Here is a 65,913-nt window from a genome sequence, read left to right as displayed (position 1 = left end):
GGGTGGAGAAAAACAGAGGTCTAGAAGAGATATTTGAACAAATTGTAGCTGAAAACTTCCCAAATCTAGCAAAGGAAACAAACATTCGTGTTCAAGAGGCAGAGAGGACCCCTCCCAAGCTCAACCATGACAAACCTACGCCACGTCATGTCATAGTGCATTCGCAAATATTAGATCCAAGGATACAGTATTGAAAGTGGCCAGGGCAAAGAAATTTCTCATGTACCAAGGCAAAGGTATCAGAATTATGTCAGACCTGTCTACACAGACCTGGAATGAGAGAAAGGGTTGGGAGAGCATTTTTAAAGCTCTTCCAGAGAAAAACATGCAGCCAAGGATCCTTTATCCAGCAAGGCTGTCATTCAGAATTGATGGAGAAATAAAGACCTTCCAGAATCGCCAGTCATTGACCAATTTCGTAACCACGAAACCAACCCTACAGGAGATATTAAGGGGGTTTCTATAAAAGTAAAAAGGCCCCAAGAGGGATACAGAACAGAAAGTCACAATCTATAGAAACAAAAACTTTACTGACAACATGGCATCATTAAAATCATATCTCTCAGGGGCACCTGGGTGGCTCAGTCGGTTAAGTGTCTGTCTTTGGCTCAGATCATGTTTCCAGTGTCCTCGGATCAAGTCCCACATCGGGATCCCTGCTCAGCAGGGAGTCTGCTTCTCTTTCTCCCTCTGCCACTCCCCCTGCTTGTGCTGCCTCTCAAATAAATACATAAAATCATATCTCTCAACAATTAGTCTCAATGTAAATGGCCTAAATGCTCCCATAAAACACCACAGGGTTGCAGATTGGATAAAAAGACATGACCCATCCATTTGCTGTCTACAAGAGACTCATTTTGAACCCAAAGATACATTCAGACTGAAACTAAAGGGATGGAATACCATCTTTCACGCCAATGGAACTCAAAAGAAAGCTGGGGTAGCAATTCTCATATCAGACAGATTGGATTTTAAACTAAAGACTATAGTTAGAGACACAGAAAGGCACTATATTATTCTTAAAGGATGTATCCAACAAGTGGATATGACAATTATAAATATATATGCCCCCACCAGGGGAGCAGCAAGATACACCCCCAGCTCTTAAGCAGAATAAAGAGATATATAGATAAAAATACGTTAATAGTAGGGGACCTCAACCCTCCACTATCAGCAATAGACAGAGCACTGGAGCAGAAAACCAACATAGAAAAAAGAGTTTTGATTGCCATACCCGACGAGTTGGACCTCATAGATATATATAGAACACTACACCCCGGAACCAAAGAATACTCACTCTATTCTAATGCCCATGGAATGTTCTCAAGAATAGACCATGTTCTGGGTCAAAAAACAGGTCTCAACTGATATCAAAAGACTAAAATTATTCCCTGCATATTCTCAGACCACAATGCTCTGAAATTGGAACTCAACCACAAGGAAAAATTTGGAAGAAACTCAAACACTTGGAGACTAAGAATCATCCTGCTCAGGAATGACTTGATAAACCAGGAAATCAAAAATAAATTTAAACAATTTATGGAGACCAATGAGAATGAAAACACAACAGTCCAAAACCTATGGGATACTGCAAAGGCAGTTCTAAGGGGAAAATACATAGCCATCCAAGCCTCACTCAAAAGAATAGAAAAATCTAAAATGCAGTTTTTATATTCCCACCTCAAGAAGCTAGAACAGCAACAGAGGGCAGGCCCAATCCACCCATGCATGAGGTGCCAAAGCGAATTCAAGATTTAGGAGCAGAACCAAATTAAATTAGAAAAACCCAGGATACACTTAGATGCATCAACAGAACTAGAAGCTGGTTCTTTGAAAGAATTAAGCAAAATATTACGACTCAACTGGTGCACTCTAACAAGATAAATAGAGAAAGATGCTTAAAATGAAAATATAAGAAAGAAAAGGAAAGGTCACCACCCAACACCATGTTAAAATTCGGAAGATTACTAGGAAACCTTTATCAACAGCTTTTGGTGCTAATCAAATAAGTCAACTGGAAGAGAATGAGGCCTATGAAACTCATAGCAAACCTACCAAGATCTGGAAACAGAAGAAATAATTTTTAACACATCCAGTTAAATGAAAGGTAGATTGTCGTGATAAACAACCCTAAAAACAAAAAACTCCAGCGGCCTGGTTTTTTCCTTTAAATTTCACCAAACATTCAAAGAAAAAACTAATACCATTCTCAAAACTATTTCAAAAATATTGAAATGAAAGCCACTCAAACTACCTTCTAAGAGGCCAATCATTACTTGATCCTCAAACAGGTACATGACCCATCAAAAAGGAGTATCTCATAGCAATTTACCTAATGAATATGATCGCCAAAATTTGCAATTGATCTTGGCCGGACCAGAACCAACAGTACATTAAAATAAAGAATTATCCACATGCTAAGGGATTCCATCCCCTGGGATGAAAGGGTGGTTCAACATTCACCTTCCAATCAGAATGCTGTCTTCCAGATTTATCCAGAAGGAAAAGCCCAAATCATATGATCTCTCCATAGAGTTAAAAAGACTTTGACAAAAATATAAATCCTTTACTGATTAAAATTACCCTTCAGGAGTGTAGGATGAGGCACATTCTCAATCTCATAAAAACCATCTATGAAAAGCCTACAGCAAATATATTTCTCAATGGAAAAGCTAAAGCCTTTCCCTTAAGATCAGGAACACCACAAGTGATGCCCACTCACCACTATTATTCAACATAGTACTAGAAGTCCTGCAACAGCAATCAGACAACAAAAAGGGATAAAAGGTAATCAAATCAGCAAAAGAAGAAGTCAAATGTCTCTTCGCAGATGACATGATACTCTATATGGAAAACCAAAGAAGCCACTCCCAAACTATTAGAAGTTATAGAGCAAATTCAGTAACGTGGCGGATACAGGAAATCAATGCTCAGTGAAATCAGTTGCATTTCTATCCGGCTAATAATGAGACCGAAGAAAGAGAAATTAGGAATCCATCCCATTTAGTAATAGCACCAAAGACCAGAATTACTCCTGGAATTAACTTAACCAGAGACGTAAAGGACCTATATCTAGAAACTATAAATCACTTCTTGAAAGATATGAGGAAGACACAAAAAGATGGAAAAATATTCCATGCTCATGGATCGGAAGAATAGCATAGTTAAAATGTCCATGCCACCCAGAGCACAATCACACTTTCAATGCTATCCAATCAAAATACCATGACATTTTTTCAAAGAACTGGAACAATAGTCCTTAAATATGAGGAACCAGAAAAAGCCCCTAATCGCCGCGAAATGTTGAAAAGGAAAACAAAGCTGGGGCATGCTGGTTGCCGGATTTCTTGCACAAAGCTGGATCACAAAGAACATCATGGAAATGGCACAAAAACAGACACATAGACCAATGGAACAGAAGAGAGAACCCAGGAAATGGACCTCGCCTTTGGGCAATTAATCTTTGATAAAGCAGGAAAAACATCCGTGTGGAAAAGATAGTCTCTTCAAAAATGGGTTGTAGGGTGCCTGGGTGGCCAGCGGAAGCGGCGCCTGTCCGGTCAGGCGTGATCCCGGCATTACGGATCGAGCCCCACATCAGGCCTCCCTTCTGCTATGAGCCTGCTTTCTTCCTCTCTCCCACTCCCCTGCTTGTGTTCCTCTCTCTCACTGGCTGCTCTATCTCTGTTGAATAAATAAATAAATAAAAATCTTTAAAAAAAAATGGTGCCTGGCTAAATTGGAGCAGCACATGCAAAAGAATGAAACTTGACCACCTCTCACACCATACACACAAAGATAAACCCAAATGGATGAAAGACTTCAATGTGAGACAGGAATTCATCAAAATCCTAGAGGAGAACATAGGCAGAACCTCACGACATCGGCACAAAGCAACCTTTTCTGCTTATCATTTACTCCCCAAAGGCAAGAGAAACAAAAGATAAAATAAGCTTGTGACTTCATCAAGATTAAAAGCTTCTGCACAGCCAAGGAAACAGTCAAAAACAAGAGGTGCTTCCACGGAATGGGAGAATATATTTGTAAATGATGCTAACAGTTAAAAGAGACTAATCCAAGATCTACAAGAATTTCTCAAACTCAGTATGTGAGAAACAAATAAACAAATCATAAAATGGGATAGAAGATATGAAACAGACACTTTTCCAATGATGATACATACAAATGGCTAACAGACACAGAAAAATGTTCAAAATCATTAGCCATCAGAGAAATTCAAATCAAAACCACACTAAGATACCACCTTACGCCCAGTTAGAATGGCAAAATTGACAAGGTAAGAAACAACGGAAATTGTGGAGAGACTTGGAGAAAGGGGATCCCTCCCGTCATTGTTGGTGGAATAAGAAAGTTGTAATGTCACGGAAAACAGTGTGGAGGTCTGTTAAAAAGTTAAAAATTGAGCTACCCTATGATCCAGCCATTGCACTACTGAGTATTTACCCCAAAGATACAGATGTAGTGAAGAGAAGGGCCATATGCACCCGAATGTTCATAGCAGCATTGTCCACAATAGCTAAATCGTGGAAGGAACCGAGATGCCCTTCAACAGATGACTGGATTAAGAAGTTGTGGTCCATATATACAATGGAATATTCCTCAGCTATCAGAAAGAATGAGTTCTCAACATTTGCTGCAACATGGATGGCACTGGAGGAGATAATGCTAAGTGAAATAAGGCAAGCAGAGAAAGACAATTATCATATGATTTCTCTCATCTATGGAACATAAGAACCAGGAAGATCGGTAGGGGAAGAAAGGGATAAAGAAAGGGGGGGGGGTAATCAGAAGGGGGAATGAAGCATGAGAGACTATGGACTATGAGAAACAAACTGAGGGTTTCGGAGGGGAGGGGGTGGGGGAATGGGATAGACTGGTGATGGGTAGTAAGGAGGGCACGTATTGCATGGTGCACTGGGTGTTATACGCAACTAATGAATCATCAACCTTTACATCGGAAACCAGGGATATACTGTATGGTGACTAACATAATATAATAAAAAAAACATTAAAAAAAATTTATCCTCCCCAAACAATTTTTACCAGTTCCTGGGCATATTGTCATAAGCTACAAGGTTTAAAGTTGAAACAGAAATACTGGTTTTTTATTAAGAATGTTGATTAGTGAGTAATTAAACAATATAATTAACATCATTAGATCTGTCAGAAGAGCATCACTGGTAAAATATGAAAGTTCTGTGAATTTTCTTGTGAATCTAGTAAGATACTTATTTTCCAACTGGCAGGGTAGTGGAGAGACACCCAGCTGAAAAACAGTGAATAAGCCGGACCCATAGACATAGCTGCAATATATAAATCATGCTGACAATGGGAATGAGGTTGGAAGTGGGTTTATTCTCAGTTGACTGCCAGATGAAAACACAGTTTGACCAACACCTCGATTACCGTTTTTACCATAGAAACAATTTTACCATATAACAGTTGTATTTTTTGGAATGGACCCTCATGGGCAAATTTTAAAGTATAGTATTGAATGTTTTTACAAATGAGTATATAAAAATATAAAGATCTTACACCATTAGGGAATTTAAATTAAAAGAATAATGAGATAGCAACTACAAACTTACTATGATAGCCCAAATCTAAAACCAGGCATCACTAAATGCTGGCAAGGATGTGGAGCAACAGGAATTCCCATTCATGGCTGATTGGAATGCAAAACAGCTACCTTTGAAGACAATTTGACAGTTTCTTACAAAACTCAACATACTTTCACCGTATGATCTAACAATCCCTCTCCTTGGTATTTACCTCGAAGAGCTGAAAACTTAGGACATCATAAAAACCTTCATAGAGATGTTTATAGAAGTTTTATTCATAATTGACAAAACTTGGAAGCAACCAAGTAGTCCTTCAGTAAGTAAATGGATAAATAAATATCCAGAGAAAGGTATATTATTCAGCGTTAAGAGGAAATGAACAATCAAGACATGAACAGAACAGAAGAAGCTTAAATGCATATTACTAAGGGAAAAAAAAACAATCTGAAAAGATTACACACTGTATTATTCCAACTATGTGACATTCTGAGAAGACAAAACTAGGGACACAGGAAAAAGATCCATGGTTGCCAGGAGCTTGGTAAGAGGGAGTGATGGCTAGGTGGAGCATAGAGGATTTTTAGGGCATATGATACTTTAATGATAGATACATGTCATTATACATTTGTCAAAACCTACAGACTATATAACACCAAGAGTAAACACTAATAAAAAATATGGACTTTGAGTGATAATGACATGTCAGTTATAGGCTTATCAATTGTAAGAAATGTACCATCTGGTGGGGGAGATGTTAAGGTTGGGGGAAGCTGTGCATGTGTGGAGGCAAAGGGAAAATGGTAATACCTATATTTCCTGCTCAATTTTACTGTGAACCTTAAATCATCCAAAGAAATAATTTAAAGGTCCATATAAACTAAGAAACATAGAAATGGAATGGAAACATTAGAGAATAAATTCCTTAACCCATTATATAAAAGTTAATATTTTACCAGCAGTTTATGGATATCCCATAAAACAAGGATTTATGAAATTCTCCTAGGTATGTGCAAAATTCTATATGCATGTGCTCATAAATGTATGGCAGGGCACGCAGGCTCAAAGAGATAAGCAATGAGGAGATAGTGTTTCAATGAAGTACGAAATAACTGTTGTAGAGCCCACTCCACGAGGTGCTAACTACTGATTCTGTGCTAGGGTCTCAAGCTGTCTGTCTCTCAGTGCTGTCACCAGTAAGTGAAAACCAATGGTATATGTAAAAAGTTCAGTGATTGCATTTATTAAGCACTCTACTTTCACCTAGAGTATGAATTTATACTTACAACTGGGATTGGGAAAAAAATAAGTCTGTGTATATTTAGAAGGACATATGTATCTAGGAAACTGAATAAGTGGAATATGAAGTTAATATATGTACTAACAGTTCTGAGAAAATGAAATTTAAACATAAATATAGTTTTAAAACTATTTTTGGTATAACCTTGTTTTTACTCATAATGCCATTTTTTCTGTGTATCATTATCACAAAATGCTTTTTCATAGCATATATTTTTCTTTAGAAACTAAACCTTAACCATTTACTCGGTTCTGTATAAATGTTAATGTACCAGTATTTTAAGATATGGCATCAGTTTCATATGTGGTCACTTTTAGAAGAAAGACATTTAACACTAGTGTTGTGCATTCTCTGCAACTTAGAACACCCTTTTCCCTGAAAATAGTTGTGTACTTCGAAGTTTCTGGAATTTTTTCATCCTCGAAAGCTTATGTTTTGGGGCATCATGAAGCAAGCCCCTTCCTATCATTTAGATAGAGTATTGAGCTAAATTCTGAATACATAGAACAAAGTTTTATAATTAGTATCCTTGAAGCATTCAATGATTTTGGTTAAGAACAAAATGACTCTAATAATCACTATAGAGTATGGGCAGGGCTGTGGTGGCTTCAGAATTTCCATATAGGAGAAGCTTATGTTGGTAAGGGGTGCTTGTGGGGAGCTACAAGACTTTATTTAAACTGTATTTCTCCAGTTTTGCTGATTTTACTTAGATTGTGTTTTCTTTGGAATTTCAGGATACTGAGGAAATTTAATGCTCACTGCCTGCCCCTCCATCAACAAGTTGTAATTTAGCATTACCAACGAAATGTGTCATCAAGAAAATAAGCTTGATGAGAAAAGGGTTTAGGGAAGACTTCGGAGAATATTGAGGTGACTTGTGTCTTCAAGGATGAGTACAGTGAATCATGAGGAGAACCATGGTGATTTAATATACAGAGTAATGTTTGACACATAGAGGGCCACCACTACACGATGGATTTGAGAGGAAAGGATAAAAGGAAGGTTGCTCCATGCACAATACCATGGGGTAGGACGTCAGAGATATTAAAGAGTCGTCCACATTCAGGCTTTCTCCCTCCAGCATTTGCTTTGTTGTTATGTGTAAGAATTTGGAGAAGAAGAATATAAAGCTGGAATGTGCCTTGTGTTTGTTAGTTTACATTTATTTTAAAGGTGTTGAGGAACGATTGAGGGATTCTAAGGAGGTGAGTTAATGAGGAGATTTACACTTTTACCATGGACAACAGTAGCTGTGATGAAGGATGTTTAGGGGACACTGAAGCCTGGAGCAGAAATGTCTGTCACAGAGGAGTGCAGTAATTCAAGTGAGGAATAAAAGGAAAAGTTTAAATTCTTAACTATAAAGTGTCAAAGGAAACAACACTTTTCAATAAAGGATAATATAAAGAATAATTTTTGCTCCCTGTTCAATAAAAGCCGAATGACATTCAAGTTGATTTTCTAGACCACTGAGAAAATCTTTATTTACAATAAATTTCAATAAAATTTGCATAAATATATTCCCTCCCTCCCCGAAAAAATAATTTTTGGGAAAATATATGAGTGAAAACATCTATTCAGTAAGATTCTAATCAGCATAACTAGTATTTTTTATTGACGTATAATCGACATGCAATATCCTCTCAGTTTTAGGATGTATGCTATAGCGATCTGATATTTTTTATACATTTTATACATTACAAAATTATCTCCATAATAAGTCTGGTTATCATGTGTCACTACACAAAATTATAATATTATTGACTATATTCTGAACTTTGCCCTGTATAAACTTTAAAATCACTTTGTCAATATCAACAAAATAATTTGCTGGGATTTTGACTGGTATGTACTGGATGTATAGGTCATGTTGGGAAGGACTAACATCTTGACACTATGGAGCCTTCCTAGTTACAAACATGGAATATTTCTTCACTTACTAGTTGTTCTTTGATTTATTTCCTCAGAGTTTTCCTCATACATATCTTTGATATTTTGACTTATACTTTTGTACTTAGATTTTTGGGTTGCTAATGTAAATGATAGTGCACTTTTAATTACCACTCTAATTGCTCATCTAGACAAACAATCGATTTTGTATATTAACCTTGTATCCTGCGACCTTGGTATAACATAATCACCTATTATTAATTCCAGGATTTTTTTTTAGGATCAATTTGTTTGGATTTTCTACATGGACAATCCTGTCATTTATAACAAAGAAGTTTTCATTTCTGCCTTTCAAATCCATATACCATTTATTTCCCTTACTTCTCTTATTGCATTAGGTAAGATTTCCAGTACAATGTTGAAAAGAAGTATAGGCAGGAACATCCTTGCCTTGTTCTGAGTCCTACTGGGAAAGCTCTTAACTTCTCACCACTCAGTATGTTGTTAGTTTTAGGTATTTTTTATTAGTCCTTCTTCATGTCACAATATCTCCCCTCTTGGGCAAATTGATTTATTATAAACATGACTTCTTGATATTGCACAATATTTGTTGATTCGAAGTGGTTGAGAGATAAAGGTGAAGTAAAGAAAAATTTCAGAATTTTCTTCTGGTACACCTGAAAAGATAACGTGGTCTAAATCTAAAGTGAATGGTGCAGAGTTGGGAAGAAATTTGAGAAGGTTCAGTTTTAGACAGGTTAAATGTGAAGTACCCAACATGTGGTTCTTTGTAGAAAGGGATTGATGTGAGATACGGATTGGAGGTACAGATGGCCAGCACCCTGATGTCATTAATAGCCATGAGATCATAAAGGGAGGGAGGAAGAGTGGTAGGGAACAAAGGAGATAAACAGAAACTAGAAGAGAGTAAAAAGTGGACAGTGTGACAGCAGCGTCATAGTGCCTTGAGTTGTTCCTTCTCTCTGTCCTTTTTGATATACAAGTACTCCTAATTCATAAACAAAAAAAAGCACCTGTGCACAGCACAGCAAGGGAGCCAAGAGATCCATCCATCTGTGCCCACAAAACTGGGTAGACTGGCTTTTGAAGGAAACTGCAGAGTAAGAGTGTTGGCAGATAAAGCAGTTGGCAGATCAGGCAACGTTGCCTTCAGGACCTTTCTGGAAGAGAAGGTCGAGGGTGAAAACAGAGGGTGGGGCGTCTTCCTGGCTCTGAGTGCTGCAGATGGAAGAACCCATTTGCTATCTCTGAAGAGAGACCTGTGTGACTTAGAGTGATGGAAAGAAAAGAGGAAGGTAGGCGAAAAGAACTGAAGGAACTCATTTCCTTTCAATGCCTCAGGATTCTGGAAGAGGACTGCTCACAGACCTCTGAGACATCCCACTAGAGGATCCCTTTACTGTACCAAAAGCACCCCTGAAGCCCCAGGTGCCAAGCACAAGCCACCTCTGACGCTGCTTCCACTCTTCTTCCTCTTCTTCTTTTTTTTCCCCTTTCTGTGCCATTTTTAAAAAAATGTAGGCGCTCCCAATCTTAGAAGTTGTGTGTGCCTGTAAGAGAAACCAAAAACTTGTGCTATATCGCCACCTTCTGGAAGGTAAAAGGAAGGCTCCTAATTAACAACTGGTTCAATTGTTAAAACCAAAGTAAACAAAACCTTCAATAAGAAAGTCTCGCTACTTGTGCTGGTGGCAACAGAGGCATTTATCATCAAACACTGTGAAAAATCACTATAATACAATGCTGTAGGCAGTACTAAATCTTTACATATCAATAACCATCTGATGTAAATGGATTAAACTCACCAATCAAAATGCACAGAATGAATGGATGGATACAAATGCAAGACCAAACTGTATGCTGCCTACAGAAGACTCATTTCACCTCTGAAGACATGCAAAGGCTCAAAGTGAAAGGATGGAAGATGATATTCTAAGCATATGGAAACCAAAAGAGGCAGGCATGGCCATACTTACATTAGACAAAATGGATTTCAAGCCAAAAGGTAACAGGAAACAGAGATCATTATATAATGACAAAGAGGTCAGTATGTTAAAAAGATACAACAGGGGCGCCTGGGTGGCTCAGTCGTTAAGCGTCTGCCTTCGGCTAAGGACATGATCCCAGAGTCCTGGGATCGAGCCCCACATCAGGCTCCTCCGCTGGGAGCCTGCTTCTTCCTCTCCCATTCCCCCTGCCTGTGTTCCCTCTCTCGCTGGCTGTCTCTCTCTCTGTCAAATAAATAAACAAAATCTTTAAAAAAATAAAAATAAAAAGATACAACAATTGTAAATATATACACTCCCAACACCATAGCATCAAAATATATTAAGCATATAATAAAAGACCTTAGGGAAGAAATAGACAACAATAAAATAATATTAGAGGACTCCATGATCAGCAATGGATAGATCATCCGGACAGAAAATCAACAATAAAAGATTGGAATTGAACGACACATTAGAACAAAGATGGATTTAACAGACATATAAAGAACATTTCATCCAGCAGCAGTAGAATACACATTCTTCTCAAGTACATATGGAACTTTCTCCAGGATAGATCATACGATAGGCCACAACACAAACCTTAGCAAACTCAAAAAGATTGAACTCATTTCAACTATCTTTCCTGATCACGATGATATGAAACTAAAAAAAAATTATCAACAAAAGGAAATGAGAAGATCTACAAAGAAACTAAATAATACACTTCTAAACAACGATTGAGTAAAAGAACAAATTAGAAGGGAATTCAAAAATTAACTCAAAACAAATTAAAATGGAAATATAACATATCAATTACTGTGGGATGCAGGAAAAGCAGTTCTGAGGGAAAAGTTAATAGAAATAAATAAATATAATAAGAAATTTGAAAGATCACAAATAAACAACCTAGGTTCAGACCTCAGGTAATCAGAAAAAAAAAAGAACAAAAGCTGGAAGTGAAGGAAGAAAATAATAGATATCAGGGTGGAAATAAATGAAATAGAGACAAGAAAAATAATACAAAGGATCAACTAAACTAAGAGCAGATTCTTTGAAAAGATCATCAAAACTGACCATTTAACTAGACTAACTAAGAAAAAATGGGAGAAGATTCCAATACAATTAGAAATGAAAAAGGAGACATTACATCTGATACTTCACAAGTACATAGAATCATAAGAGACTACTATGAACAGTTATATGCCAAAAATTATATAAGCTAGAAGAAATGGATACATTCTAGAAATACACATACTAAGCTGAATCGGGAAAAAATAGAAACCTTAAACAGACCAATAATGAGCGGAGATATTGACTCAGTAATCAAAAAATTCCCAACACAGAAAACTCTGGGACGAGAGGCTTCATTGGGGAAGAATTAACATTTTTTTGAGAGGAATTAACAATTAAAGAAGAATTAAAACTTAAAGAAAAATTAATATTGATTCTCCTCAAACTCTTGCAAAATACCAAAGAGGAAGGGACACTTCCAAACTCATTCTATGAGCCTGGTATTTTCTGGTACCAAAACCAAATAAGGATACCACAAGAAAGAAAACTATAGATCAATATCCCTGATGAATATGGAAACAAAATTTTTCAAAAATTTTTTAGCAAACCGAGTGGAAGAATACATTAAAAGAATTGTACATCATGACCAAGTGGGATTTATTCCTGGGATGCAGAGAATGTTTTGATATACAAAAATCAATAAATGTAATATATTACATCAGTAAGATGAAAGATAAAAATCACATGGCCATCTCAATAGATGCAGAACAGCATTTGAGAAAATACACCATCCTTTCATGATAAAAATTCTTCACAGATTGGGTATAGAAGGAACATGCCTCAGTATACTACTAGGTATAATTACCAAATCTACTACTAACATTATACTCGATGGAAGAAAAACTGAAAGCTTTTTCTCTAACATCAAGAACAAGGCAAGGATGTCCACTCTCACCATTCCTATTTAATATAGTACCAGAAGTCCTAGCTAGAACATCTAGGCAAAACAGAAATAAAAAGCATCCAAATCAGAAAGAAGAAGTAAAATCATTGTTACTTGCTGAGGTATGATATTATATATAGAAAATCCCAAAGAGTCAATCAAAAAAACTGTTGGAATTAATCAGTGATTTTGCTAAAGTGGCAGGATACAAGATCAACATACGAAATCAGTTGCATTTCTTTACACAAATGATGAAACATCCGAAAAAGATAACTATCCTATTTACAATAGCATCAAAAAGTGATAAAACACTTACTTAGGAGTAAATTTAACCAAGGAAGTGAAATTTCTGTACAATGAAAACTACAAAATTTTGCTGAAAGAAATCAAAGAAGACACAAGGAAATAAAAAGACATTCTGTGTTCATGGATCAGAAGAATTAATATTATTAAAATGGCCATACTCCCCAAAGCCATCTACAGATTCAACACAATCCCCAACAGAATACCAAAAGCATTCTTCAAAGAAATAGAAGAGGCAATTCTAAAATTCCTGTGGAACCACAAAAGACTACGAATAGCCAAAGCAACCTTCAGAAAAAGAACAGAGCTGGAGATATCACACTTTCACACATACAGAACAGCTAATATCCAACAAAGGAGCCAAGAACACTCAATGAGAATAGTGTTTTCAACAAATGGTGCTGGGAACAACTGAAGAAATGCATGCAGAACAATGGAATTAGATCCAAGCTACGCCACTCAAAAAAAAGTTAATTGAAATGGATCAGAGACTGAAGCAAAAGACCAATACCATAAAACTTCTAGAAGAAAACATACGGTAGAAGCTCATTGATATTCAGCTTAGCAATTAATTTTTAAACAAGATGCCAAAAGCACAAACAACAAAAGCAAAAACCAGCCAATGGTACTACATCAAACTTGGAAGCTTCTGCCCAGCAAAAGACACAGCAAAATGAAAAGACAACCTACAGAATAAAAGAAAATTCTTGTAAACCATATATCGGATAAGGGGTTAATATCCAAAATATATAAAGAACTCAATTTAATAACAAAAGAACCAATCTGATTAAAAATATAGGCAGAAGGACTAAACATACATTTTTCCAAAGATGAGAGAACAAAATTACCAAGAGGCACATGAAAAGACTTTTAACATCACTAATCATTAGGGAAATGGAGATCAAAATCACAATGAGATATCACCTCTTAGAATGGTCATCATCAAGAAGACAAGAGACAACAAGGGGTGGTGAAGATGTGGGAAAAGGGAACCCTTATACGTTGTTGTTGGAAATGTAAATTGGTTGGACCACTGTGGGAAAAAATATGAATAATCCTCAAAAACTGTAAAAAGAGCTACCATACACTCCAGCCATTTTACTTCTTGGTATATGCCCAAAGAAAGTGAAAACAGGATTTCAACAGATACATGCACTTGCATGTGTATTGCAGCATTATTCACAACAGCCACGGTATGGAAACAAACCAAATGCCCATCAATGGATGAAGGGATAGAAAATATGAGATACATAAACACAATGGAATCCAGCATGAGAAAGGAGAATATATTGCCATTTGTGACAATGTGGGTGGACCTTGGACACATTCTACCACGTTCTTTGAGTCTGACAGAGAAAGACAAGTACTGTGTGATATAACTTATGTGGAATCTAAAACAATAAACCCATAAAAAACAGAAAGTAAAATGATAATCACAGGGGATGGGAGAGATAACATTGAGTGTGTAAGGATGCAAAATTGTGGTGAATGGTGAATAAGCCATATAAATCTAATGCACATTATAATGAAGATAAACAATAATATTGTACAAGTATACAATGTAATATCACTACATCAGCAATCATATTATAACATATGTGTCTAAAAGTAACACACTTTACAGTCTAAACACACAACATTAAATAACAAATGTATTCATTAAAAAAAAAAACTGGAAAAAATCTAAGTGAATGAATTGTGGATAAAGATAGTAACCAGCTAAGAATATGCAGAAGGAATGACCAGTGAAGTAGGAGGTAAAGTGAGATGTTTGTCCAAGACAAAAATGACCAAAGTATTTCGAAAAGAAGAGAATGAACCACCATGTCAAAATCTCTAATAGCTCAAGTATGATAAAGAAAAAAAGTATATACATATTTTTAAAGAATTATTTATTTATTTGAGAGGGAGAGCTTGCACAAGCAAGGGAGAAGAGCAGAGGGAAAGGGAGAGATAGAGTATCAAGCAGACTCCTCACTGAGCTTGGAGCCTGATGCAGGTTCAATGTGGGGCTCGATCCCATGACCCCAAGATCATGACCTGAGCTGAAATTGAGAGTCAATCACTCAACTGAGACACACAGACACCTCAAAATTGATATTTTGATTTAGCAAGAACTGTTTCAGTGGCACGATCAAAGAGAAAGCATGACTGAAGTGAATTTAAGAGCTGTTTGGAAGCAAGGTCTTGGAGGCCATGAGTATAGAGAACTATTTCAAAGATCTTAAGTGCAAATGAGAATAAAATGGATCCAGAGAGAAAGAGGAATTGGGATCAAGGGAGGATTTTCATGAGATAGGGAAAGAATCAATATGGTTAGTTATCTAACTGAGAGTAGGAAGTGAGTGAGGAAGGGATAGAGAAGAGAGAATTGCTGAAATAATGTTTCTGAGTAAATCAGAGGGAATTAAATCCAATGCAAACTTAGAAGATTTGGCTTTGTATTTGAGCACAATTACTTCTATGATTACCAGAGAGAGGGTAGAATTGTTTGGTACAGGTATCAATAGATGGTGTTGGGAGTGTCTTGATTGTTTTGATTTCCCCTGTGATATGTAATCTAAACCAATATATTGATTATGTATATAGATATCTATATCTATATATCTATTTATCTATATATCTATATATCTCATTCTCTTTCCCTTTGAGTAGCTGATACCTCCAAAGGTAATCACAGTTGAAATATCTGTTGTAGGAGATGGATTCTGCCTAACTTTAAATTCTGCATGACTGGAATAAAACATTGTGTAGTCTTTTTTCTGACTTCTTTTACTCCCCACTCTTGTCCATGAAATGTGTTCATATTATTGTGTGGAATTAGTTCTTTTTGTTATTACTGTTTTACTTTATGGTTGTTGCACAGAATCCCATTGTGCAAATTTTATATTTTATTTTTCCATTCTATTGCTGAGAGAAATTTGGGTTATTTCCAGGTTAGGGCAATTTTAAGTAAAGCTTCTGTGAGCATTCTTGTACATGTTTTTGGTCCACTTAAACACTTCTTGATGTTTACATATACGGTCAAACTCATGTATTCATTAGAGTTCTTTTTTTAAATTTCTGAATTATTTCCATTACATCCAGTGTTAATTGCTAATTGCTGCCACTTTGGTCCTTCACTTTGTTATTTTCAGGTTTTCTCATATGCCTGGTCATTGTTTGTTTTCTGTTTTCCTTTATGAATAAAGGATACTTGAGTTTAATGTAGATAACTTGAAAGGGTTATTTCTATCAATATTTACCTATGAGGTTTCTATATTTCACAATAGAAAGTTGAAGGGTTCAATGAATCTGCATGAAAACATAATTATCTCTTTCATAGAGCATGGAAAAACAACAGACAGAAAAAGGAATCCTTCCAAATGCCAAATTGTGGAAGATTATGCAGCAAGGCACAATGCCCTCATTAGGCTTGCTGACAGTCCTAAATCCCCACACACAGTTCCTTAGTTTTAACCGAAAGTACATATTTTTCATTCACACTGGGAATGAGTATATAGAATTAACAGATTACAGATATGTAGCATACATATTACCATCATTCCTACCTTGTTCCTACTTTTCTTTCTTTGTAACTTTCTGACGCTCTGTAAGGAAGTATGGTTTCCATGTCTGACTAGACTTCCTCTGAAAATTCTTGTTACAAAATTCTTGTTAGTTTGATGATGTTGTGAACTCTTCCAGTCCTCCTCCAGTTGTACTGTTTTAAATTGTTCTTATGTTCTTTATTTACTGACATTCCAACTGTGTTAAGGAAGGTTCTCAGAGTACCATCTTGAATTGCTGTATTTAGGCTTTGTATGCCTGTGTGTGTGTGTATGTGTGTGTGTGTGTGCGCGCATGTGTGTGTGTGGTTTTATTGCACACTGCTTCTTGAAGGCAGAATTATTTTCTCTAGCACCTCAAACCCGTAAACCACTCAACTCCATCAAAACTTACATCCATGGGTTGTATCAGCATTTGAATAACATTTGCCTGTGCATGTCATCTATTCCCTGTCTACCCACTAGTCCAATTTAAATGACATAGTCCAATTTTGTTTTATTTTTTTCCTTTCCTATTTATTCAACTCCTTGGTTTCTTACTCTGTAGTCTTACTCTGTAAGTTGTCCCCATCTGGAACAAATATAACCATATTTGAGACCCATTATCTATAGGCTAATTGTCTGCTCATGTTGCAGACCTATTACGCTCCTCTTATTAGAATTTGAGCTCCACCAGAAATTTTGTAATATGCACAGTACCAAGAACAGTTGTGATGTCATATATGGACTATCAAAAGTATTTCATAATTGTGAAATAAATAAATGATCTTTTAATCTTTGGATATTGAATTCCTAAAATGTCTCTAGATCTTGATTAGAAACTCAATATTTTTGCTGAACTACAAAATAATTTCATACTACTTTTTCTTTTTTAAAAATTATTTATTTGAGAGAGAGAGAGAGAGCAAGCGGGGGGGGGGCGGTGCGCAAAGGGAGAGGGAGAGAGAGAATCCTTAAGGAGAATCCCTGTTGAGCATGGAGCCCAACATGAGGCACTATCCCAGCACCCTGAGATCATGACCTGAGCCAAAATCAAGAGTCAGGTATCCAACCGACAGAGACACCCAGGCACCCCACATAGTAGTTTTTCTATTTCCCTTTTACTAATATAATTCTTACATATATTTTACCTGCTAATTACAAATTAAATGCATCCCATTATCTCTTAAAGTTCATACATTCTAAACAATTTAGAGCCCATATAAATACTGGGAGATCACAGAATTATTTCATTATATTCTGTATTTACACTTTACATCTTCCTTCATTAAATTTCAGCATTCCCCATTAATTACATTGTGAGGAATCCTCTCAAATGTTTTTATAAAGATGACTTCAGCCAAACAATATAAACAAAACAGAACAAAAATCTTTGTGTTGCCAGAAGTGGCTTTTGTGTTTTACCTGATTTGCTTGCTACTCTTGATTCATCAGAGCAGTTTTATCATGTCTCTACTTGCAAAACTTGAGATTCGGCAAACTGACATACACTCATGGAACAAACTGGCTGTATGTTCCTAATGGCATCCCCTGATTTATATGTTATCTTAGTTTTCACATCATATTTAAAGATACATCGTTTTGGGTGCCTGGGTGGCTCAGTCAGTTGTGTCTGCCTTCTGCTCAGGTCATGATCCCAGGTCCTGGGATTGAGCCCCGTGTAGGGCTCCCTGCTTAGTGGGAATTCTGCTTCTCCCTCTGCTCCTCTCTCTCTCTGTCAAATAAATACATAAAATCTTTTTTAAAGAAGAAGCATAGTTTCTATTTCATGAGGACAAAGCTTGTTTTAACTTATGGGTTCAAACAAGTTTACTTCTATTCTCTGAGATCAGCACAGCATCTCAGTACTCCTACATGGTAGAAGATAAACAGCAAGTTGATACATTAGAAAAAATACTGTTCGTTAAGTCATTTATGGCCACCAAATAAGACAAATATGTGAATTCCTGGAAACTACCTCATATTTCACAGTTTTCAATATCATTATTTCATTTGTCAAATGAAAAGCTGTCTGAATTTTTATACTCAGTACATGAATTCTTACATAAAATGCCCTAAAATTTGGAGGTAACTTTACCCTTTGGGAACTAAAAAGAAAGACTGGCATTTGATTGATAAACATGTGACAGTCCTAAATCTCCACACACAGTTCCTTAGTTTTAACCCAAAGTACATATTTTTCATTCACACTGGGAATGAGTATATAGAATTAACAGATTACAGATATGTAGCATACATATTACCATCATTCCTACCTTGTTCCTACTTTTCTTTCATTTATGAAACAAGCAAAAAAGAATAATATAGCCTGATTTATAGTGTTAATGTAAGTGATGAAAAATCTCTCTCACTGGATTGATCATAATCTCCATGTGCCCACAGTTTTGAAAAAGGCCAGAGAAAGAGCCAGAATTTGAAATTGTTCATCCACCTGTTTTTAGAATAGAGGCACTCAGCCACCTATATGAGTGATTCCAGTGGTAGAGAGGTAAATATTTATCTGCACTAGTCAACTTGCTGCAAGAAACAGTACATAAATGGCGAAAGGGTGTAACTATAAATAAACCAGTATTCCTGTTGGTCTTTTAATGCCCTGTACCGAATAATACATTAGCACGCCAACAAAGTTGTGTTCTTTTTCCTGAAAATCTCAGATCCAAACTCTGGACTGCGATCAGCTAACTAACCTACAACTATTCTGTTAAATATGTTGACAGTGGAAAATTTTCAGTATGAGATTCTTTTCATTTTATTTTATGTATCAGTCCCTGAGATAATCTGTGATATGTGTACAAATTTAAATCCCCCTGATCCTCTCTGCCTAATTCTATTGATTATTCTGATCATCTATTTTTTTTTCTGATTCTATACCACTATAGTTCTTAATTCAAGTAACATATTGCTAAGCGAGGGAAAAAAGTGTGTTCAGTAATCTTACAGAAGGGCAAAGAGTGAATGGACTCCAATATGTCATGTGGTTGCAGGAGGGCATGGATGGCCCTCATAATCTTAGAGGTGCATATGATGTGATTCAACTCCAAATGACCATGACTTTTTCTAGCCAGAGGTTTAGGCATAAGTCTGGGAGCCGTATTTTACCAGGGTTGGTAGTACAAATATATGCAGTCTTTATTCTGACTCCCACAGTGATCATTCTGCCTCTCATCACTCTGTGTATTGGCTCCTTCAATTTAGTTTGGATCGGTCTTCCCAAATCCATCTTTTGTATCTCTGAGTTTTCACATGTCTTGCCCTGTTTTTACAGAATGGCTATTCACAATGGATTTTTTCTGTTCTTTTCAGTGCTGTATTACCTAGGTTTTCTTTTCTGTATTTGTGAGGCTTTTATCACTTTCTTTAGCTCTTGCAGAAAACTTGCATTGTCTTAGATTTGCATCATATCACAGACAAGAATCTTGTCAAATGTTCTTCTTTCTCAAAACATAGTTCCTTATCATTCTAGGTGTGAATAAGATCCTTAATTTCCGGGGACCATAACGGCTTGAACTTTGCTTAAGAACTCCATACAGGAGTGGGCAGAGAGGAGAGCCAGGACATCAGGCAGCTGTGATCTTGTCACTCTTCTGTCACTTTCTCATCCACCGTCCTGAGTCCATGTCCTTACTTCTGCTCAGGAGGACATTAGTTTACTAGCAACAAAACCACATGAGGTTTCTGCATCTGATGGTTTACCTATGTTCAGCTGTCAACAGTTGGTGCTTAAAGGCTTGAACCATTATCTCTTTTTATTTTTCGACACAAAATGCCTATTTCTGGCATAAATGAAGTATATATGCAGTTTTATTTTTTTCTCCACCTCTAATATTTGGCATAACTTTGTGTTCTGCCTTTGCCACCCTGCACTCCACACACCTGCCATTTCAAATAAGAGCATGCTGATTTGGTCCTATGGGATATACCTGGTTTGAGAGAATTCTAGGTTTTTTTTATGTTTAAAAAAAATGTGTCGACTCATAGCATTCTCCTTTGATTGGGTAAAAAATTTACCATTTTTTTGACTGGTTTTATAAATCATTGCTTGTTTCAGTGTTTTTTTCCCCCCTTTCAAATCTTCAGTTATCTTTTGCTGTGTTAAAAAACAAAACAAAACAAAAACAAAATGAAAAAACAGAGACAAAAACTTGCCTTTCCTCCTGGTGCCCCCTTCCACTCAGTGCAGCTCTGGCCACACCACACAAGCTCAGGCTTCCCGGCTCCTTCTAAGCTCACACCACAGTCATGTTTCTCCAGCTGCCATCATGATCGTCTACCAGCACCTTATCAGCCATGATGTGATGTTCTCCACCTTCTACAAGATCCGGAAGATCACGGAGGTGCTGTGCCTGGAGGTAGAGGGCAAGATGGTCAGTAAATCAGAGGTTAACATTGATGACTTGCTCATTGATGGAAATGCCTACACTGAGGGCCCCGAGGCCCAAGGTACCTACAGCACAGTCATCACTGGTGTTGATATTGTTCTGAACCATCACTTGCAGGAAACCAGCTTCACAAAAGAAGTCTACAAGAAGTACATCAAAGGTTACATGAAATCAGTCAAAGGCCAACTTGAAGAACAGAGGCTGGAAAGAGTAAAACCTTTTATGACAGGGGCTGTGAAACAAATCAAGCACATCCTTGCAAATTTCAAAAACTACTAGTTCTTTATTGGTGAAAACATGAATCCAAATGGCATGATTGCTCTGCAGGACTACCATGAAGATCGTGCGAACCCATATGTTATTTCCTTTAAGGATGGTAAAATGCATTTTGACTCCTTTGAGAGAATTTAAATTTAGTTTAATACATATTTAAATCCATCCTGTATAGTGTCCTGGAGAAGCTAAATCCTGGTGGTAGAACAGTGCTAGAAAGCACAAGACGGCCTGCAGACAACTCCTACAGTGAAAAATTACTTCTGGGACTGGAGTATAAAAAACAAGAACCCAAAGTCTTTAAACTGAGCTCAAGTAAAGGGAAAGATTGTACTTATAACTATGCCAACATTTGAAGTGAATTCCTTACATATTTCAACATCTACAAGGAGAAGTAGTTAACTCTGGAAGAGATTACCAAAAGAAAAAAAAAGACTAATACAGTTGAAAAAAATAATAAATCTTGGGACTAGGTATCTGAAATCATCAACATTTACTTTCCTCCTGAATCTGTAATGTTCAATTAACATACCATTTCTCTCTTCCACTAGGTGATAGCTTCCACAGTATGGAGCAAATGAAGTAAGGTTGCTGGCTTCTATGTCTGGTATCCAAACAGTAGGAATCAAAAAGCTGATGCCTGGGACATCTCCAGCTCTTTAGAAATCATCATGTCTATCTGGTCTTACATGTGACTTTTACAGCATGACAATGTAAGGTATGTTCAACTTCCTACTTATCAGCACTGGGCTCTCATGGTCCATATGTTCAGGGAGATAAACCAGGTAGAAACTGTAACACCTTGCATAACTTAGACTAGGAAGTTATGCAGGGTCACTTCAGCCAGATCGTTCATTAGAAGCTGGTTACTAATGCCAGCTAATATTCAAGGGCATGTCTCTCCTTGGAGGAGCATTGATATACCATTGATAGATATACCATGGGTATATCATGGATAGAAGATAGATAGAGGTAGATTGCTGTAGCCATCTCTATAGAGTACAGTAATGAAATTTTTGGCTTTCTTTGCAGATCCATTTATTTCATTCTTTGCCCCAAGTGAGTCCCTTACATTTCGTAGTCATAAGAAGACCCTTTCCATATTCAGAGATCCTCTAAATTTGCTAACAATAATAAATGAAATAATCATAGGACTTGTGGGTACAAAAGCAAGATTGGCCAGATCTGGGAAAGAAGAGAATAAAACCAAAATAAACAACTGGTATTAAAGACTCATGAACAAAAATAATTCCAGGGTGATGTTTAAAGCCATCAGACAAACCAAAGAATAAAATAATAAATAGACTCTCAGAACAAAAATGTCCTGCTGACTTGGAATTGTCCCATCAGGTTATGATAATTTGAGGAGAAGAGGAAGACACAGAACAATAAGCACAAGGCTGGGCCAGGTGTACAGTTAAAGGTAAAGGAATTTGAGAGCTATGGACAAAACAGTAGTATTTGCATTGCAAAACAGCTAGGTTCCTTTTTACTGTGTTGAGGAGTTTTTCCCAGGATGTTGCTGATTATGGGTACCCTTGACAGAAATAGTGTTTACAAAGGTTTCCTACTATTATGGTCTTTGGATTTCTTATTTGTGAGATGGTCTCACTATCTTAGCATCCTTACCAGGAAACAACAAAAGCATAGAAGGGAAATCTGAATCAAGTTAATTTACCAACAAAAGAAAAGGAAATTCCTGAAAGCTTCCTTAGATAAGATTTCTACACTTTAACTTCTTTGGCTAGAGAACAAAGAGAGACAGGAGTGCCCAGGAAAGCTTCCAAGTGATTTTGCGTTGGGCATGAAAGCCAAAATAGGCATGCAAGGGGTTGCATTTGATATAAGACCTGGATTTGGAAGGAGCTAACCCATTGGAAGAACTCTGCCAGCTCTTCCCTAAAGTCTTTACAAGTACCACAGCCGAAATAGGTGGAAACCCCATCTGCTACAGGCCAAATGTGAGGCAGCCAGGAGTAAAGCTGCCCAGGAGAGGGCAGTGATTTAGGGAAGATCATGAAGCCAACATCTCCATAATACTCAAGTCACAAATAATACGAAACAATAACAGCTGCAGTAGATACAGTTACAGGCTTGTAATTTTGTTTTTTTCCAGGTTTCTAGCACATGTTTTGAGGAAACATTGGGTAAATTAATCATCTAGCTTTCTCCTTTTGGCCTATCCTCAGGTAAGAGGGATGTAGGGATACAGCTTGTACTACTGAACCCATAGGTAAAAGATGTTCCCATATCTATTCCCTGGCTAAGAAACGGGTGTTTGACCTAGGTCCACCAATCAGATGCTCTTGACTACAATTTTGAGTCTTGAATATAGAGGACTGCAGAAGCACAGAGACTGCTTGCAATCATTCCCATGACTAAGAAAAGATTACTAAGATAAAGTATCTAAGGTATGTATATACATATATATAACATGCATACACATAAATTCACATTCTCTCTTTTATTTATGATCTATTTATCGATCTATCATCTATCTCCCCATTTCTTGAAATTCTTGGCACTGGTGATCTTTACCTCCTGTTTAAATTGACTTTTACATTTGCAGGATTTTCTTCTTCTTTCAGGGTAGTCCTTAAGAGAGGCTTTCAAAACTACCATACCTAAAGGAGTTGTTTGCTCCATGGCATGGAAGTAAGATATAAGTATACTTGTTTTAAAATATTGGTAAGCTTCCATATCAGTTGGTTATCTGTATAATATTAATTTTGAAAGTGTAAGAGTAATAAATTATATAAAGTATAATATCAATAACTTGAATTATAAAATTACCACTAATTATAATGAATTTTTACTTTAGTTTTAGCTTATTGTCATTGCATATGAGTAGTAAGCATGGAGGATGTTGATATTTATAAAAACAAAATTATTGGAATATTAAAAATAAATATCCAGACTTAAGGGATAATCCTGCGAGAATAAGTATTTTTGTATTCTCCTTAAATATTAAGTCATAAATCTTTGAATCTTTCTGATGCAAAATTGGAGCAGCTTAGAGCATTTCTAATGCCAATTAAAGTATGGACAAAACAAAATAATTTTTAAAAAGAAACTTCATTTTAATAAGTGTTATTTTACCAGTGTTGTCAATACTTTAACTTTACAAAGAGAGCAATATTTAGTTATTAAAACTGAAAATTTGACAAACCATAAAAATGAGAGAGCCTATAAACTAAATAAATGAAATTGCTAAAGGATGTAGACTATTTTACAGAATTTGGAAGTGATATGGTTTAATAATTTGAAAATGTGATGTGAAAAATAGGGTGAAAGCCTTTTAATTTGTTAACTTTTAATGCTTGGTGAAAAATGGTAAGCTGTATAGGATGAAAAAATACAATTTGTCGAAATTGACATATGATATGCTATTTTAATAAACAATTCACATGATTTAGGTGCTTGTAAAAATAATGGACTTATATACATAACAATTACACGTGATATCTAATAATTATGAAAAACTTAATGTTATTTCCATAAGTTCATCAGTGTCTGGATATTCTGACTGAGACACTTGAATCCAGAGTGCCCCTGGACACAGTGTTTGAATCTTTTTTAATTTTTGTCTGCACACATGTCCTTGGTGATCTAATTCTGTTTCATGGCTTCCTTTACCATCTCAAAGTTTAATAATTTGCAGCTTGTTCCAGGATGCTTTCCCTGAATTCCAGTTTTTTATATCCATCTGTAATAGACACCACCATTTGTACAGACAAGAGATGTCTCATATTAACACATCCCAGCTGAGCTCTAAACCAAACTCTAACACCTGAGCCTCCTCCACCAAACACACACACACACACACACACACACACACACACACACACACGGCCTCTCTATTTCTCTTTTCATTTTCAATTTATGCTGTCCCTGTCCTGGATTATTTTTATAGTCTATAATTAATCTTTTCTATTTATTCTCTTCCTCCTTCCATCTATTTTCATAGTAACAGCCATTATGGATCTGTTAAAATGGAAGCCCACTTTATTACAATACTGCTTATTATCAAAATGTCATTCACTGAGAATCACCACTAACCGGCCAAACTTAGAGGTGTGAGATCGGGCCTTGCAAAGTCTGGGTCCCTATTTATTCCTCACAGACCTTGGATGCCACTGCTCTCACCTGTGCTCACTATGTGGCCTCTCACACACACCTGACATGCTTCTACCTGAAACCATTGCTACCTTGGGATTTTTGCTTCTAGGTGTGGTCTTCTCTACCCACAATATTTACAATGTAGTAGTACCCTTAACTCTGTACTCTGCTTTCCTATGTAATTTTTCTTTAGAACATTATTACTGTCTGAAATACTACGTATTCCTTACTTAGTTTTGCTTAGTTTCTGTCTTCCTCACTAGACTGTAAACTCCAGGAGAGGACAGAATTTGACCTTTTGTCTAGTGCTATTCCCATATCTAGAATAATGCCTGGAGCATGATCAGAGCTGAATAAATATATACTAAATCAGTGAATGAACATTGGTTGTCAGCAGACATAAAAATTCACCTTGAAGGACGTCCATGTCCTGACCTCCAAACCTGTGCATGTGCTACTTTACGTGACAAAAGGATTGTGCTGATATGATTAAATTAAGCGTCTTGAGATGAGAAGATTATCCTGCATTATCCAGGATATCCCCTGTAATTACAAAGGTCTTCATAAGAGAAAAGCAGAGGGGTCAGCATCAGAGAAGGAGATGCAACCACAGAATACGGGGTCAGAATAAGAGAGAGATTGAAAGAACTTCACTGCTGGTTTTGAAGATGGAGGAATGGGTCAAAAAGCCTGGGAATGCCGATGATGGCTAGAAGCTGGAAAAGACAAAGGAAAGGACTCCCCCTAGAGTTCCAGAGGGAGCATGGCTCTGGATTTCAGACCCAGGCAAACCCATGTCAGACTTATGACCTCCAGAACAGTAAAATTTAAAAAAAAAAAGTGTGTTAGTTTAAGTCACTAAATTTATAAAATTTGTTATGCAGCAATAGAAAACTATTATAAGTACATTGCATAAATATCATTTTACTATTGAAAGCCAGGAACTATGGATTTTCCTCCAAATTATGGCATTTGAAGTTGTTAATTATATATAAATTTTATATACATGAAATCCAAAGAGTTTCCAGGTTTTCCTGACTCAGATAGCCACAAACAAATGTTTTATAAAAACTGTTCATTGTACATATAAAAATATCCAAATAAGTTACCTTTCTACTTAGAGGTTATCCAGTTTAAGAAGAGAACACAGGTGGGGTGCCTGGATGGTTTTGGTTTGAGCATCTGACTCTTGATTTCAGCTCAGGTCATGATTTCAGGGTCAGGGGACAAGCCCCATGTGTCAGGCTCCTCACTCAGCGGGGAGTCTGCTTCTCTCCTTCACCCTCTTCCTCTGCCCCTCCCACCCCCCCTCCTGTACACGCACTGTCTCTTGCTCTCAAATAAATAAATCTTTTTTTAAAAAAGAAGAAAACACAGGTAATTTATATAAAGGTTAGCAATTCAAGGCAGAGTTGTTGATTAGGAAACAACTTTTGCATCTTTATTTGAAAACAGAGCAACTCACTTAAAGATAGTAATAGTGAGTCAGGAGTAAGCAATGAAATAGCTCTGTGCCTTAGTTTCTTCATCTGCAAAATAGGAATAAAAGTAATACCTTGAATAACTTTTGAGACCAAAAAGTCTCCATAAGCAAAGTGTCTAGAACATTGACTTATTATAAATACATAAAAAATCCTAGTGTTTGCTATGACTTTTTAAATATGGAAGCCCATCGTCTACATCCTTCCCTATTGAATATTAAAAACATGTATTATTTGAGTCTAAAAATCAAATTCCATTAGAATGCTTATATCTTATTTTTCATTTGCTACTTTTTTCTTTGTGACCTTAGTTAATTTATAGAGACATAAATTTATAAGTGTAAATATTCTTTTTTACTCATTAGTGAAGGCCACAGATGAATTTCTTAAAAATGTTTTACAATGCTTTATATTTACATGGGGTAGAGCTCCACACATGTAATAATTCCAAACTTTGGTATCACTAGAAAATTAATATTCCTCTAAATACTTTATAGTGTTTACACAATTAATGAAACTAAACACTAATTAATATTTTAAAAAAATATTATATCTCAAATTCAACATTTATTGCACTATACAGATGGTCCCTGACTTACAATGGGTCAACTTACAATTTTTTGATTCTTCAATTGTGCAAAAGCAATACCCATTCAATAGAAACTTTACATTGAATTTTGGTCTTTCCCTGGGTTAGCAATATGTGGTATGATGTTTTCTTGTGATGCAGTCTTGTGGCAGTGAGCTGCAACTCCTTCTCAACCGTGTGATTTCAAGGGTAAACCACCAATACACGTAGAACCATTCTGCATCCATATAACCACTCTGTTTTTCACTTTCAGTGCAGTACTCAATAGATATTCAGCACTGGTCAAATAGGCTTTGTGGTAGATGATTTTCCCCAACTGCAGTCTAATCTAATGGTTCTGAGAACATTTAAGGTAGGCTTGGCTAAGCTATGGTGTTCTATAGGTTAGGCGTGTCAGTTACATTTTAACTTACAATATTTTTAACTTATAATGGGTTTATTACTATGCAACCCCATTTAGTTAAAACGTACAGAAATCTAATAACAAGCTTATTCTCTTAAATGTTTTAACATTTAAAATTAGATACATTATAACATAAAGAAAATGAAATAGGTCAGTTTATTTAAAGGATTAATTCTGTGAATAGCCAACCATTTCCCATTTCCAGTTGGAAAGAAAAAAAAAAAAAGCAAAACCAAATCAAACCATATCACACTTTCATTCTTCTTCCTTCTCTCTCTCTTTCCTTCCCTCCTTCCCTCCTTCCTTCCTTCCTCCCTTCCTTCCTTCCTTCCTTCCTCCCTTCCTCCATCCCTCCCTCTTTCCCTCCCTCCCTCCACCCTTCACTCCTTTCCTTAATTCCTTTCTTTCTTCTTATTCACACGAAATGTAATTTTGTTTTTTTAAAGATTTTATTTATTTATTTGACAGAGAGAGAGACAGCCAGCGAGAGAGGGAACACAAGTAGGAGAGGAAGAAGCAGGCTCCCAGCGGAGCAGGGAGCCCGATGCGGGGCTTGATCCCAGGGTCCTGGGATCACGCCCTGAGCCGAAGGCAGACGCTTAATGACTGAGCCACCCAGGCGCCCCTCGAAATGTAGTTTTGGCTTAGTACATTTATATTTTGAAGGGTACTACTGATTTAACAAAGAAATGATGACTGTGTTTTCTGACTCCAAAGGCTGATACTTTACAGAAGGCATGGTCTGGGAGGACATAGAAAGGAAAGATAGAGCAAGTACTGTCACTCCCAGGACTAATGGCAGTTGCTGGAATGAGGAACACAGAAGCAGAAAGCACAGGAAGCACTAGGCACCTTCTCCAGTCACCATATGTCAAGAGCTCTGGAACATCCCCTGCTGGCAAAGAAGCCACCTGGCAAAGAAGTGTTATTTGCGAACTACTTATAAAGACAACACAAAGAGTGAAATAAAAGTGTAACTTTAGAACTTGAGTCAATAATTCAATAACCATGTCATGGCTTTCTATCATTTCAACCCAATAAAGTACTTGAAAATGTGAAAGCCTCAGTACCTCTTTGAATTTTTACATTTAACGCTTTTATATGCTTTCAATTGGATGAGTAGAGAAAAAGTCTGTCATAAAGTCAAATGAAATATAACATCTCAGATATTTTATTAGAAATCTAGCTAGACACAGGAAGAAAGGATGAGTTAGTTGATAAAGTACTTCAAATGTCCTACTAAAGGGTGAGGTATTGGAAATAATCCTGAGAAAGAGAGCGCAATTCCCTAAATACTCGCATGTTTAATTGGGCTGTTATCACATTTTCAGGGCTCATATGGTACTTCCCTTCTTTTATTTATTTATTTTTTAATGTTTTTTTATTATATTATGTTAGTCACCATACAGTACATCCCTGGTTTTTGATGTAAAGTTCGATGATTCATTAGTTGCGTATAACACCCAGTGCACCATGCAATACGTGCCCTCCCCTCCACCCATTTTGTTTCCTCTGTAAAAATGCCTAAGCAAACTGGAGTATCAGGCCATATTTATCTAGTATAGGAGACACTATTGGTGGTCTGTCCCAGTTCCCTTTAGTGGGCTGGTGCTCCCCTTCCCCGCCAGCTGGCTACCCCTCTTCACCTAAACTGACATGATGGTAGGCTGCTATGGACACACAGCCGTATTCTTCTCTTGAGAAATGTCCTTGAATCAACTTGAATAAGCCTCTGAGGCTGGATGGTTTTATAATCTTTTTCCTCCTTCTCTCCAACACTTGCTCACCCAAGTGGCCTGTAGCCTATGACTGATTGTTACTGAGCTACTGAGCTGGGTGAGCAAAAGGCCATTCCTCTAGCCTCCACATGAAATGTACTCAGTGATAAAGTTCATGTTCCAGAAATACTTGGGTGGATGAGCTCACATTGCATTCCAGCAAAAATGCATTCTTCCTTAGAACTGTCCCCTTCCCTACGCTGTTTCCTCTCCTTCCTAAAACTTTTCTGTCAGAGCATCATCATTCTAAAGCCCTTGAAGCTGATTCCCCATCACAGGATATGATTCTAGGGAACCTGATTAAGGTATTAAGAATCCAGAAATGTAACGTTAGAAGAATTTCCAATAAAAGCTCTTCCTTATTTTGAGAAGTGAGTGACAAGCTGCATAGTGCAGAAGTTTCTGTTACTCCTCTGGGGCCATTTATCTTCCAGTTATCATGGGAAGTTTAGAAGTTTAGGATTTGCAATAAATAGCTTGATGAAGTGTCCATGAAAACTGTAATTTCAGTGTCTGTTACCCTCTGAAGGACTTGCCCTTCTCCTGAGCTTTCTAGTTATATAACCAAGCCTCTCACCCTAAATGAGACATTGCCAAAAACAGGCAGATAGGCTAAAATGTTTTGAACAAGAATGTTAAGGGATCAACCAATTAAATCACTGTTATTATCTAGACAAAAATAGATAAAATGTGCTAATTAGAAAATAATAAAAAATAAGAACCACTAATCACCAAAAACACACATACAAATTATCTAGTTAGAGAAGAAGAAAGCAGCACTTCTGAGTGCAAATTACTGCACCTGAGATGCGGGTGTTTTGCTAAGCAGAAATAGAATTTTAAAAAGATGCCTTGTCATTTTGTATGGAGGGCAGAGGGCTAACCATTTTACAGCTGACTCAGAGAACAATAGCCAACCGACCTGGACTTTAATTGAGGTGGAAAATAATCTCTATGCAGATTTTCAGATAGATGGTTTTGGATGTATTTTAAGTCTCTGCATGAGTACCTTTGATGAAAGGATTCCAAAGCACTGCTGCAGTTATAAGCGTCTATACCACTTAAGAGGTACTTCACAGTGGAAGAACTCTGATATAAAAACAATGAAGAGTTAGATTCAAAAGTTCATAAATTCAGTTCCAGAAACCATTGTCAGGCCCAAACACCTTGCATTTTAAATCATGCCAACTAAAACTCGTGTTGACCTAGCTATAATTGCATTTAATGCAAGATCTGTAAATATGGTACAAAATAGCTGAGAAAATACAAAAAATGATTCTTAAAAATTGTGAATTAAAGCATCTCGTGGGCACCCAAAATAGCCCTCTACCCATTAAGTAATAATGGGCTGCCCGAATCTTCAGTATAATCATTTCTTTTTCTTTCTTTCTTTCTTTCTTTCTTTCTTTCTTTCTTTCTTTCTTCCTTTCTTTCAAGATTTTATTTCTAAGTAATCCCTATACCCAATGTGGGATTCTAACTCACAATCCTGAGATCAAGATTCACATACTCTATGGACTGAGCCAGCCTGGCCCCCCTCTTTTTCCTTTTAGATAGAGAAGAGAACAAAGAGAAAGGTCTGATTACTGATGCTTTGTATTTTACTCTTACATGGACAGAAACTGTTGAAACAGCTAAATATTTATAGCTGGAAGTCTCTAAAGAGTTAAGCTTTACAGTCTCTGAATGCCAAATATCAAAAGCAGAAGTAGGAATCACATTGGGCATGAAAATCTGTGGAGTATTTTGTCCAGCTGGATGCAAATCAGTAGTTGAATAGATGTAAATCATAGTCAAAGATACCCAGATAAAAGTAACAGGGAGCTGCAAAGTAATAGACCGTTACCTGTATTGAACTCTTGCTTAGTCTTACGTTGACTAGAGATGGATACTCGATAGATGTTCATTAGCAACATATCTTTTAAGGATATTCACAACGCAAAAGCAACAAAATTGTGAGGAAAGTACTTTCCCTTGAGTTATTTAGAAGATTTGGGAAGGATGGTCTTCCCTGTCCTGATAGTGCAATTAACTTTCATATTTGTACAAAATCAATTATTATATATGAAGCCCTTGTAATTGATCTAAAGAGCAAACAGTTTAAACATTATTTGTATATGTCTGTCTATAGGGGGGGTATGTGTGAAGAAAGGAGAAATATATTTATCCAACAAGGAAAGATAGATCACTTTTCCATATTTTGCATTGCTGATTTGTAAAGCATTTAGTTAAAGATATGGAAAAATAAATTTTAGCAATTTTTATTTGTTAAAGAACTTTTTCTTTTCTTTTCTTTTTATTTTTTTAGAGTAGGGAGGGGCAGTAGGAGAGGGAAAGAGAGAATCTTAAGCAGGCTCCATGGGAGCCCAGCTCGAGGCTTGATTTCACGACCCTGAGATCATGACCTGAGCTGACATCAAGATTTGGATGCCTAACTGACTGAGCCACCCAGGAGCCCCATAAAAATTACATAAATTTTCAAATAAAAAGGGAACTATTCAAATATATATTAGGAATATAGCCTTTTTAATAAACAGATGTAAACAGGAACTTAATACTGACATCCTATACAAGCCCACTCATTCATATATTTGACCATGAAACCTACTGATGGTAGATGGTCATCACAGTATTTACAAACAAACCACACACTTCTAAGCAACTGCATGGTTCAAAAACAAAACACGAGGGGTATCAGAAAGATTTTGAGCTGAGTGAAATTGAATTAAAAAACAGACCAATCAATATATAAGGTTTATGGAATGCACCTAAATTAGTGCTTAGTGGAGAATAGGTTGTGTCAGTAACCTATACTAGAAAAAAAAGCAAAAGAAGAACAAGCTAAGCATAAACCAAGCTAAAGAAAGAAGATAATTAAGATGAAAGCATAAATCAATAAAATAGAAGACAGAAAAAATAGAAAAATCAATGAAATTAGAAGTTGGTAATTTAAACAGATTAACAAAAATGACAAACTTTAGCCAAATGATCAAAATAAAAGAGAAAAGATGGATGTAGACTCATTCAGCTAGACTTGAGGATAAATTCATTAATCCTTACCTAAATATTCAATTACTTTTCCAACAATATACCCAGCTAATTCTAGGGGACATAGACATGTCTTTTCTATAATTTTTATTTGGACAACTGGCTAGCCATGTGCATGAAGGAAAAAAAAAGATCTTAAACTCTTACCTCATGCCATCTGACAATTAACTCAAAATGAGATTGTAGACATAAATGTAAGAAAGAAAATCTACTTTAACTTCTAAGAGAAAACAGGGGAGAAAGTCTGTGTGACCTTCGTTTGGGCAGATGGTTTTAGTATGAAGGCAGAAGCATGACTCATAGAAGGGAAAAAAATAGGGTTCATCAAAATGAAAAGCTACATGCTTTTAAAAAAAACCATTATGGAAAAGAGACCTATGGACTGGAAGAAAGTGTGCTAATCATTCATCTCTACAAGACTTCATTCAAAATATATGAAGAATTCTTAAGACTTGTTAATAAGGGAAGACAAAAATCCAACAGAAAAACCCAGAAAAAGACATTTTTACAGACAATGTACTGAAGAAGGTATATGAACGACTCACAGGAAATTGAGAAGGTTCTTAGCATTGTTATTCATTAGGGGAATGCAAATGAAAGCCACAGAGAAATATCACTAAATTCACTAGAAATGCTATAATAAAAAAGAAAATATTAAGTGTGTGTAAAGATGTGAAGTACTGGAACTACCCCACATTACTTGTGGGAATGGAATGTGTTACAGACACTTAGGGAAATTAGTGTGATAGTTTTCTTAAAAGTTACACATACACTTACCATAAGAACTAAGAAAAATAAAAACATGTTCACACAAAGACATGTACTTGAAATCCTTGGAGGGATTATACACACTAGCCAAAACCTGGAAGCAATGTATTGCTTATGAACCAGTGAATGGATAACCAAAATATGGTACATCCGTACCAGTGGAAAGCAATTTACCCGTAAAAAAAATGAATTAAATGCTAATACAGTTTACAATATAAATCTCAAAAATGTTATTTTTAAATGAAAGAAACCATACACAAATGGCCATGTATAATGGGATTCCATAATATGAAATGACAAGCAAAGGTAATTTTAGAGCCAGTGGTTGCGGTGGAAGGAGGTGAGAACAGAATAAACTTCACATAGCACTGGAGAACTTTTTGAGATAATGGGAGTATTCTAAAACTGGATCGTAATCATAACTGCACAACTCCATGAATTTACTAAAAATAAAAAAAACATATGTAGACCTACGATGAGGGAATTTTATGATATGTAAGTTTGACTTGATAAGAAGTTAAATTTTAAAATACTTTAATAAAATAAATATTAGAACAATTGCTGGGGAATAGTGAAATAAAGTATCTTGTGTAGATTTAGGAGGCTAGTTCTCTGTTGGTTTTTCATTTTTTTTAATGGTCTGGCTTTGTCTTTTCAAGCGCATTCCCCTTGTTTACAATATAATGCTAATGGAGGCAAGGGGGAGATTTTTTTCCTCAATGGCAAGTACTCTGGTGGTGTTTTTTTCTTAGTCCTTGGTGGATTTCTGCGGTAAGTGGCAGAAGTGCAGCAATAGTTGCTTGTTAGAAGATACTTTCAAGAATTGATGAGTAGGTTCCAAATATTCCCAACATTGGTCTAATTATTTTGCTGGAAATTGTTCCAGTATATTTGACATAAAAATTCGATTTTAAATGTTCATTTCTTGAGTCATTTGATTTCTCTTCAGGGTAGCTGAAGTTTGGATATTGCCCTCTTGCATCATTTAGATAGGAAGAAACAGATGAATCATCAACTCTTTTGTTTGTTTAATATGGAATGCTTCATAAATTTGTGTGTCATCCTTGCAAAGGAGCCATGCTCATCTTCTTATTCTTCCAGTTTTAGCCATGTGTTGCTGAAGTGAGCCCATCTACCAGCTTTTGAGATTACCTCTTTAATGCTTTAAGTAAATCAATTTAATGTGAATTCTTCACAGTATTGATTTTGTTTAATCTACTGTTGCCAATTTAAAAGAGAAAATAAAACACTTGGAAAATGTTACAAAATAAAATACTTTTATGAAAACTCCTTTCCAATAATATTTAACTAATTTTTAATTTTCCAGGTTTTGAAATTTCCAACTTAAGCTAATCAATATTTAAAGATACCAAAAAATTAATTTAATACCAAGTTTTGAATTCATTAAATTACTGGGTCTTGATGGAAGTATATAAATACATATGTATTATAATATTAATATTATATATGTTATAATATGCAATAATATGCATAATGATATGCAATATTAATATTGTAACATATATAATTAACCACCTAAAATGTTTAGTTGATGTCCAAGATATAAATAGAGAAAGGAAATAAGTAATTAGTGAGTGTAGGAATAGAATATGCCATCATTTAATGCACCGGGATTTTTTTTTTTTAAACATCAGTTTGAAATCTTAAGGTATAATCCTTAATGCAATACCAAATTAGAAAATTCCTCATATTAACTCACAACTACTATTGGTTGGGTTAAAAACATTTTGAAGAGTGATATTTTAAAAAATAAAGCATATTTGGTGATGCCTTATTTAAATACACTGAAGCAAAGGTGAAAAAAGTTACTTCTTAAAAACTATGTTTTTCACAGTACAGTTCATAATATAAGGCTTTATTTAGTAATAGCATTCGAAGATTTAGAAAGCTGTAATAAAGTAAGTAATGGTAGTTCAGGTTAGTTCTAAATAGAACAATATCCTGTTAAATGTAAAAGCTCTGTTCAGATCAGTAGGATTTATGACCTATTTTATCTAGCAACACCACCAACAAAGAAGCCTCTTATGAAAATCCAACATTTTACTTTGCTGTCACTTGTCTTTCTCCGTTTAATTCCAAATAGTAAACATCCTTATGACAATTTCTGGAAAAGGATTTCTGATTCAGATATGAAAAGTTGTGATTAATTACTCCAGTGATTTTATTTTGGTTTTTATAAATATTTAGAGGTTTAGTTTTAATTTAAGAAATTTTATAAATTTGTAGAGATTTCCTAATTTTAGGTAGGGAAGAATAAAAGGAAAAACTCAAGTTTTAGTCAATGTCTTTTAGCCTTTGTGTGGGTTCTATTATAAATATAGCTTATCTGAATACTGTGGGCATGAGTTTAACAGGAAATTTAATTGTGCTATCTATCTGCATGCATTTGCATGTTCTTTATTATTAAATATCAAAGTGTAGGTTTAGCTCTAAGATGGTTTTAAATAGTCAAGAGCTTTCAAACATTGTTTTTTTTTAATTAAAGCATAGCTCTGAAATTTTGAAAAGGACTGTACATGACTGATTTATTTTCCTTATTTTATTCTCACAACATCATAACTATGCATTTTTTAAAAATTTGCTTAACTCAATTGCTATGAACCATAACATGAGAGGAAACTCTATATCATAGTTTTAAAAAGAAGTAGCCAAAATTTTTCTACAGTACTTGTACCATTTTCACTTTCCCACTAATAATGGTTGAAAGTTCTGGTGACTCCACATTTTTGTTAATATTGTAAATTGTAGCCATTCTGTTTCATTTTCTTAGCCGTGACTTTGTGCAGTGAGAAATTTTTTATTTTGATGAGCCTTACTTATCAATTTTTCATGTTTTCTTTTCCGTAGTCTATGATATCTTCATACGCTCCCATCTTGAAGATATTTTCCTATGTGTTTTTGCAAAACTTTTATGAGTTTTGTTTTTCAGTCAGGTCCACAGCCTATCTCAATTGTCTTTAGTATGTTATACAGTAGAAGTTAAGGTCCACTTTATTCTGTAGAGATGTACACGTATTTCAATATCATCATTTAAAAGACTTTCATTTCCCCCATTTTTCGTTACTGAAAAATGAATGACCATATAAATATTGTCCTATTTCCAGAATCATTATGTTGTTCATTGACCTAGCTGTTGAACATTATACCAGTACTATCGCGTCTTGATTACTGAAGCACTGCAGCAAGTCTGAAAACAGGTAGTGTTACTATAGCAACGTTTTACTTTGCGAAGATTGCTGTAGATATTGTAGATACTTTGAAATTCCATATAAATTTTAAAATGACTCACCGCATCACTCACCCTACCACACACACACACAGCCTGATAGAATTGTGATGAGGCTTGCATTGAATCTGTACCTCAATTTGGGAAGAATGGTTATCTCAGAAATAATGAGTCTTTATATCCATGAACATGATATAGATCTTCATTTTTCTAGTTCTTTTTAAAGATATTTCAGTAATACCATATGGTTCCCAAGAAAGAGGTATTGCACATAGTTGGTGAAATACCTATGATGTTTTTATATTGTGCATATAATTGTGCATGTAATTAACTTGCTAACTAACTGGTGCTGGTATAAAAACATAATTCATTTTGTAAATTTACATAGTGCCCTACCACTGACTAAATATATGCTTTACTTTAAGTATGTGTATTTTAAGGAGACCTTGGGCTTTCCTGTGAAACACCCATGTTATCTGTTAATCAATATTTGACTTTTTGTTTTAAATATGCAATATGATCTTGGAACTTTTTGTAATGCCAGAACATGAGGAAGTTCCTAAAAGACAACATGGTGGTATGTCAAAGGGACACAGGAACTAACTCAAAGTCCTCTCAAAGGTCAAACCTGAACATATTGTACATTTACAACATATTGTAAAATAAACGTCAGCCCATACTGATACAAATGAACGACTGAAGAGAGATGTAAATGTCCCGGGGAGAAGAGAACAGTTTCCAAGAAGAAGAATTCCAAATACCCTGTGTCAACACTCTGTCCTCAACTCCCACCCCTTATCTGTGAGCTATGGAGAGTGACTTCTTTCTAAATAATTCAGTGTGGGCAGGAGGAGGGGAATGGCATTACACTGAGCAACCTGAAGAAGACTCCCTGTGCCACAAGATGATTGCTAACATCACACGGATAAGTCATATTGATGGCATGAACCTTTGAGATAATGGATGAAAAATGTTAATTTATCTGTGTTGCCTTCCTCTCCAAAACCCATAACCCCTGTTTCACCATCAAAAAGAGATCCCTAAATTAAGGGCCTTTTGCAAAATACCTGAACAGTTCTCTTGAAAAGTGTCAAGGCCATTAAAAGACTCACAGCCAAGAGGAACCTAAGGAGGTATGGCAACTAAAAACAATATCGTACTCAGGACAACAACAACAACAACAACATTGGAAGGCAGAATGTCATAAGGAAAAGAGGAAAAAATGAAACAAGACAAAACCAGAGAAGGAGACATACCATAAGAGACTCTTAGGAAACAAACTAAGGTTGCGAGAGGGGAGGGGGGTGGGGAGATGGAGTGGCTGGAGGATGGACATTGGGGAGGGTGTATGTTGTGGTGAGCGCTGTGTATTGTGTAAGACTGATGAATCACAGACCTGTACCCCTGAGGCAAATAATACATTATATGTTGCCAGGAATGGCCAGCAACCCCTGTACTGGCGGATGAAAGATTACTCCAAACTTTGCTGTGAAAGAGAGAAGGCAAGGGGGGGTCAATGCTCAGAGACGAAGACTCTTTGCTCTTCTTTGCTTCCGCTTTTATTGGTCCTTCAGGATAATCACAAATCCTTATCACTGTTTCTCAAGCACGTGATGTGTGACAAGGGGTCTTACTGGAACTAGGAGGATCTGTTTATGGGAAAGATACGATATGCTAATGTGTGTTCTACAAGTTCTGCTAAACATAGACTAAGGGACAATGCATACGTCTCTTAGATCACAGGGCGGCTGTTTGAGCTAAGAAAGCTTCAGGGAAAGCAACTCCCTGTGGCATTCCAAGGGCAGAGTGGTCACTCAGGCCTTGGCATTCCAAAAGCCTACTTCCTTCTCCAAAACCTTCCATCGCTCCCAAAACCTTCCATCACTCCCAGAAGCTTTCATGTTACATTTTAGCAGGCCAGGTATTATGGCTGATATCATGCTCTACATTAACCCCCAAAAATGTTAATTTAAAAAAATTAAAAATTAAAAAAATAAAATAAAAATCAAAATAAAGAACTATCAAAAACCTGAAGGAAAAAAAAACAACATTAGATACAAATGAAAGAAATTTGGAACAAGTATAGACATTAGTTAATAATAATGTGTAAACATTTTTCTCATTATTTGTGACAAAGGTATGCTAGCAAGGTAAGATTTAGCCATGGGAGAAACTGAGTGCAGGATTTGATTTATCAAAACTCTCTGAAGCATTTATGGAAGTTGTATACATCTGCAACTATTTTCTTAAAAAAAAGTTTACCCAATTTGTAAATAAATAAGAATACAAACAAAATTTACCTGGTTAAGGTGGTATAAACATAGGGAGTCTGACCACTATTTTATATTTTATAAATCATAGTAAACAATGGTTCTTATAACATTGTCTTTACATTAGTAAGAGTTTTCTTTTTTACAATAAAAAAAATCCTTTATTATAGACTTTAATCTAAACATTAAGCTACTTTGGATATTTGTTTTAGGGATAAGAATAGTCATGTATTTATAACAAAGTGCCTAGAAACACTACTTCTTAAAAACTATACCTCGATTATGCTTGTGATAATAATATAATCAAATAATATCTTGACATATGAGAACTCTGGTAAGACAGACTAATCTTTAGCATTGAATATCAGTCAAATTAGAAAGGCATGCATTGTATTTTAGTATGACCATTGTATTTTAGTCATGAGATTTGCATATATTAAAAGAACTAGTAGATATAACATGTAAATGTTACACAAATAAGCATTCATGCAGAAAAATATTTTTAGAAAATTAGTGGTTAGTTGAAAAGTTTTTGATTCTTTTTATCATTCAGTTGTAACTGGTAAAAAGAAAAGGGTGTTTAACTATTGGTCAAGAGCACTGTCAAGAAAGGCAATTGTCTTATAATGGTTCCTTAATTTTGAATAAGCCTCTCTAAAACTTAACGTATTTTAGGCACAAATAGTTAGAAGGGATTAGCATAATGTAAATATCCAAAGTTAGGTGTTGTAAAGTTTATATAGGAAAGTAAAAAGCTCATTTAGCATGGAGACCAGGAGTATTGAGTAAATAAAATATGGAAAATACTGAACAGATATAATTATGTTAGCATCTAAGGTTTATAAGCTAAACAAAAACAAAAACCTTACCTATCAATAAGTTCTTTAAATATAAATGTGTGAAACTCTCCAATCAAAAACCATAAACTGGCTGAGTGGATCAAAAAACAATACCCAACTATATGCTGTCTACAACAATCACTTTAGATTTAAGAGCACACATAAATTGAAAGTGAAGGGATGGGAAAAAGGGTTGCCATGCAAATGGTAACCAAAAGAAATCAGTGGTGGCTATATTTACATCATACAATATAGACTTTGAGTCAAAAACTGTTACAAGTGATAAAGAAATTCATTATGTAATTCATATATAAAGCAAATATTTCCAGATCTGAAGGAAGAAATCAACAGCAATCCAATAATAGCAGGAGGCTTTGATATTCTAGTTTCAATAATATAAAGAAAATTAATAAGGAAATGGCATATTGAACACTATAGACCAAATGAGACATCTGAAGAACATTCTATCCAACAGCAGCAGAATATATATATTCTTCTCACATACACATGGAACATTCTTCAAGCTAGATTATATGTTAGGGCACAAAATAAGTCTTAATATATTTAAAAAGTATAGCCATCATATCAAGTATGTTTTCCAACCACAATGAAATGACTAGAAATCAAGAACAGAAGGAAACTGGAAAAGTTATGAATTGGAGGAAAATGAACACAATCCTGAACAATCAATAGACTCAGGAAAAATCAAAAGAGAAAACAAACAAAAAATATCAAAACAAATGAAAACCAAAATACAAATACCAGAATTTATGAAATGTAACAAAAGCTCTATCAAGAGGAAGTTTATAGAGGTAAGCACTTAATTAAAAAAAAAAAAGATCTCAAATAAATCAATTTTACACCTCCAACAATATGGGCAATCTAGTCTAACATTAGCAGAAGGAAGTAAATAATGAGTAGAATAGCAATAAATGTATTAGAAGTAGAAAAAAAATCAACAAAATTAAGAACTGTTTTCTTTAAAGATAGGCAAACTGGCAAACCCATAGTTAAATTAAGAAGGATAGAATAAAGAAGACTTAAATAATTGAAATCAGGAATGAAGAGGAGACATCATATTTGATGCAACAGAAATTTAAAAAGCTCATAAGCAAGTGCCATGAACAATTACATCCCAAGTCAGATAATCTAAAAGAAGTGGATAAATTTCCAGAAAAGGATGGCCTACCAAAGCCAAACGGTGAAGAATAGAAAATATGAAGAGAACAATAATAAATAATGACATGGAACCAGGAAACAAAAACTTACAAACAAAGAAAACATTAGGGCCAGATGGCTTTACTGGTGAATTCCTCTAAACATTTAAGGGGTTAACACAAATTCTTCTCAAAATTGTCCAAAAACTTAGAAGGAATACTTTCAAAACTCAAATTGTTAGGTCAGTTTATCTCTTCCTTCCAAATCTGTATACCTTTTATTTCTTTCTTGTTTTATTGGGTAAGACTTCCAGTACAATGTTGAAAAGGAGTGTAGCAGGAGACATTCTTGCCTTATTCCCAATATTAGTGACAAAGCTGCTAATTTTTCATCATAAGTATGATGTTAGCTCTATGGCTTTTCTCCAGATATTTTTATCAGGTTGAGGTGATACTGTTATTTTTGCCTGAATATGTACAGCAGGTTACTGATTTTCCTGGCTTAAGTTATATCATTAGCACTTCTTCATTTCAAAGCATCTCCATTTCTTGGCCAGACTGAGTTTCTAAAAACAGATTCTAGATATTCCACGATAATTGTTGGTTGATTGAAAGTGGAGAGGTAAAATAAATAAAGGTGTAGTCAAGGAAAACTTTGAAGTTTAGTCTGACACAACTAAAAAGATAAAGTGGCTATAATTTTTTTTCATAAGTTATAATTTATCCACTTTTATAGTTGTTTATACAGAGAAACCAGTCCAAGGAATTGTTGAAAAGGAAAAACAAAGCTGGGGGCATCACGTTGCCAGACTTCAAGCTATACTACAAAGCTGTGATCACAAAGACAGCATGGTACTGGCACAAAAACAGACACACAGACCAATGGAAGAGAATAGAGAACCCAGAACTGGACCCTTGGCTCTTCGGGCAACTAATCTTTGACAAAGCAGGAAAAAACATCCAGGGAAAAAAAGACAGTCTCTTCAATAAATGGTGCTGGGAAAATTGGACAGCTATATGCAAAAGAATGAAACTTGATCACTCTTTCACAGCATACACAAAGATAAACTCCAAATGGTTGAAAGACCTTGATGTGAGACAGGAATCCATCAAAATCCTAGAGGAGAACATAGGCTGCAACCTCTTTGACATTGGGCACAGCAACTTTTTTCATGACACATCTCCAAAGGCAAATGAAACAAAAGATAAAATGAACTTGTGGGACTTGCATCAAGATAAAAAGCTTCTGCACAGCCAAGGAAACAGTCAAAAAAACTAAGAGGCAGCCCACGAAATGGGAGAAGATATTTGCAAATGACACTACAGATAAAAGACTTGTATCCAAGATCTACAAAGAACTTCTCAAACTCAGTACAAGTGGCTGCAATTTTAACTGAAGAAGGTTTTGGAAAATATGTGAGGAGGTTCAGTTTTGGACAGGTAAAATGTAAAGTATCCAGTATGCAGATCAATGTAGATAAGAACTGATGTAAGATATGGACTGGGGATATACCAATGGCCAACACACTGATGACATTAATAGCCATGAGATCACAAAAGGAAGGAGGTAGAAAGACAAATCAGAGCCTAGAAGAGGATCAAAAATTGGGACAAATTAATTACATAGATTGTGAGTAAGGAGAGTAACCAGCTAAGAATATGTGGAAGGAATGTCCAGTGAAATAAGAGACAAACAAAGTAAATGATTTGTCCATGATAAAAGCAACCAAAATGTTTCAAAAAGGTGATACTGAACTACCCTGACCAATCTCTAATGGGTCAAGTATGATGAAAATTGAAAATTGACTTTGATTTCACAGAGGAAAATCTTTGATGATATTGACAAGAACTTTTTCAGTGACATGATCAAGGAGAAACATGACTGGAGTAAATCCAAGAGATATTAAGAAGTGAACTTAGAAACCATGTGTATAGAAAAAGCATTTCAAAGAGCACAACTGCAGATGACAATAAAATACAGCTAGAGAGGAAAGGGAATTGGGAACAAGGGAGGGTTCCCATAAGATAGGGAAAGTACCAACATGGTTAATTATCTAATTGAGAGTGGGAAATGACCAGGGAAGAGATAGAGAATTGCTGGATGGTATTCTTGAATAAACAAGAGGTACTGAAATCCAATGTGAACTTGGAAGATTGGCTTTATATATGAGCATGAACACTTCCATAATTTCAGAAGGAAAAGTAGAGTTATTTGGTATAGATATTAATAGATGGTGTTGGGAGTATTCTTTGATGGTTTTTTCTCCCAGTGAAAGTGATCTTAATGTACAGTTATACCTATAGATATAGATAATAGGTATAGATAAAAATATAGATAAATGGTGATAGATGATAGATAGATGCTAGATAGTAAATGATAGATAGATAAATAAATTAGATAGATAGATAGATAGATAGATAGATAGATAGATATAAAAAATACTCAGGTTAATGTAGACAATTTTCAATCAACTCAGTAGGCTTCCTCATTCCTTCTCATATTGAGTACCTAATACCTCCAAAGGTAATCACAATTTGAAACTATTACAGTAGATGAACTCTGCCTAACTTGGAACTTAACATAAATGGAGTTGTACAGTATGTATTCTTTTTTGTCTGACTTTTTCACTTTTCATTATGTCTACAAGATTTATTCATGTTATTATGTACACTTAGCTCTCTTTGTTGTTCATGTTTTATTTTATGATTGTTGCACAGAATTCCATTGTTCAATATTATGTATTATTTATCCATCCTACAATTGAGTAGAATTTGGGTTATTTTCAGTTTGTGGCTATTTTATTTTATTTTTAAAAAGATTTTATCTATTCATTCATCTGAGAGAGAGAGAGAAAGAGAAAGAGAGAGCAAGCATTAATGGGGGAAGATCAGAGGGAGAGGGACAAGCAGACTCTGCACTGAGCACAGAGCCTGATGTGGGGCTCAATCTCACAACCCAGAGACCATGACCTGAGTTGAAATCAAGAGTCAGACACTTAACTGAATGAGCCACCAGGCACCCCATGATAATTTTTTTAAAGATTTTATTTATCTATTTGACAGAGAGAGAGACAGCCAGTGAGAGAGGGAACACAAGCAGGGGGAGTGGGAGAGGAAGAAGCAGGCTCCTAGCAGAGCAGGGAGCCTAATGTTGGGCTCGTGGATCCCAGGATTCTGGGATCATGCCCTGAGCTGAAGGCAGATGCTTAATGATGGAGCCACCCAGGTGCTCCTCCCCATGACAATTTTAAATAAAGTTTCTAGGAATATTCTTGTGTTTTTAATCCACATGAGCACTTCTTGGTGTCTGTAAATACAGTAAATCTTAGAATATAGTCATTGGGATTAAAAAAAATTCTATGAATCATCTCCATTCCCTCCAGTATTGTTAATTGCTGTCACTTTGGTCCTTCTCTTTTTACATAAAGATTTTCTCATATATCTGGTCATCATCAGTTGGGTATCTGTTTATAAATAAAGGACATTGATTTAATGTAGGAAATTTTGTTGATCTTTTCAGAGAAACAGCTCCTGGTTTCATTGATCTGTTCTATTGTTTTGTTTTGTTTTTAGTTTTTCTATTATTTATTTCTGCTCTAATCTTTCCTTCCTCTAATCTCTTTCCTTCTTTCTGCTGGTTTGGGGTTTTGATTGTTCTTTTTCTAACTCCTTTGGGTGTATGGTTAGGTTGTTTATCTGAGATTTTTCCTGCTTCTTGAGGTAGACCCGTATTGCTATAAAGATCCCTCTTAGGACTGCTTTTGCTGTGTCCCAAACATTTTGGACCATTTTATTTTCATTGTCATTTATTTCCATGTAATTTTTTTTTCTTCTTTGACCCACTCATTGTTTAGGAGCATGTTATTTAAAGTCTATTTGTCCAGTATAAGTATTGCTATTCTGGCTTTCTTTTGACATCCTTTTGCATGATAGGTGTTTCTCATCCACTCACTTTCAATCTGCCAGTGTCTTTAGGTCTGAAATGAGTCTCTTGTGGGCAGCATATGGGTCTTGTTTTTTGTCCAGTCCATCACCCTACATCTTTTGATTGGAGCATTTAGTCCATTTATGTTCAAAGTAATTACTGATAGCTACATATTTATTGCATTTTGTTACTTGTTACTTGTTTTGTGGTTGTTTTTGTAGTTTCTCTCTGATCCCTTTTTCTCTTGCTCTCTTTCATAGTTTGGTGACTCTGTTTAGTAATATGCTTGGATTCCTTTCTCTTTATTATTTGTATATCTATTACTGATTTTTGATTTGTGGTTACCATTAGGTTTGTATATAACATTTTCTTCATATAAATGTCTATATGAAGTTGATGGTCACTTAATTTTGAGCCCATTCTTTATTCCTCCCCCCCCCAAACCCCAGCACACACATGTTTTAGGCCTATGGTGTCAATTTTACATCCTTTTATTCTGTGAATCCCTTGACTGATATTTACAGAAATACTTATTTTTACTTTTTTTATGTTTCCTACTTTTCATACTCTCACTTATGGTCTTTCCATTCCACTCAAAGAGTCCCTTTTAATATTTCTTGTAGGGCTCATGAACTCCTTTGGTTTTTATTTGTCTGAGAAAATCTCTCTCTCCTATTCTGAATGGTAGCTCTTCTGGATAGAGTATTACTGCCTGCATATTTTCCCCTTTTAGCACTTTGAATATATCATGCCACTTTCTTCTGGCCTGCAACATTTCTGATGAAAAATCTGCTGATAGCTTTATGGGTTTCCCTTGTATGTACGTGTCTTCTTTACTCTCGCTGCTTTTATTTTTTTTTTCTTTATTGATACTTTTTGCCATTTTCATTACTATGAGTCTTGGTGAAGATCTCCTTGGGTTGATTTTATTAGGGGATCTCTGTGATATCCTGAATCTGGATATCTGCTTCCTTCCCAAAATTATGGACGTTTTCTGCTATTGTTTCTTCAAATAAATTTTCTACCCCCATTTTTCTCTCTTCTTCTTCTGGAGTCCCTAGAATTCAAATGTTTTTATGCTCGGTAGAGTCACTGAGTTCCCTAAGCCTATTCTCATTTTGCATAATCCTTTTTTCTCTCACTTGCTTGGCTTGATTACTTTCTATTACTCTGTCTTCTGTGTCACTAATTCATTCCTCTAGTCTATTATTTATTCCATCAAGTGTATTTTTAATTTCAATTATTGTGTTCTTCATCTATAATTGGTTCTTTTTTACCTCTGTTAATGGTCTCACTGATGTCCTCCACTCTTTTTATAAGTCCATTGCATATCTTTGTAATCATTCCTTTAATTCTTTATCAGGCATATTATCTATTTCTCTTAGGTCTCTTGCTGTGATTTTGTCCTGTTCTTTCATTTGGGACATATTCCTCTGTCTCCTCATTTTGCCCAACTCTCTGTTCCTCTCTGTTAGAAAATTCAGCTATGTCTGTTGCTCTTGAAAGTAGTGGGTAGGTGTACACTTTTAATAAGATATGCCTGGCGCTCTTCTCAAAGGATGTACAGCCATTGCCACCAAACCCAGGTTGGCCTGGGCCACTGCACAAAAAGCACATGGGTGGGGGTATGGTCCCACAAGCTGTGCATGCAGGTCCTCTTCCACTGGGGATGTACAGCAACTGAGGAGACCACACCAGTCAGGGCTACTCTATGAACTGTGGGCAAGCAAGTCATGATTGCCATTTTAACAAAGTACATACATCCTTTCACAGGAGGTCAGGAGATGCAGCGTTGGCAAGGTTTGCATGGGTCTTCTGGGGGGAGGGACCTGCAGTGCCAGTATTGAGGCAGGTCTGCTGGAGGGGGTGGGGTATAGTGTAAGCAAGTTAGGTAGGCAGCTCCCTACAGGCAGCTGTGTGATTATACTGGGAGATAGGGGACATAAATGGCATCTGCCAGATTCTCTTTCCTGGAGAAGTCCATGAACAAACTCTGAGATTAGTAACTAACTCTCCCTTTTGTGTACCCTAGGCATTTTTTCAAACTGCTACTTCTAAGCTGTATCTCCTTGGGCTGTTTGTTGTGCTGTCTCTTTAAGGGTGAGGACTCAGCTTCCTATCGCCCTTTGGGCTCTCTCAGAGCCAAGCCCACTGATGTTTAAAGTTCTAGGCTTTAAGTCCTACTTGCTATAGGAAATCATGATATTTAGCCCCTTTGATTTTCAAATCCAAATGCTATGGGGATTTGTCTTCCCTGTGCAGGCTCCTTGGTGTGAGAGTTGGTTTCTTATCCTTCTCCATGCCCACAGCTCCCTCCCTCGAGTGGCCAGACCCAGGGGGTTTAGATTCCCACCACATCTCTGCCCTTCCAACCTCCTCCATGTGGCCCTTCTCTACATTTAGTTGTGGAGTTTGTTCTGTCAGTCTTTGGGTCATTTTCTGGGTGATTTACATGGATGGGAGTGTTATCCACCTGCATCTGTGGGACATGATGAACCCTGGGTCCTCCTACTCTTCCATCTTCCCCTTGACCCCTATTCAACTATTATTTTCAATAGGAAAGATGTGGAAACAACTGAAGTGTCCATCAATGGTAAATAAGTAAAGAAAATTTGGAGCTTGGGAAGATGGCATAGCTAGGAGATCCTGAGCTCACCTCTTCTCATGGACATGTGTAGTCTGCAACTATATATGTGAAACTCACTGTGAAAGTTACTTGAAGACTAGCAGAACAGCTCTTCCACAGCTAAGGATATAAAGAAAAAGCCACATTGAGAAGAGTAGGAGGGGTAGAGACATGGTTGGAAACCAAACTCTCAGCATGACAACCCACAAGTGGGAGACATATCATAGGCATGGAGGTCCTTCCTCAAAAGCGAGTTGATTGAGCCCCACATTGATCACCCTCCAACCTGGGGATCTACAGTGGGAAGACCATCCCCCATAAAGTCTCACTTTGAAAAAATCACTGGGCTTAGCTCAGAGAGCCTGAAGGTTTTAGGAAACTGAAACTCCATTCTTAATGGGCCAATGTAGTATACCACTCCATTGAAAGACCCAGCATAGAGTCAGCAGTTTGAAAAGCACCTGAGTTATAGGTGAAGGTGATTTATTGACTATTTAGGGCATTACCAGAGGAGCAGAAATTTGTAAAAATTTTCCCAGGAACAGAAATTATGTTTGGCACCATTTTTCTTGTTCTCCTTTAGCCTAGCTGGTCCAACTCCTTTGGGAGCCAGTTCTGACACTTTCCATGTACCTTGCTAGCACCACTTGTCCTGCCTTGGCATTCCCCAGTAGACCTGGCCCATCTTACCCACACACCCTACTGGGCACCCCTCCAAAATAGATTCCACCTCACCACACCAACTGGTAATCCTTGATCAAGACTAGCATTTCCCCCAAAGGGACTACTGCCCTACAACACATTGTGTAGCCCTGACCAAGACCAGCACCCCCCCAAAACAACTCCTGCCCTCGGAAGGAAGACCAACCTGTCCAACAGCACACCCATAGCAGTTGCACTTAGTCCTCTCAGCTAGCTGTGCTGGGGTCTAGACTAACCCACAGGCACGCCTGCAATAACTGCAGCCTGGCCTTTCAATCAGCTGCTCCAAAAGTCAGCTCTGCAGAGGCGCCTGGGTGGCTCAGTTGTTAAGTGTCTGCCTTTGGCTCAGGGCCTGATCCCAGGGTCCTGGGATTGAGCCCCATGTCAGGATCCCTGCTCTGCTAGGACCCTGCTTCTTCCTCTCCCACTCCCCCTGCTTGTGTTCCCTCTCTCGCTGGCTGTCTCTCTCTCTCTCTATCAAATAAGTAAATCAATCAATCAATCAATCAATCTTAAAAAAAAAAAGGTCAGCTCTGCACACCAACATGCATGCCACAGTCCCAGCACAATCACAACAGAAGGGCATGCACAGCTCACTAAAGAGACATTCCTAGAGTTCCAGGTTCTCTTGCCTGGAGGTATTATATTATTGGGCCTCACAGGATGCTATCTACACAAGGCCACTACTTTTAAGATCAAGAGACAAAGATGACCTACCTAATACATGGAAACAAAGAGTCTGAGAAAAAGAGGAGACAGAGGAATAAGTTCCAAATGATCAAACATAACAAAATCTCAGAAAAAGAACTAAATATAATGGAGATAAGCAATCTACCTGAAAAAGAGTTCAAAGTAATGGTCAAAAGATGCTCACCAGATTTGAAATAACGGTCGATTAACTCAGAAGAATTTCAACAAAGACATAGAAAATATAAAAAGAACCAAACAGAGATGAAGAATACAATAACTCAAATGAAAACTACACTAGAATCAACAGCAAATTAGAGGATGTAGAGGAATGGGTTAGCAATCTAAAATAAGGGATAGCAGAAATTATCCAAGCTGAAGAGAAAAAAGAAAAAAAGAAATAATAAAGATTGTCGAAGAGAACTTTGGGACAACATCATTTTTACTCTGAGAGTAAAAATGTGGTGTTTTTAGGCTGTGTTCAAACTTAGGTGTCCATCAACTTAAAATAGATACTACATCCATAGGATGTTATATATGAACCTCAGTCAATTGAATTTTTTCGTTCCCCATACAAAAGTTTACACTACAATGTAGTCTATTAAGTGTGCAACAGCATTATGTATAAAAAACAATGTCAATAACTTATTTAAAAACACTTTATTGCTAAAAAGTGCTAACCATCATCTGAGCTTTCAGTGAGTCATAATCTTTTGCTGGTGGAGGGTCTTGCCTTGACACTGATGGCTGCTGACTGATCAGGTTGTTGGTTGTTGAAGGTTGGGTAGCTGTGGCAACTTCATAAAACAAGACAACAATAAAGTTTGTCACATTTATTGACTCCTCCTTTCACAAATAATTTCTTTGTAACATGTAATGTTGTTTAATACTATTTTAACCACAGTAGAACTTCTCTCAAAATTGTAGTAAATTTTCTTTAACCATGCCAGTACTTTGTCAACTATTTTAATATAATATTCTAAATTCTTTGTTTTCATTTCAATAATCTTCACATAATCTTCGCCAGGAGTACATTCTATTTCAAGAAACCACTTTTTTTGCTCATCCATAAGAAGCAACTCTTCATCTGTTAAAGTATTATCATGAGATTGTAGCAAGTCAGTCACATCTTCATGGTCCATTTATAATTTTAGTTTTCTTTCTATTTCCACCACATCTGTAATTACTTCCTCCACTGAAGTCTTGAACCTCTCAAAGTCATCAAGGGTTGATTAACTTCCTCCACATTCCTATTACTGTTGATATTTTGACCTTTTCCCATTATTATGAATGTTCTTAATGGTAATAAGATGGTGAATCCTTTCCAGAAGATTTTCAATTTACTTTGCCTGGATCCATCACACGAATCAGTATCTATGGTAGCTAGAAGTATATTAAATGAATTTCTTAAATAGTAAGACATAAAAGTCAACATTACTCTTTGATTTATGGGCTGCAGCATGGATGCTGTGTTAGCTGGCATGAAAACAACATTATTCTCCTCATACATCCTCATCAGAGCTCTTGGATCACCAAGTGCATTGTCAATGAGCAGTCTTATTTTGAAAGGAAATTTTTTTCCTGTAGTAAGTCTCAACAGTGGGCTTAAAATATTCAGTAAACTGTGTTGTAAAGAGAAGTGCAGCCTCCAGGCCTTGTTACTCCCTTTATAGAGCACAGGCAAAGTATATTTAACATAATTCTTAAGAGGCCTATGGTTTTCAGAATGACAAATGAACGCTGGTCGCAACTTAGCTGCATTCTCCCCTAACAAGAAAGTCAGCCTGTCCCTTGCAGTTTTGAAGCCAGGCATTGGCTTCTTTCTGTGAAAGTCCTAGATGGCATCTTTTTGCAATAGAAGGCTGTTTGATATATATTGAAAATCTGTTGTTTAATGCAACCACCTTCATTTACTATCTTGGCTAGATCCTCTGGATTACTTGCAGCTTCTACATCAGCACTTGCTGCTTCACCTGGTACTTTTACGTTTTAGAGAAGACTTCTTTCCTTAAACTTCATGAAGCAACCTCTGCTAGCTTCGGACTTGTTCTGCAGCTTCCTTACCTTTCTCAGCCTTCAAAGAACTGAAGAGAGTCTGGGCTTTGCACTAGATTAGGCTTTGTCTTAGGGGAATATTGTGTCTGGTTTCATCTTTTATTCAGACCACTAAAACTGTCTCCACATCAGCAATATGACCCTTTCATTTTCTAATAATTTGTGTTCATTGGAATAGCACTTTTCATTTCCTTCAAGAACTTTTCTTTGCATTCACAACTGGGCTAACTGTTTGGCCAAGAGGTCTATCTTTCAGCCTATCTTGGCTTTTGACATACCTTCCACACTAAGCTAAATTATTTCTAGCTTTTGATTTAAAATGAGAAAAGTATAACTCTTTCTCTTACTTGAGCACTTACAGGCCATTGTAAGGTTTTAATTGACCTAATTTCAACATTGCCATGACTCAGGGAATAGAGATGCCCAAGGAAAATGAGAGAGATGAGGGAATAGCTGGTCAATGGAGCAGTCAGAAGACACACACCATTTATTGACTAAGTGACTTTCTTACATAGGTGCAGGTTATGGCAATCCAAAACAGTAACAATAATAAAATCAATGATCATTAATCAGAGATCACTGAAATTAATATAATAATAATGAAAAAGTTTGAACTATTGCAAGAATCACCACGTGATACAGAAAAAGTGAGCAAATGTTAAAAAAAATGATGCCAATAGATTTGCTTAACATAAGGTTGCCACAAACCTTTAATTTGTTAAAAAAAAGTAATAACTGTGAAGAAGGAAAAAAAAAGCATAATAAAATGAGATGTACCTGTATTATATTCAAATTGCAGGAAAGTAAAGACAAATAGAAAATCTTGAAAGAAATTGGTGGACAGGGACACCTTACAGAGGAATTAGGTTAAGAAGGACACCCAGTTTCTCTCCTAAAATAGTGCAAACAAAAAGATAGTGAAGTCAAATATTTAACACATTGAAAGAAAAAAAAAATAAACACTGCCATCCTAGAACTCTACACATAGCAGAATTATCTTTCAAAAGTGAAAGAGAAATATCTTTTTATCAAAGAAGATACACAGATGGCAAATAAGCACATGAAAAGATGCTTCATATCATATGTCATCAGAGAAATGCAAATTAAAACAATAACAAGATACCACTACATCTATTAGAATGGCCCAAATCCAAACCACTAATAATATCAAATGCTGGTGAGGAATAGGAACTCTCACTCAGTGTTGATAAAAATGCAAACTGATACAGCCACTTTGGAAGACATTTAGGCAGTTTCTTACAAAACTAAACATACATTCACCAAACAATCCAACAATTATGCTTATTGATATTTACCCTAAATATCTGAAAATTCATGTATGCAAAATCCAGCATGTAAATATTTATAGCAGCTTCATTCATAATTGCCAAAACTCAGAAGCAATCAAGATGTCCTTCAGCAGGTGAATGGATAAATAAACTGTGGTAAACTCAGACAAAGGAATATTATTCAGTGCTAAAAGGAAATGAGCTATCAAGCCATGGAAAAAGCATTGAGGGACCTTCAAGACGTATTACAAAGAAGCCAATCTGTAAAGTTTATGTACTTTGTAATTCCAACTATATGCCATTTTGGAAAAGACAAAACTATAGACACAGTAAAAAATTTAGCGGTTGCCAGGCATTTTAAAGCAGGAAGAGTTGAGCTGGAGAGCACAGAGGAATTCAAGCCCAGTGAAACTATTGTGTATGATACTATCATAGTGGATACATGTCATGATATATCTTTCAAAACCCATATAACGTATAACTCCAAGGGTGGATCCTAATGTCAACTATGGACTTTGCATGATAATGCTGTGCCAACGTAGCTTCATCAGTTATAACGAATGTATCCCTCTGTTGGGGGATGTTAGTAATGGGGGAGGCTATGCATGTGTAGAGGCAGAGGTATAGGGATATCTCTATAGCTTCCTCTTAATCTTGTTGTGAACCCCAAATTTCTCTTTAAAAAAGTCTATAAATTTTTAAATCCATTTAAAAGCACCAAGAAAAGTACTTGGGCATAAATCTAACAAAATAGGTGCAGGAATTATTTGTAAAGGTCTACAAAAAGTTTATGACATGAATCAGAGAAGATATAAATACATGGAAATATATTTCACATTCACAACTTGATGAAGGAAAATGATGCTGGATCAATTGGATATCCGTATGCAATAATAATAATAATAATAATAATAATAGTAATAATAATAATCCAGACAGAGACCTTACACCTTACACCAAATCTCAAAATGAGTTATATACCTATATGTAAAATGTAAAACTGAAAACTTCTAGGAGAAAATCTGTCATTTCCATGGGTTTGGTGATAAATATTTAGATGCAACACAAAAAAACACAATCCATGAAACAAAAATTGATAAGTAAAACTATTTAAATTAAAAGCTTAAATTCTAAGGAAGACAATGTTAACAAAATTTTAAGACTGAGGGGGGAGAAAAACTGTTGTATATCATATGCTTGATAAAAGATGCATTGAATATATATAAAGACCTCTTACAACTCAACAATGAAAAAACAAACTGAATTAAAACTGGGCTAAAGATCTGAGAAGACACAACACCAAAGAAGAAATACACATTGCAAATAAGAATAGAAAAAGATGCATGCATTAATTTTATTGGGAACAGGCACATTAAATATACTTTAAATATAGTTTTACCATATGACCAGCAATCATGCTTCTAGATATTTAGCAAACTGAAAGCATATGTCCACACAAAAAACAAGTGCATGTTTATCACAGCATTGCTCATAATTGCCAAAACCTAGAAGTAACAAAGCTGTCTTTCAATAGGTGCCTGATTAAACAAATATATATATATATATTTATATATATATATATATTTATATACACAACACAATCCCTCTCAGTGATGAAAGTAATAAACTATCAATTCATGCAACATGGATGAAACTTAAATTTATAATGCTAACTGAGAAATGGAAGTCTCAAAACGCAGCACATCGTATGGTAGTCAAGTCTAGTTTATGATACTTTGATAGGTCAAAACCATACAGATAGAAAACAGCAGTGGCTTAAAAACCCTATGGCTTGGGTTGGGTGGGAGAAATGAAAACATGAAGAATAAGGGATTTTTTTTTAACACAATGAAAATTTTCTGTATGATATATAATGGAGGATACATGATATTTGAATGTATCTAACACTCAGGGAACTTTAATGCACAAAAAGTGAAACTTAAGCAACTTCCAAAAATCAATACTAAGTTATGGAATTCTGGAATGGAATGCAGACAGTAGCAAAAAAAATTTAATTGTATTGCAAATATAACATAACTTCACCCAAGTGAGATGGAAAAAAATGTTGATAACCTAAATAACTTTTGAAAAATTGGACAAACTGTAAGACAACTCTGTGTGGTAAATTTGTTTCTCATGAGGATAAATGTTATTAATTCTGAAACCACTGCATATACGGTGATACTGAGCAACTAAGTAAATAAACAGTGAATGATAAGAATGAAATTCCTCAGTATTGCATTGTTTGAGGTGGGAGACTACCGGTAATCAAGAGGTAAAGACTAGAATAAACCATGTGGTAGTAATGTGGAATGAAACGCATCAGCACATTGGAATAACTCATTTGTAGCTTAATATAGATTAAGTTAATATATCTTTATATGTGTGTGTGCATGGGCACACACGCAAACTCACTGCCTATATCTTAGTTTCTGATACTATTCCACAATAAAAGGAATTAGGGTTTCTTGGAGAGATGACTAATTCTAGGACCGAGAGATAATATACAAAATGAGTGTGTCTTATAATACCAGAATAAGGAAATGCTGATATAAAAAATGACCTTCCTATGTCAAAGGGACACAGGAACTAACTGCAAATCTTTCAACGGCTAAAGCCAGAACAATTTGAGTGGCAAAATGTAAAGTAAATATCCTTGATTCCATACTAATATAGATAAATTACTGAATAAATAAATAAAGATGGGGGAGGACCAATCTCCTATACAGAATAATTCTGAATAATTTATGTAGATATTACCCCCAAGGAGTTGGAACTTGTCTCCTCACCCCATAACTGTGGGCTACGTATAATGATTGCTTTTCAAAGAGTAGAGTCTAGAAATAAGGTTAAAGGAAATAAAATTATCTTTAGAAACCAAAAGCTAATTCGACAAGGTGATAAGGTAAACATCATCACTGATAAGTCCTGCTGAAAGCATCTACTCTCAAAAACATGTTGATGAAAATGGCAGTTTACCTCTGTGATCCTGCTCCTTAAAATTCATAATCCCAGTTGAAATAGAAAAAAAAATCAGACAAATCCAAATTGAGGGACTTTTTTTTTGATTGATTGATTTTTTATTTTTATTTTTTATATTTTTATTTTTTAATGTTCAATTAGACACTGTATAGTACATCATTAGTTTTTGATGTAGCATTCAATGATTCATTAGTTACATATAACACTTAGTGCTCATCACAACACATGCCCCCTTAATACACATCACCCTGTTAGCCCCCACCCCCTCCCCTCTGAAACACTCAGTTTCTTTCCCAGAGTCCATAGTCTCTCATGGTTCATCTTCCTCTCTGATTTCTCCCTCTTCAGACTTTCCTCCCTTCCCCTATGGTCCTCCATGCTATTCCTTATGCTCCACATATGAGTGAAACCATATGATAATTGTCTTTCTCTGCTTGACTTACTTCACTTAGCATAACCCCCTCCAGTTCCAACCATGTCAATGCAAATGGTATGTATTCATCCTTTTTAATGGCTGAATAATATTCCATTGTAGATATGTACCACTTCTTTTTTATCCATTCATCTTTTGAAGAGCATCTCGGCTCCTTCCACAGTTTGGCTATTATGGACATTGCTGCTATGAACATTGGTGTGCATGTGCCCCTTCTTTTCACTACATCTGTATCTTTGGGGTAAATACCTACTAGTGCAATTGTTGGGTCATAAGGTAGCTCTATTTTTAACATCTTGAGGAACCTCCATAGTGTTTTCCAGAATGGCCATACCAGCTTGCATTTCCACCAACATTGTAAGAGGGTTTCCCTTTCTCCACATCTTCGCCAACATTTGTTCTTTCCTGCCTTGTTAATTTTTGCCATTCCAATTGGTGTAAGGTGGTATCTCATTGTGGTTTTGATTTGTATTTCCCTGATGGCTAGTGATGTTGAATATTTTTTCATGTGTCTGTTAGCCATTCGTATGTCTTCTTTGGAGAAGTGTCTGCTCATGTCTTCTGCCCATTTTTTGACTGGATTATTTGTTTTTTGGGTGTTGAGTTTGAAAAGTTCTTTATAGATCCTGGGTATCAGCCCTTTATCTGTAATGTCATTTGCAAATATTTTCTCCTATTCCGTGGGTTCCCTCTTAGTTTTTTTGACTGTTCCTTTGTTGTGCAGAAGCTTTTTTATCTTGATGAAGTCCCAAAAGTTCATTTTTGCTTTTGTTTCACTTGCCTTTAGAGATGTGTCTTGAAAGAAGTTGCTGTGGCCGATGTCAAAGAGGTTACTGACTATGTTCTTGTCTAGGATTTTGATGGATTCCTGTCTCACACTGAGCTCTTTCATCCATCTTGAGTTTACTTTTGTGTATGGTGTAAGGGAGTGGTCCAGTTTCATTCTTCTACATGTAGTTGTCCAATTTTCCCAGCACCATTTATTGAAGAGACTGTCTTTTTTCCATTAGGTATTTTTTCCTGATTTGTCAAAGATTAGTTGACCATAGAGCTGAGGGTCCATTTCTGGAGTTTTTATTCTGTTCCATTGGTCTATGTGTCTGTTTTTGTGCTAATACCAGGTTGTCTTGGTGATCACAGCTTTGTAATATAGCTTGAAGTCAGGTAGCATGATGACCTCAGCTTTGTTTTTCTTTTTCATCATTCTCTTGATGATTTGGGGTATTTTCTGGTTCTGTACAAATTTTAGGATTGTTTGTTACAGCTCTTTCAAAAATGTCAATGGTATTTGGATCAGGATGGCATTGAAAGTGTAAATTGGTATGGGCAGGATAGACATTTTAACAATGTTTATTCTTCTGATCCATGAGCATGGAATGTTTTTCCATCTCTTTGTGTCTTCCTCAATTTCTTTCATAAGTGTTCTCTATTTTCTAGAGTATAGATCCTTTACCTCTTTGGTTGGGTTTATTCCTGTATCCTATGGGTTGCTATTGTGAATGAAATTGATTCCTTAATTTCTTTTTCTACAGATACATTGTTAGTGCATAGAAAAGCAACTGATTTCGGTGCATTGATTTTGTATCCTGCAACATTGCTGAATTGCTGCATGAGTTCTAGTAATTTGGGGGTGGAGTCTTTTGGGTTTTCCACATAAAGTATCATGTCATCTTCAAAGAGTGAGAGTTTGACTTCTTCTTTGGCAATTTGGATGCCTTTTATTTCTTTTTGTTGTCTGATTGCTGAGGCTAAGACTTTTAATGCTATGTTGAATAAAAGTGGTGAGAGTGGGTATCCCTGTCATGTTCCTGACATGAAAAGCTGAGAGCTTTTCCCTGTTGAGAATGATATTCACTGTGGGCTTTTCATAGATGGTTTTTATGATATTGAGGAATGCTCCCTCTATCCCTATACTCTGGAGAGTTTTAATTAGGCATGAATGTTGTATTTTGTCAAATGCTTTTTCTGCATCAATTGAGAGGATCATATGATTCTTGTCCTTTCTTTTATTGATATGCTCTATCACATAGATTGATTTACAAATGTTGAACCACCCTTGCATCCCAAGAATAAAACTCACTTGGTCTTGGTGAATAATCCTTTTAATGTACTGTTGGATCCTATTAGCTAGGATCTTGTTGAGTATTTTGGCATCCATGTTCATCAGGGATATTGGTCTATAATTCTCTTTTTTGATGGGGTCTTTGCCTGGTTTTGGGATCAGGGTAATGCTGGCCTTATAGAAGGAGTTTGGAAGTTTTCCTTCTGTTTCTATTTTTTGGAAGAGTTTCAGTACAACAGGTATTAATTCTTCTTTAAATGTTTGGTAGAAGTTCCCTGGGAAGCCATCTGGCCCTGGACTTTTGTTTTTTTGGGGGAGGTTTTTGATTACTGCTTCAATTTCATTGCTGGTTATTGGTCTATTCAGATTGTCTATTTCTTCCTGTTTTAGTCTTGGTAGTTTGTAAGTTTCCAGGAAGGCATCCATTTCTTCCAGGTTGCTTAATTTGTTGGCATATAGTTGCTGGTAATAATTTCTAATAATTGTTTCTATTTCCTTGGTGTTAGTTGTGATCTCTGCCCTTTCATTCATGATTTTATTAATTTTGGTCCTTTCTCTTTTCTTTTGTATAAGTTTGGCCAGTGGTTTATCGATCTCATTAATCCTTTCAAAGAACCAGCTTCTAGTTTTGTTGATCTGTTCTACTGGTTTTCTAGTTTCTATTTCATTGATCTCTGCTCTAATCTTTATTATTTCTCTTCTTCTACTTGGTTTAGGTTTTATTTGCTGTTTTTTTCTCCAGCTCTTTTAGGTATAAGGTTAGCTTGTACATTTGGGATTTTTCTAATTTTCTGAGAGAAGCTTGGATGGCTATGTATTTCCTCTTAGGACCACCTTTGCAGTATCCCATAGGTTTTGGACTGAAGTGCTTTCATTCTTATTAGTTTCCATGAATTGTTTAAGTTCTTCTTTAATTTCCTGGTTGACCCAATCATTCTTTTGCAGGATGCTTTTTAACTTCCAAGTGTTTGAATTCCTTCAAATTTTTTTCTTGTGTTTGAGTTCTAGTTTCAAGGCATTTTTGTCCGATAACATGCAAGGAATAATCTCAATCATTTGGTATTGGCTGAGACCTGATTTGTGACCCAATATGTGGTCTATTTTGGAGAAAGTTCCATGTGCATTCGAGAAGAATGAGTATTCTGTTGTTTTAAGGTGGAATGTTCTGTATGTATCTATGAAGTCCATCTGGTCCAATGTGTCATTCAAAGCTCTTGTTTCTTTGTTGATCTTCTGTTTAGATGATCTGCCCATGCTGAGACTGGAGTATTAAAATCTCCCACTGTTAATGTATTATTGTCAATCTGATTTTTTATTTTGGTTAATAGCTGGCTTAGGTTGTTGGCTGCTCCCATGTTGGTGGCATAGATATTTACAATTGTTAGATTTTCTTTCAGTTTTTACTGGTCCTGGAAGCTCTTTATCTCTCTGTCCATTCTGAATGACAGCCTTGCTGGATAAAGTTTTCTTGGCTGAATGTTCTTCTCATTTAGTACCCTGAATATGTTTTGCCAGACCTTTCTGTCTTGCCAGGTCTCAGTGGACAGGCCTGGCTTTTTATGATGTTCCTCCCTCTGTACATAAGAAATCTCTTCTCTCTAGCTGCTCTCAGGATGACTTCCTTGGTTCTGAGGTTTGTGAGTTTTACTGTTACATGCTGGGGCATTTGTCTCTTCTCCTTGATCTTGGGAGGGGTGCCCTGTGCCTCTAGGACATGTATGCTTGTTTCATTCCCCAGATTAGGGAAGTTCTCAGCTATGATTTGCTCAGATATACCCTCTAGTCCTCTCTCTCTCCCCACCCCCTCAGGGATCCAAATAATTCTGACACTGGAACATTTCATGATGTCATTAATTTCTCTAAGTCTGTTCTCATGGATTTTAAGCTGTTTGTCACAGGCCTCCTCCTGTTCCTTCCTTTCTATCAGTTTATCTTCTAGATCACTAATTCGTTCTGCCTCATTTACTCTAGCTGTTAGAGTATCCAGTTTAGAGTGTATCTCATTCATAGCATTTTTAGGTTTGGCTTGATTAGCTCTCATTTCTGCCCTTAGAGATTCTATATTGCCACCAAAGGTTTTCTCAAGCCTAGCAATTGACTTCATAATTGCTACCCTGAAGTTTGTTTCTGACATCTTGCTTATATCCATATCCATTAGGTCTGCGAGAGAGGCCATTGTCTCTGGTTCTTTTCTTTGTTGGGAGTTCCTCCCCCTAGTCATTCTGTTGAGGGGTGGTTGAGAGGATGTACAGAGTCCAAGATATCAACCACAATCCAGGCAAGATGCACGATGGAAAAATCCAGAGTGGTTAGAAGCCACCACTGAAAAAACACAGCCAAAATGAAACCCAAGAATAAAATTTATAGAATTAAAAAATTTTTTAAAAATTAAAGATTAAAAATTTTTTCAAAAGGTGTGGGTGAGGGGAGGGGGAGCTATAATCTCTTGATGTGGGCAAGGTAGGGTGTTTCAGTTCTTCCTGGGTGTATTTTGTTCTCTTTGTTAGAGGACACTACTTCCCAGAGTTACAGGGAAAATAAAACTGCTATATATGCAAAGATAATATTGAATAGGGGGAAAAGGATTACATTGAAGTTTATATCTATATATAAAATGTATATATAGAGGTGTGAAAAAGTACAAGTTAAAAAGCTACTATGAAATATGTTATATTAAACATCTAGCTGAAATGAGAAATAGGTAAAAAGAAAAAACAGAGAAGAAACATGAGAAAGAATAAAAAGAAAAAAAAATGTTGTATCTGAGAAATACACAAGCCGTGAGGCAACAGCTGGAGCTCAATATCCTATTTTTCCCTGGTGATGGGGTTTTACAGTTTTATGGCAACCCTAGGGCTGTCATCCTTTTGTTCTTCCAGCTTGTCTTCTGGAGGCGAGGCCTGCCAGGTTGTTTTTCAGGCAACCCTGCTTGGGTGGAGTTGCCCTGCCCCCCCCCCCCCCAGGGGGCTGGGCTCTATGCAAACTGGTTTTTTGGTCTTTTGTTCCCTGGTGGCTTTTCTTATCCTTTCGGAGAGTCAGAGCAAAGGAAAATGATCGCATCCAGACCTCTGCCCCAGGGCAGATAAGTGACAGTCTGCTCCTCTCTGAAACCTCCAGACCACAGTCTCCCTTTCTGTAAGCACTGCCTCCCACTGGTGGTACACGCCCCCAGCGACTCTCTCAGCGGTCAACTCATGCCCCCGCTTGTCTCTTCCCCTTGTGCTTCTAAAACTGTCAGCGGTCCCAAGTCTGTGGGGGCAGCAGCGGCAAGCCTTGGGTCCACAGGTGCAGGTCTGCAGGTGCAGGTCCACGCAAGCGGCCTCCCTGGGTGGGGGCGTGGACCCCTGCAGCTCCTGGATCCTGTTTGAGCGCTGTTATCAGGCCTTTCCCGTCCAGCCGCTACACGCTCTGCAAATTATCACCGGTCCACCCAGTGCGGGACGCTTTCACGCTCTGGTATTATATCGCTTCCCAGGGGTCAGCTTATGGCGGCTCCCGCCCACTTCTGTTTATTTTCCAATATCTGCCCGCAGAATCACAACTCCATCCTTCATACCCCGCAATTGCTGATTTTCTGCTTGTAGAGATCCAGCTATATATTCTTATATCTCAGGCTGATTTTGGGGGTGTTAATGGTTTGGTAGATATCCAGGTAAATTTGGGGGACCGGTTGAAACGGAGTCCTCTACTTCTCTGCCATCTTGCCCCCTTCCCCACCAACTTTCTATAAGATACCAGACCAACGCACCTCGAAAATGTCAGTCATAAAAAATAAGTGAAGTCTGAGAGAGTCACAGCAAGGAGAGTCTAAGGAGATATGACACTAAATGGAAGGTGGTATCTCTTACAAGAAGCTGGAACAGGAAAAAAAGTCAGGTAAAATTACATTTTTTTTCCTAATATGGGCTTTAGTAAATAATATTGTACCAGTATTTTTTAATTAGTTTTAATAAATGTACCAAAGTAATGTAAATTGTTAACAACAGATAAACAATTGATAAACTCAGCATGAGATTTGGTTTCCAGGAACTCTGAACTATCTTTGCAATATTTTTTTATCTAAAATTATTTTTGAATAATTTATTTAAATAAAGAAACAAAAAATAAAAACAAAGTTTACCTGATCACTCTAGTATAGAAGTAGGGAGTCAGACCACAGTTTTATGTGTAATTTTTATTCTCGTGACTACCTCAGGGGAAAATAACTGACAACTTTTGAGTTACCACTTAATGCTATGCATGTTCAAAAATGACATTGGCTTTTAATCTCTCCTTTATATACCCTTCTTGTATTATTTTTGTAGTTTTTAAAAAATCTCCTTGTATGATTATTTTAAACTAGATTACAATAGTTTTACAAAATTCATACTTTCTACCGTATGCTTATTTAAAATCATAAGTATTGTAGTTGGTATAGAATTTTAGGATTAAAGAGAAATAATGAAAGTCATGAGATTAATGCTTGTAAAAATAATTAAAATTTATTAATGAAGTTATTAAATCATACACCAATGTTACATTATTAAAGGAAATACATGCCTTCTTTTTACAGACACTGAGTCTATATGACAAAAAGTAAAGATTCACAATTATTTTTCTTTCATCATTACTAGCATAACAATCCAATGAAAAAGCTTAGATCGATATTTATGCAGCTGTGATCTGAGGGAAGCATATTCAGAGGTCAAATGGTGAGACCATCAAATTTTTGTTTCACGTTTTGCTTGGTGGTCACATGTTTGATATAATTATTCCAAGTACAGTTGACCTTTGAACAACATGGAAGTTAGGGACACTAACCTCTTGTGCAGTAGAAAATACACATGTAACTTCTGTTTCTTCAAAAACTTAACTACTAATAGCCGACTGTTGACTGGAAGTCTTACCCATAACGTAACTAGTCAATTAGCACATATTTTGTATGTTATATGTACTATATACTGTATTCTTACAGTAAAGTAAGTTAAAGAAAAGAAAATGTTACTAAGAAAATCTTAGGAGTGCCTGGGTGGCTCAGTCAGTTAAGTGTCTGCCTTCATCTCAGTTCATGATGCCAGGGGTTCTGGGATCAAGCCCCACATTGGGTTCCCCCTCAGCAGGCAACCTGCTTCTCTCTCTCCCCCACTTGTGTGTTCTCTCTCTCTCTGTCAAATAAGTAAATAAAATCTTTAAAAAAAAAAGGAAAATCTTAAGAAAGAGAAAATAATAAATACTATATTTATATAAAAAAAAAGTCTGTGTGTAAGTGAACCCACGTAATTCAAACCCCTGTTGTCCAAGGGTCAGATATACTATATCTTCTACCTTCTAATTTTTCTGATGAAATTCCCATTACATAACTACATTACTAAGTCATTTGAATTTAATAATGCTGACTGATGGTACAAAGAATGTCTTCTGTAATATTATTGAATTTAGAACAAATACGATTTATTAATTGCTGGAATAATATGCAATGATTAATTCCCCTATTTAAACAAAACAAAAATGATTTTAAAATTATTAGAAAATTTTCATTTTGTAAAGACCTCCTTTCCCAAGTCAATCTTTATTTTATTTCAAAATATCAGTGCTATTTAATTAATGAATCCTGCTAACTAAATGAGGCTTTTGTTCTTAATATTTGAAACTTCTCCCCTCTGCACTCTCTAGCACAATTCCCATTATATGTTTAAAATTAGATTTACTTTCATTCTATAAAAGGACTTTCCTAGTTGATTTTACCATTTTTTCTTAGTTCTGTTTATTCTTAATTTTTTTATTTTAATACTTAAATACTAAATATTTAGTCATATATAATTTTATATATATATATACCCTAATGTAATTTATGTTTTAGTATTGAAATCCCATATAAAGGGTAAAATTTTGACTTTTATTTGTAACTAAACCAAACAAAGGCCAGAGGTTAGAACCATCAAGCTTGGCCATGGAGCAAATAGGACAAGGTTTTTAGGAGATTTTGTTTGAAAACTTCAAAAAAAATTCTAAGACTTTGAGTGCATTGAATTATTGTTTTTAATTTTGATTAAAGTATAATATGCACTAAACAATGAACATATCACAAAGATATAGATCAAAGGATTTTCATGATGAAATATGCCTATTTAACCAATACTGAGCTCCAGAATCCTAAAATTAGCAGCACATCAAAGACATCCTTTATATTCCCTCTCCCATTTACCCCTCTTGAAGAGTAGGCCCTGTCTGATTTCTAAGAGAATAGAACAGTTTCACTTATTTTTTGACTCATATAAATGGAATCATATAATATGTATTCTCTTGTGGCTGGTTATTTCACTCAGTATTTTGTTTGTAAAATTCATCCATATCTTTACATGATTTTACATGTAAAATGGTAGTTTTGGTAGTTTCTAGTTTTTTGACCATCATAATTAGTATTTCTATGAACATTTTATTACATGTCATTCAGTAAAAATACAGAGACATTTCCACTGGGCCTATAACTTGGTTTGGAATTGCTCAATCGGAGTGTGTGCAATCAAGGTTAGTAAATACTTCAAAAGCAGTTTTCTAAGTGGAGGCATGTTTACATATCTAACGTCAATATATGAGAGTTCCAATTAGTCCATATCCTTACTAAACAGTTGACTGTTCCAAAATGTTTATTTTAGTCGTATTGGTGTATGTAATATGGTATCAGTACCAATCTTTATTATACATGTTTTGCAAATATATTCTCCAAATATCCTAATAGCTTGTATTTTTATTGTTTTAATGAAAGTTTTTGATAAAGAGAACCTCTTAACTTCAAAGTCTGATTAAGTTTTTCTTTTAAATTTACATATTTTCTTTTTGTTTGAATAATCTTTGCCATTACCAAGATTATAAAGTTGACCTGTGGTGTGTTTGGTTTTTTTCCTCCAATAGTTTGATTTACCTCTGGCATTTAATATGAAATTCGTCTGGAGTATACAGTGTCAATAGAGAAAAGGGTGCATCATTTCCATATGGATATCCAATTGACCCAGAACAAGTTATTGAAAAGACTATTTGGTCTCTCCATTCTCTTTCATTGGCCATTACCACACTCTCTTAATTTCTTTAGTTTTATCACAGTTCAGGATATCTGGTATCATTATCCCCTGTTTTATTCTTCTTCAAATTGCCATCGGAGTGAAAGTTTGGGTTGGTTTTGTCAGAAGCTCAGTGTACCCTCTCACTAGCACACTAACCACTTATCTAGTGAAAGTTGTTTTAAAAATTATATATGGAATTTACCTAAGAAAATATAACACTTGGAGAAGCATTTATCCATAAAACATATAAATCTTTGGAAGAACAGCAATAATCTGTGGCCTTTGAGCTACAATCTCCTGCCCCTCCCTCTTAGGCTTTATATTATGTAAATTCTATTCTGAGTATGTGTGGCCAAGATGATGGTGCCTACTTCAACTCTCAACTCCAAATCTGGAACTCTGGTTTCATTCAAACAAGTGCAAGCTACTTATGAAGTGTTGTGGAAGCTCTACTCTGGGTGGCCATGGCCCAGCGCAGCCACCAAGCTCCCATTCATAGGCTGTGGGTTCTGCTCCAGGTAATCAGACAGGATACAGAAGACGTGATTTTTCCCTGTCCCAGATTCCTCATGCCAAGGTTTCATGCTGGGACTAGCAAGTCAAGAAGACCACGGTATACCAGGCCCTCTTGTAGACTGGAAAAGTCACTTCAGAAGAAGTAGCCTATTATCCCAAACATCTAAACATTGAAGGATAAATGTACTACCCAGGGAAAATTTGGCCATGAGAATAGCTATTCTTGAAGAGACTGACTTTATTTAGAACAGAAATGTTCATGACTATAGATATTGTCATATACAATGGAGATTTTGGTAGCAAAAAATTAAAAGGGAGCTAATAATTCAATGAATTGAGTAGCTATAAGCAAAATGGCAGAGCAGCCAGAACTTTAACATAAAGAACCAGAGAAAGAGATAGCAAACAAGACTCATCTTGAGATCACGCTCATCCTTAAGAGTTTAGAAGATTGTGTATTTATGCAAAGCTGCACCTGTTCAGTAGCAATCAGAGTGTGACTTGTGGTAGATCTGAAGACTTTCCAAGCCACATATGTTTCCATGGACAAGTGTGGCAATTACTTCACCATCTGAGGAGCAACCAAGAAAAGAAGTTTAGTGGTACGAGTCCTTAGATGACTACAGAAGAAAATCACAAATTCCCTGAACTGTGAAAGC

The 65,913-nt window shown here is 36.1% G+C and overlaps 2 pseudogenes; one reads left to right on the top strand and one right to left on the bottom strand.

The window, feature by feature from the left end:
* Positions 1 to 20,845: 20,845 nt before the first annotated feature.
* Positions 20,846 to 21,376, top strand: LOC103675978 (annotated as a pseudogene).
* Positions 21,377 to 34,451: 13,075 nt separating this feature from the next.
* LOC121101931 lies at positions 34,452 to 34,552 on the bottom strand (annotated as a pseudogene).
* Positions 34,553 to 65,913: the final 31,361 nt, after the last annotated feature.

Source organism: Ursus maritimus, unplaced genomic scaffold (genome assembly GCF_017311325.1).
Source record: "Ursus maritimus isolate PB19 unplaced genomic scaffold, ASM1731132v1 scaffold_11, whole genome shotgun sequence".
Classification (NCBI taxonomy): Eukaryota; Metazoa; Chordata; class Mammalia; order Carnivora; family Ursidae; genus Ursus; species Ursus maritimus.
Note: the sequence above shows the minus strand (reverse complement) of the source record. Positions and strands in the feature narration are given on the sequence as shown.